The following is a 72,089-nucleotide window of genomic DNA, read 5'->3' on the forward strand; positions in this document are numbered from 1 at the left end:
TTTTATATAATTTATGATATAGAAATTTTACTGTACAGAAAAATCACTTTCTGATATTTTCTTGATATTTTACACAAATGCCTTTTAATTTGAAATGTCTACATGAAATCATTGCATGACACATACTAGACATTATCACAGTAAAGAATCTGCACTTCACTCTTTACAATACAAGAAGATAGACTTAATTTTTCTAAATTTTTTTTTTTGCCACTCTCCAACCAATTGAATACAAGCCAACCAAAAAAGAACAAATGAGAAATTATGACAGTGCATTCTGCTCAATTTCTAGAGCAATAAAACGTGACCATATTTGTTTATTAATAATTTTAAGATCCTTTTATGTGCAAGTCAGTATAATAGAATATAATCAAGGAAACAGACATGGTCTTTACATTCTCAAAAATTCAATTATTCTTTCACAAAAGGTATATATGTAAATAATCTGTATGTATAATACTAATTCTTTGTGGTCTTCGGCCAAATGTAAATGACCTTAAAATGTTTTGGCTTCTAGTTTGTATGATCTTATTGAGCATGTCCTCAAAAATGGAAGACAAGCAAATATCTAAGAACAACAAAGCAAAATACGGAGCTCAGGTTCCATTTTTGAATTACATTATAGTAGCAATAACGTTTTATTGCTGTTTAAAATGATTTCAGTGTTGTAAGTAATGTTTAGTTTGTGACATGCAATTAACAAATCTATCATTTATATTTTAACAATTTGTTGAGTATAGATAACAAACCCCTGTGACATGAATCTAGTAAATGTGCCATCTTTATAAATTATTCTCTCTCTTCTATTTTCTAACTCTGTTTAGTCTCTCTATCTACTAAAATATTTTTAGCTTTATTTTCTGCAGTTTATAGTTTCTAAAGGAAGATTTGATTGTAGAAGTATGGAATAAAAGATTCTTGGAGGCACCCTACACATATTTTTTGAACACTATTTTTTTTTTAAGCTTGCAAGACATAAAGGGAATATAAAGTGACAAAAATAATTGAGTTGAAACTGAAATGAGAAGTAAGCATATATGAAATCAAGGAGTTAGGCTGAAAACAAATGCTTATTATTCACATTATAATCTGTAAACTATGTCTTTATAAATTATAGTAGTTATAGCTGGAAATCCCAAATTAATCCAGAGACACTGGGAAAGAATAAAATACTTCAGTTCAGTTATGACAATGTTATCCACATATTAGAGAAAGATATCTTATTTTTAAATTTATACTGAATAACCTATTTAAACAGGCCAAGGTATTTTTAAGGAAATAAAACAAACTGAAAATAAATGACCAATAATTTTGGTAAGCAAAGGGCACTAGAGTTTGGAACAGTCAGAAACCAATGAAAATGATAACTAAAAATAGTTAAATAAAATACAAAAACACGAGAATGCAAGAAACTTAAATATCAAAATGGATTTTTAAAAACAACCATATACAAATTTAGAAATGAAAAAAATATTTTTTTTAAATTTTAGTATCTGAATGGTATAACAGAAAAGTAATGGGGGGAAAATGGAAACAAAATCTGCTTCTTTGAAAATATCAGTGAAACTGATAAATCTCTAGGCTAACCACCCCAACCATCCAAAAAGATTACTGATACCAGAAGTGGAAGACTGGGCATTTTTGTTGATTCCTTTGGCGGTAAATGAATCATCAATGTAACAAAAGAGAATGAAGGAATACTATGAAAAAACATGCTTGACACTGTTAAAATTTATATCAAGATAAATTTTGTTTGAAAAAATATAAATCTATGGATCAATAATTAGACACCTTCTTAAGGAAAGCTTGAGAATCAGAAGGTCTCATAGGTGAACTGCTATGGTCTGAATGTTTGCATCCCTGAAAACTTAAACATTGACACCTAAAGCCCAAGGTGATAGAATAATTTTAATAGGGAATGTGATCTTTGAAATAACCATATAATTGTCCCAAAGACCATTGCTTAAAAAAGATAGGTTTTCCCTATGTTTAAATAGAAAACTTCAGAATAGTTAACGTCCATTATAAAAAGATTTAGTAGCTAACAACTACATAGCTCTTACTATGGGCCCAATATGATTCTAAATATTGCTTATACTATAACTCATTCATCCCAACTATTGCCCCAGAAGGTTGGTAAATGTAATTATCCTTTTGAAAATGAGACTGGGGCACAGGAAAATTTCTCAATTTATACAATTAGGAAATTGCAGAGCCTGGTCAAAATTGGACAGATGGCTCCCAAGTCCAGTTCTTAATTGACTTGGAAAGGATGGGGCCACATAGGAAGATGGAGAAAACAAAGAAAGCTATGTTTTTACACACATGAACTGATATGGCCCCAGTAGACTGTCTTCTAGTAAGTTCACTGAAGAGAGTTCATTTTCCTTGATCCTATACCATTTTGGCTTTGTTCCATAACTTTGAGATATACATTATCAATATTGTTTAGTTTTAAATATTTCTTATTTTCCTTTTTAGCACATTGTTTAGAAATTTGTATTTAATTTCTTCTAAAACTATGAATATTTTGTTTATTGTTCTTTTTTAATGATCTGTGAACTTTGGCTTCCTAAGTAGAGTTGTATGGGTCTGTGTTATCTTTTATAGTTTTGCTGGGTGTGCATACTGCGCCTTGACCACAAAAATTATCTTTCATATATTTGAAACCTGGTAACTGTTCATTAACTAACAGGTAAAATAACTTTTATTTAAAAATTTTTTTTTTTTTTTTAGCTTTTGGTTAGAAATGAGCAGATCCAGCATGTGTTCTATGGTGTTAAAAGCAGACATTAGGAAAATTGTTTAAGCCCGTAGAATGCAGTGAATGTCTTTTGTTGCCTTCATACAAGCGACTGACAACTTGGCAGGGTGTAAAATTCTTAGAACACAGTTTTTCTTTTAAACCTCTGTATATGTTGCTAAAATCCTGACATCTGATCTCCTGACTATTTTTCATCTTTTATACATAGTCTCCCGATGCTTACAGTTTCTTTTTCTCTTCATGTCAAGACATTCCTGGTGGTGGCCTGTTTTTACAGATAAGGGTCTCTCCATTAAAACAAAACAAAACAAAACAAACAAACAAAAAAAAACTATGCATTTTCTGCTTGAAATGTCAGTAACTAAGAGGGATGTTTTAATATTTCCAAAGTCAGCTGGGGTTTTGGACACTTCTTATCTTTGACTAGATTATTGCAAAAAAAGAATTCCTGAATATTTTTCAGGTATCAATCATGTATTAGATAAATTGTCAATATAATGTAGATTGACACAGTTCATGCTGTTTCATATTCTTTTACTTATGTTTCTATGACATAAATATTACCGCCTGAACTGTATTTGATTTTACCTAGTGTATTATTGTTTTACTATTTTTACATAATTGTATAAATATCGTGTACCTACTGAAATCAGCATAGAATTTCAGTTTTAAATTTCCTTTTTGACTAGCTTTGTCAAATGTTCCCAGGCTCTCCAGTCAATGCCATAAGAACTGTGGAGCAGAAAGCCAATATTGTAGGAAACAGCCAATAACTAATTAGATTTGGGCATATCAGATTAGTGACTGCCTTTTACTTGAACAAAGAATGTGATTTTGCTGATGTTGAGATTGGCTTTTTGTACATATTTCCTTAAATAGAGAAAATAAGTGCATAGTTAGCTTGTATGAATCTTTTCTGAATGATGATATAAGCTAAAGCATAACAGGACTGTGGCACAGCAAAAAATTAAGCATGTCAGAATCAGCAAGATCACCCTTGCTCAGAATAGACTAATACCAGCTGTAGAGTTCTATTACGGAGTCTGGAGAACTTTGTGAAACTAAACCGGAATAAGCCAAAATCATTTCTGTTCTCTGTGGTGGTACAGTTTAAGATGCATTTCTAGAATCATGGTTAAATAAACTGGGATAGAAGTCTGACTTTGCAATAGTCAGCCTGTGTTTGCCCTCATTCACGTTCCAGTCTAATTATTCTCTTTCTACCAGGCATCCAGCCAAGAGAATTGGCCTATTTATCTGGGCATGGATTAAAAAGTAAAAGAATTAACACTGTTACCATGCCTCTCCACCTACCTCCTACTCAGAATTATACATCACTTAGATCCCCGTTGTCATCCAGAAATTCTTTGTCTCAAGAGTGTTGAAACCAAAGAGATGTTGGATGGTCAATTTTTGGAGACTTCCTGAAGTGCTCAGGAGGTGTGTGTTTGGGAGGCACACTTGAGTTGAGTTTCTGAGTTGGTTTCAAGTATAAGAATTGTGGCAAAGGATAGAGGCATGTGAAATTCATCATCGCAACTGTTAAAAAAAAAATTATGTTGATGGTAAGACAGACCTTACTTGAATGGTCACATGAAAGCAAAGAAATGGAGCTCAACTATGAATACGAGAAGAGCAAGGAGGGCCTAAGAGCCAACTAGCAGGGTGAGGGAACCAGTGGATGGAAAACTTACTAAGAGCAGCCATCAAGGGATTCTTGCAGAATTCAGGCCAGGGTGATCCCGTAGAACCTGGGTGATGGTGGGAGATGAGGAATGTGATCAGATGTGGAAGGTTATCACGTATTGAGGCTGTCTTTTGAACTAACACTGTAAACTGTATCTTTGAAATTTATGAAATATGGTAGCTCTGTAGTTGAGAATGATTGGCCATTTTTCTATTATGAAGTGATTATATTTAATTTTCCCAATTTCCTATTGTTTTTTTGAAAGTCTTATTTGTTTGAATTTATATATTCTGGAAGCTTGAACTTTGTCGATGATGTATGTTGCACGTAACTTCACTTTGTCTTTCACATTTTTGGTAACTTTTGATGAACTGAAATGGTCAATTACAGATCTTTTCTTTTATGGTTGATAATTCCTGTAATTTAAGGTTATGGAGATAATCATTCAGTTACATTAATTTACAAAAGCTTTATAGTTTTACTATCTCTGTAATCCATTTAAAATAGTTTTTTAATGCCACAAAGTACGATTCTATTACTTTTTTTTCTCCCTCAATTGCCCTACCATCATCACCCACTTCTTGCTTATCCACACTCCCATTTCTGTATGTCATGTATGTTTGGAGAATCTTGGAAGCCTCTACATTATATTCAATTTGTAAGTTTGTGCATACAAATACCACACTATCTTAATTATTCAGAGCTTTACAGGAAGACTTCATAAATTCTGAACTCCTCCCTCTCCAGTCTTTTCCTAGAACATTGTGCTAGATTTTTGTTGTTGTTGTTTCACTGTCACTTCATATTAATTATAAAACTATAGTGAATCTATAAGTCTGTATTAAATCACATTGAATCTGTAAGTCTATATGGGGAGGATTGCGTTTAATATATATTGACTCCTCCAAACAGAACATATTTTACCTCTCATTCATTTAATAATAAATTTTCATAATACGTTTTCTTCATGTATCTTGTGAATTTTTAGTTTCCTCTGTGCTTCATAAATTTTGATATTTTTTAGAAGTATATTTAATCTTTGTCTTCTAACTTATTTCTAATGCATCAAAAGGCAATGATTTTTTATGCATTGATTTTACTAAAAACATCTTACTGTTCTTAGCTGTAAAAAAAAATATATATATATATATATACCATAAGATCTTATAAATTTTCTATACAGTAACCATATCACCTACAAATCAGTTTTGTTTTTACCTTTCCCATCTTTTTTTCTTGAGAGAGAGAGAGAATATGTATGCAGCAGAGGGAGAGAAAGCAGGATGGAGCCCCATATGTAGTTCAGTCTCAGGACCCTGAGATCATGACCTGAGAGCTGAAATCAAGTCAGGCACTTAATCGACTGAGCTGCCCAGGTGCCCCCTTTCCCATCCTTTTTAATTGTGACCTTTTATGCCAACTAGGTATTCTAAACCAATATGAAACTCATGACACCAGATATCTTTGTCTTCTTTTTCTCATAAGAAAGGTTAACATTTAATCATTGAATCATTAAATATAATCATTTAATGATTAATGATTAATTAATCATTAATTTAATCATGAAATATACTTGCTATACATTTCTATAAATAACTTTTATTAGATTGATACTTTTCTTAAATCATAAATCATAAATAGATCTTTAGTATTAATTATTGACTTCTCTGTGTTTAAGAAAATCTTACTTTTATAATATGGAGAAAAATTAATATATAGTAATATATTATATATTATATATATAAAATTATATATAATATATATATTATTAATATAGTAATATATTATATATTATATATATTTATTTATGTAAGTAATGTTAAACACAATATTTTCAGGGTACAGGCAGATCAAGAAGTATTTTGTTAGTTTTATGCTGCTGAATCCAGTTTGCTAATAGTTTATTCTGATTATTTATACCTATTTTCATGAATAATAATCTGCCATTTTCCTTTCTGTTACTGGCTTAAAGAGTTTTCTGGTTTCAAGTTATGCAAACGCTAGGGACGCCTGGGTGGCTCAGTCAGTGAAGCATCTGCCTTAGGCTCAGATCTTGATCCCAGGGTCCTGGGATTGAGTCTGGCATCAGATCAGGCTCCTTGCTCAGTGGGAAGCCTGCTTCTCCCTCTGCTTGCTGCTCCCCCTGCTTCTCTCTCTCTTTCTCTCTCTCTGACAAATAAATAAATAAAATCTTAAAAAAAAAAAAAAAAAACTTATGCAAAGCTCATAAAACAGTTTGGGTTTTTGTTGTTGTTGTATTCTTTTCCAAGCCTTGTTTTTCTCAAATAACAGATACTCAGAGGACCAAATATCTGTCCAAAAAATAAAAAAGGACTTTGATTAAAAGTATATCTTCAAAATGAACCAAAAACCAAAAGAACTTCAAGGAGAGGTAGACAACATTTAGTATCATATTAAGCCTTTCTTCAATAACGGAACAAGTAGAAAAACAGTGGGAATAGAAGAGACTCCACAAAAGGGCTGTTTTTAGGTGCTCACAAGTTTAAGCTTATTACTCTTGATGAAATGAAACACTTCATCATTAGCAAATGATCTTATTTACTCCTGGTAATTAATCCTTTGATTTGAAATCTTTTGTGTAATATTAATAAAGGAAACTCCAGCTTTCTCTTGATTTGTGTTAATATGTGCATGAGTTTTCTATGGCTACCTTAACAAATTACCACAAATTTAGCTTTAATGCAACACCCGTCTGTTTCACAGTTTTGTAGGTCAGAAGTTCAGACATCCCATGGTTCAGCTGGTTTTTTGCTTTGGGTTTCACCAAGCCCAAGTCAAGGCATCAGCCCAACTGTGTTCTGTGTAAGGGCCCAGACTAGAGATGAATCTGCTTGTAAGCTCATTTAAACTCTGGCGAAATTTGGTTCTATGTGGTTAGAGGTCCTCTTTTCCATTTCAGTTGTTGGTGAATTGTTCTCACCCTTAGAGGTGCCTCCATTTTTTGGCTTGTGGCTTCTTCCATCTTAAGACAGCAACTGAAAGTTGATTTCTCAGCTTGGAGTCTCTCTGACCACCCCCTCCACATCTTTCTTTTCTACTAACAAGGGACTCAGGGAACAACATTGGGCCCGCACTGATACCCAGTGTATTTTTCTGTGTTAAAGTCAGCTGACTGACAAATCTCTACAGTACCACCTAGATCAGTATTTGAATAATTAGAGGGAATCATGGGTGTGTGGGGGATCTGCTTCTCTCAGTATGGTACATTTTATCCTTCCTTTCAAATGACTTGTGACTTCGTATTTAAAGTCACTTATACCACGTAAACTTATACCTCTGCGTTAGAGGTATAGACTGGGTCTCTTTTGTTTTGACTGTTTTATAGTCCAGTGGAAAGGTCTTTTAGTTGAGATGTTTAGATAATTAAAATTTACTGTGATTATTGATATGTCTTTGTTTAAATCTATCTTTCTATTTTTGTTGGGCCCATCTGTTCTTACTTCACTCTTTCTTCTCGGTTTTCTTTTGAATTAATGATGTGGTTATTTTTACTATTTCATTTTATCTTTGGGGGGAGCTTATTGGCTATAATCCATTATTTTTGTGTTTTATTGATTTTTTTAGGTAGTTGTTAGGAGTTTCATTTGTATTTTACTTATGCCAGCCTATGTTCAATTGATGTATATGTTCACTTATAGTGTAAGAAATTTAAAATAATTTACTTCCCTTCATGCCACACTTTGTGCTACTGTTGACATACACTTGACTCATATATATTACGTAGCCCTCCCTAAAGAATTATTATTTTTAAGACTTAATTAACTTTTAAAGAGTTTAAAGTACATGGTAAAATTTGTATATACAATTTTATATACTGTATCACAGTATCACTTGAGCATGGATTACATTTGTTCTTTGTGGAATCTTCTTATATTTGGAGACCATTGATTATCTTGAGTCAATGTGTTCATTTTTTTTAAACTGAATTTAATACACATTTAGACTTTTAAGAAATATTCTCCTTCCTTCACCTTCCTCTTCTAGAATGCTTGAAGATTTTCCATAGTCCATGAGTTTTTTTGTTATTTTTTTTCTGAGTTTTTCTCTAAATATATTTTGATTGCTACACCTTCAAGCCTTTAATTTATTTTTGTTTTGGTTTGTTTTTCTGATAATGTCTAGGTGACTTTTAATCCTGCCCACTTATTCTTTAATCTCAAATATTTTAATTTTCATGTCTAGAAATTTAATTTTTGTCCTTTCAATCTATAACATTTATGTATCTACTTAACTTTCTTAAACATATGGAATACATTCATTTCTTTGTCCCCTCTTTCTAACATGTGCTAGATAATTGGACCATTTCAACCAATTGATTTTTCTCTTTATTGCAATTCACATTTTCCTATGTCTTTTGCATGCTTGGTAATTTTTAACTGGATCCATACATATATTTTAAATTATGCATTGCAAATAGAGTTTTGGGTATTTTTTGTCTGCCTATGAAAATTCTTGAGGTTGTCAAAATCTAGCCACTGTACTTCTCTCTTGGACTTTATTTCTTCAACTCTGGGTGTCAGCTGGATTCTGCCTGGGTTCCCCTTCTCTATGGTATAACCACTCTTTTTAAGCCTTAAGCTAAGGCTTTTATACAACTGACTTGGTTCCCATCTTCCAGAAATCGGCGCTCTGCATCGCTCACTTGCCAGCATCTTGAAAACCACTGTGTCCTATATTTTGTCTTTGTGCATTTTTCTAAGTGGTTAAATTAGATCCCTGTTCTCTTTATCTTGCCTCCTCTTAGTATAATACAATTTTGAAGTGTTCTTTTCCCTTTTGCCTTAAGTTTTAACATGACTAAAATTTATTTTTATTAATGATGTGAGGCAGGAACCTCAGATGATTTTTTCCCATAAGAATAAGCAATCATCAGAGCACGTTATTGATTATTCTAGTCTTATGACACTGGTATCTGACATTTTATAGCCAATTTAAATCCACATTGCTCCTATATTATTTCATTATATTCTTTAAGTAAATTTAAGTGAGGTGTTATCCTAGCAAGCTTATCATCTTTTTTAAAAAATATTTTATTTATTTATTTGACAGAGAGAGATCATCAGAGATAGGCAGAGAGAGAGGAGGAAGCAGGCTCCCCTCTGAGCAGAGAGCCTGATGTAGGGCTCGATCCCAGGACCCTGAGATCATGACCTGAGCTGAAGGCAGAGGCTTTAACCTACTGAGCCACCCAGGTGCCCAAAGTTTATCATCTTCTTAAAATAGCTGTGGAAATTAAGGATCATCACAGTTAAGTTACTTGTCCAAGATTATGCTGAATTAAGTGACTGAATTGGGAATATAATTCATACGAATGAGCTCTGACTGAAACATATGTCGTATCATTAATCTCAGCATTCCATTCCCCTCATCTGATTGATGAAGTGGTTTCAGTCTTAATGTAGAACTATTCAAAACTGTGACCAACTCTTAAAAGCAGGAAACACTCATTTGATCAAGGAAATTTACTTCTAATCCTTCTGTTTATTACATTGTGCTGTATTTTTCTCATTTCTTCATTTATCATTCTCAGTATATTGTATCCCTTCATTGAACGCCATCAAATTATAACTGAATAATTGTGTCAGTTATAGAACTTATTTCCCTCATATGTTTATGGCTACTGCTTTTAAGTTAATTATTTAAATTGTAATGAGTGGTAAATTAATGTATTTCAAATTTATTTCTAAAGTAAAGGGTTATTAACTGATTTTTAGACTTTTATTACATCTATGTATGCTGTATGCTAGCATGGCATATAACTGTTTGTTTCTGTATATTCTCATATAGATTAATGGTCAAAGGTATAACAACATATGCAAATAAAAATAAACACCATTGTAATAATATCAAAAATAGTAGTACACCCCTATGTGCCATCTTCTGTGTGACATGTAAATATTAACTCTATATAATTTAATCTTATTGGGTAAATGCTATTTTTCTATTTCACATAGGTGAATCTCAGAAACATTAATTAGCTTGTCTGATGTCATGCAGCCAAAAAATGCTCTTTTAGAGACTCAAACTCAATCTTTTCTGGCTCTGCAACTCATGCTGTTCTCATTTTTCTGCGCTCAAAGGTCATAGACTGTTATTACAGCTCAACAAAATACAGAGTACCAGTAGGTATAAAACCAAAATAGTAAGGGCAGTTTGTGTGTGACACAATTCACTGAAGTCCACAGTAGTTTTCTCTCATAGTGTATGCTAGAGCTAGAGCAAATTATCTTTAAGATAGCATCACCTTTTCAACAACTGTTAGAATTTTATTTTTCTACTTCCCTATGCTGTGTATAATAAATGAGTTGAACTAGAAAGATGAGCTCATCTGGAGAAAGGCATACCGATGCATTTCTGACATTATCTCCCAAGAACAAATGTTTCCATGTTTCCTTATGCTATCAAAACACACACACACACACACACACACAAGGATGTGCATGATATCGAGTATCCGTCTTGGTGATTAGATCTTATACATGAAAAAGCAGTGACACAAGATCAGTCCTAAGACCAGGGACACTGAAGAACTACCACGGAATGCCTAGGATGGGGAAGTGATTGAGAATCCTGCTTATAGGAAGAATCATAGAAGGAACTGGAATATCTGTGTAGATTGTTGACTCATGGGAGACATTAAATACACATTCAAATCTCTGGCTGTCCTGTGGATAAGAAAATACTCTGTGTTTTTGTCATCCCATAAATCTCACATGAAGAGATTAGAGGGGGTCACTATTGATGTAGTAAGATGAAGTGATGAGCTACATCTGCTCCTTGAGATGGACAAATAGAATCTGGATAACCACAAGCCCTTCACAATCCTCGATCCAGGATTCTTTACTTTTTAAAGGACCGAATATTTAAGTGTTTCAGGTTCCTTTCGAACTCCGGTCTTCTGTGATTTTGTGAAGTTAAGAGATTTGGCAATTTCTTTCCATACTCATCCACAAATGGCAAGATAGGAATGTATCCATAGTCTGGGAGTTGATTGGGTCACCTTTAAATTACATCTTGAGGGTCTCCTAAACTTTCAACACATGAGAAACACACTGGTTCTAAACCATCTGGAAATTAACTCTGGTATTCTTGGAGTGGGTAGACAGACTTCTATATTAGTTGACTTGGCATATGTAAGACCAAAGATGTGTGGAGAAAATAGAAGCAGAATTTTGACCTGTAGTCTGAACTTTGAACTGGTCAGAATAGAAACTAATGGCGAGCCGAAGAAGCCCTGAGGCATTCTGGCTTTTGTGAAGGTAATTTTCTTGGAGCCCTTTATTTTGTGGACCTGTCACATGGATATTTCAGTCTATTACAGTGTTTCCTTTCTTTAGAATGTTTTCATTGCCTCTCATCATTTACAATTTGGATTTTAGAAGTTCTTACCTTCCAAAGTTTGACCTTCTGTTATCTCTGGGGACTCGGATTCTCTTTTTATTTTCTTGATTTTTGTTTTGTTTTGTTTTGTTTTTTTTTCCTGGCTACTTTGAGTCAAGACCTCACCCTATAAAATTCCATCACGTGGACACCAATCTGGGCTGAGCTTTCTATTGTAGGGGGCATTTGTCACATTCATCCTGAACCTTGTGTGATAAAGACAAGATAATATACATCAATTTAAGGGTAGATGAAATAAAGTTTACTAAAATTTGAAGTATACCTGGCATTAGAATAAAGTCATACTTTGACTATTTATTGTCTACTCTAATAGTTCTTAACTTCCCTGGAAAACAGGGCAAGCCTTATATTTTGCATTCTCATTTCTTTCTTTCTTTCTTTTTGATTGTTTGCATTCTTAATACTTGGACTTGAATTTCTCCAGGAGAATTTCAACTTTCTGACAGTCACTACATCCTCAGAGGAATCTTTTTTGTGCTCTAAAGGCAAAGTGAAGTGATAAAGAATATCCACTCTGGTATAAAAGGGTGACTTATTGAAATAGTTACAAAGGGCAGACAATCTTCCTTTATGCTTTCTGAACTAATTTTCTAAGTATAGAAAAAATAACTTTGTCTATCTAGGTCTGGCTGTCTGTCTACCTATCTATCATCATCTCTCTCTTATCCTTTCATCAATGAGCAGTAGAAATTGGAGAACTAGATGGATCTTGGAGGACAGTACAGGAGAGAAGGGCAAAGCAGCTTCTTGCGCTTCACTACGAAATTTGACCTGTTATGAAAATTATTCAAGAGGCATTTTGAAACTTCTATGTAGCTTAGTTCAAATTACCAAAATTAGAGGCCAGGAGAGGAGTTGGAATGAATAAAAAGAGAATTTGAATGTGAGCTTTAACATGCATTTGGGATTAGTACCAAAAGGAGATTCAGAAACTTAAAACCTTTGTTTTACAAAAATGTTGGCGTAACCATGATCTGACCTGATATGGAAAAATAAATACTTGGGTGCCTGGTGACTCAGTGGGTTAAGTGTCTGCTTTTGACACTATCAGGATCCCAGGGTCCTGAGATGGAGTCCTGCATCAGGCTCCCTATTCAGTGGGGAGTCTGCTACTCCCTCTCCCCTCCCCCTGCTCATGTTCTCTCTTTCTCTGGATCTCTTGCTCTCCCTCAAGTAAAATCTTTTTCTTTTTTAAAGAAAAATAAACGCTATATTCCACAGGTTATATGAGGGTGAGATTGCAGAAATGTAGAGAATGGCAGATATTATTCACAGTTCACACATATTAATTGGATGGTGGCTCTAGGTGAAAGATCATTTGCAGCATAAGTGCCGATGATAACTGGGATCTTAAAAGATAGATATTTGCCTTTCTAGGTTATAGGGACAAACCTAAGCAAGGAATTAGTTCTCAGCCCTAATATGAGAAGATACATTCTAAGAAAGCAATGACTGACTATGCATGTAATTAAGAGAAAAGACCCGTCCATCCTGTGAAAGGGCAATGCACAGTAGAGGGATAAAGGCAAGGTGGACACATTTTCAGTCTGAAGACAACAATAATTTGGGATCCAGCCACTGTGGAATGTACTACCCTTCACATACTGAATGCCTTAGTTATGAATGATTCAAGAGCTGAATGGAGCTTAATCCAAAACACAGATTTCAGTGGAAATAGCTGGAAAAAGCAGGATCTGCTAGTAAAGATCCTGAATTAAGCTTGAACTTTAACTTGTAGATGTGTACTAATAATCCTAGAGCCTGTAATACTTAATTTAAGAAATGAGAGTTTTTAGCAAGAAGTAAAAGACCATCTCTAGTCTAAATGTTATATAAAAATCCAGACTGTGTATGCAGACCCAGAATAGGACAACGAAAGATTGTTCTTGAATGAAAAATCAAGAAAAACATAACTGACTGCTCACCGATTCCCTAGTACCTAATATGAAGAGTAATTAATAGATATCATCATACCAAATATATATAATTGTTGTTAGTAATTATTCTTTATTCTAAAGTTAGTCTTTACTACATATCCAGAGTTGAAAAGCAAATAAAACTTAAATTTTAAGGACAAAAGGAATCTAGATAAAGTTGGTTTCAGAGTTTTTAAGAACTGCTTTAAATAAGTATAAGCAATAATCAAATACATGAAAGTCTGGATGGGCCCATTCTCCCTGTCGTCATTTTCAGAGAAAAATCGTTTGCATTTTTGGAATAAAGGCTTATCCAGAAAAATGACCTTGGGGAAGACACTGGGGGGAGGGTGTGCAGGGGATGGGGGAAACAGAAAGGGGCCTTGTTCTCTTAACCCCTTATTTTTGTGACCAAAAATAAATAAGGTCTTTTAATTCTTTGTCTTGGTGGTGTTGTTTGAGAATCTATTACAACTCGTCTCACTGAGTTGTGGGATAGATAACAGGGAGATAGAAACTGTGTCTATGAAATGTTAATGCATAACTCTTGCAGGATCTGGGTTTAGTAGGTACATTAAAAGCCTGTAACAGGCTTACATAGTACATATGTACAGTTCCATATGTAAGTTCCAGAATTGCCAAACCACCTGTGGCTGACTTCTACTGAGCCTGACTTCTAGGTGATATTTTAGACGTTTCTTGCTGGGGTGCCTGTGTGGCTCAGTTGGCTAAGCATCCAACTCTTGATTTTAGCTCAGGTCATGGTCTCAGGGCTCTGAGATGGAGCTGCACACTGGGTTTTGTGTTGGGCATGGAGCCTGTTTAAGGTTCTTTCTCTCCCTCTCTGCCCCCCTCTTTAAAGAAAAAATGTTTATTGTTCTTCACTTTCTTATCTCTGCCTTTCTTTATAAAATGTAGGTATGTTTGATTTATTAGTTCTTCCTCTCTAGTCAATGACTTTATTGTGAAAACAGAAAAAAAAAAAAAGACTAAGAAAGTGCTACTTCCTTCTGACCATTTTAAAACCTTTTGTTAGTTTATCAGAAAACCATGTCAAGTGTCTGTGTTGAAAATGAAGACCTACAAATATCCATGTTTCATCATTTTTGATATTTTGCCAGTGGACAGTTTAGTATCTTATTATGAGCCATAAAATTGCCAGTAATTTGGAGATTAAAAACATGGACATTATAAATTGGATTGCATAAAAACTCACAAAGCCAATGAGTGATAACCTCCCTTTGTGGAAAATTTCCGAGATTAAGTGAGAATGTAGGGCATGAGAGATTCACCAATTAAAACATCTTTAAGTGTTGAAATTGAAAGAGCTTTTAGAGAATAACTAATGCAATTGATTGCCATTATTCTCACCATTTTTTTAGAGTGGTAATAGAATATCAGGAAGGAGTTGCAAACTGAATTCAAAACAATATGAATTTGACACTTGCTTCCATTATGTGCCAGAGGTTTGACTTTGGACAAATCATTTACCCCTGATTTTCAAATCTCAAATTCGTAGGAGAAAATGAAGCCCAATTTTAAGGCTGTTATGAAGATTATTACTAATTATATTGGTTCTTGGCACAGGGACGGACTGGTTTTCATTATTAGTCATGGAGCTATAACTTGGGTAGTGGTAGTTTAATAACCCCTTCATTATATATAATGTTTATTTTTTTGAAGCTCTTTTCATGTAAAATCCCTAATTTATAAAAAGGTTCATTAAAAGGCATATTAACAGCAACTTTCTTGACTGCTTGCTATAGGATAGGCACTGTGATCATAATCTTATTTCCATTACTTGATTTTATTCTAAAACATCTTTGGTACAGGCATTATTATTATAATCTCTGATAAAAGGCTTAGAAGAAATTAGTAAATTAGTCACTGGAGGCTACGGGCACGTGACAAGGAAAATTCAACATGTCATTTCTGACATTCCCGAGTTCATACGAACTGAGCAGTACTACTTGCTTAAAAAGAAAAAAACAAAACAAAACAGATTGATTGAACCAGAATATAAACCTCATACAGATGACGCTGAATTTAAGTGACTTGAGTGATATTTGCATTTCTTTCTGCGTAATGGGAAGATTTTAAAATATTCAAATATTTTCATAGTGTATAATGACCTCCTGGAATTTAATTTTTAATTTAATTTTTTATTTATTTTCAGCATAAACACTATTCATTATTTTTGTACCACACCCAGTGCTCCATGCAATCCGTGTCCTCTCCAATACACACCACCTGGTACCCCAAACTCCCACTCCCTGCCCCTTCAAAACCCTCAGATTGTTTTTCAGAGGCCATAGTCTCTCATGGTTCACCTCCCCTTCCAATTTCCCCCAACTCCCTTCTCCTCCTGGAATTTAGAAGCTGTAGAAGAATTGATCACCTTATCTGATCAATTTTTAATATCTTATTCATCATCAGTTTTACCATAATTATATATAGTCTGAGAGATATAGCTGAATGTAAATTTAAGAAATACACATTTGCTAATATTAGGTTAAACTATTTTCTACATGCTTCTTAAATTGTTCTTTTCTAATAAAAATAGATGATTTTCCCCATAATACATGGCTGTGAATAAAGAGGTCCCTTAATTTGAATTTCAGTTTTTAAGCTTGTGATTCACTGAATTGCAACCCACTGACTTTGCATTTTCAGGTATAAAGTGCTGGTTCATAAAAAAGACTATTGCATAAATGATGACATTGCAGAATACATATTAAATAGTGATTATAATGATATATTTATGGCATTTGAATTACCTTCATACACATTTGTGGATATATTTCTTATGACTACTATTTTTTTTGTGGTGTTTCATACAATTTTCTGCTAGGAAGAGACCTAAGTGACATCAAAAAAACTTCCTTGCTTAAAATTCAATTTTTTAAAATATATTTATTGATTTCCAATATGAATGGGTAGGTTTCTTGGGGAGCAAACTCTCGAGATGGAGATGAGTGTGCAGCAAGTCTATTGGGGTATATTCTAGGAATTAGCATCTGCAGTAGGGAGGGAAAGACTATTTCTCTTTCTTTGCAGAAAAAGAAGGGCTCTGTGAAGCATTAATGGCAAGGATTCAGGAAAGCCTCCAGGAACATTAAAGCTAAGAGAGCCCTGCAGAACTGTGCTGAACTGGGACAAGGTGACAAGCCCTTTATATCTCCCTCAACAAGTCATTGAATGTGGCCTGTCTCTGGAAGGAATTATGCCTCTGTGAGGTGGTTCTCCTCAGTGGATGGAAATTGCCCGAGGGAACAGAAGACTGGTGCTCTGTAAAGTGCCAAAGGCAGGCAGCCCTCAATTATTTGCCAGTTTCCTTGGAAATCACCTCAACTGAAGAGAACGCCTTTGTCCAAGGCCATGATACATTCCATTTGGCCTATATCCAATTATCAACTGATGTGGGTGTATAAAATCCTGCCCCTTTGCTTATAGATTTGTGTGGAATTGCATATGATCTGATTTTTATGCTAATGTCTTAACTCCCCCATATGTCTATATTGGAGATGGGGCATCTAAGGAGGTGGTTAGTGAGGTAAAATGAGTTTACAAGGGCAAAGCCCTGATCTGGTATAACTGGTGTCCTCATAAAAAAAAAGACAAGATACCAGAGCTGACTCTTTCTCTGCCATATGAGAACAAAGAGAGGAGGGAGACTTCTGCAAGCCAGGAAGGTCACTGTCACTAGAACCTGAACCCTGTTGGAACTTGGATCTTTCACTTCTCAAGTCTCCAGAACTTTGAGACAATTCATTTCCACTGTTAAAGCCACCTAGGTTTAATATCATTGGCACAGCCTGAGCAGACTAAGGCACCGTTTCATTCTAATAAGCAGGAGTTCTATTTCCTAGGGAACCCAAATTTTGCTGGTTGGAACTAAGAAAGATATACAAGAGCAGCCACTGGGATGGAATCTGGGGCTGGATCATCTGCCTCCCAGCTTGTAAGGAGGACCATGCTGCAAGTGGTAAGTAAAGCAGCGCCACCCTTGGCACAATGCAACAATGTAACTGTTGGATTTTCCCACCAGGGAACAGACATGGCCTACCAATGGAAAGAAATCTGTTGGCTAGTACAATTGATCAAGGATTTGAACAATGTGGGTGGAATATTACTGCAGTTGCAGTGGAATTGATGACTACTGCTAAGGGAGAAGAAAGGATAATGGAAAGTTGATGGATTAACTGGCAATTTGAAGCTAAGTGTTAAACTCTTATGGCTTCCTTCAGAACATTTAAAAGGAGTCCTCATCTCCTGCAGTGAGAAGATAGACAAAGCTTGGGGACCAGAACTTAAGAGTAGATGAGCCCCAAAGAAGCTTTAACTACTAATACAGGCTGTTTTGCTATGTCAAGGTCAATGAGCTGGTTAAGATGGAAAGGGGTCCTGACATACAGGATGGAAACAGCAGGGGAGATTCCCCAGAAAATAATGTAATCCCAGGTTACTTGGGACCCTCTGAGTTTGCATAAGTGGTGCATGGAGGTTGCAAAAAATATATTATTTACCAAAGCAACATCTCGTGCTCTGATGGGAGGTCAATATCATCCCTTAGAAGCTCAGTGGTGGTTTTGCTCTGTATGCCAGGGCTGATGGTTGGAGATCCTGCCATAGAATGACTATTGGCAATGGATGTGATGGGAACAGCACAGCAATAGAGGACTGGGTGTATCACTCACCATCAGAAAGTTGCTGGTCACAATGATCACAATGAAGGGAAGAATTACAGGTGCAGCTGAGTGACCTGACCTTCAAAGTGTCAGAGATAGGTAATACGACATCCCTAGGAACAAAATAAATGCGCAATCAGGAAGATACAAGTCAATCTATGCAATCAAAAGAAATCAAAAACGGAGAGTCCAGAGGCTGAAGGCCATTTTCCCACTGAAAAGTTAATATTCCTTTCTTAGTGTGAAAATTTGATGGAGCCTTCAGACTCCCAATGGACAGATTAAAGACACTAGATCAGCAGTAGGAGAAAGCCTAAACATTGCAAGGATATGTCACATTGCTTCACAGTCTTTGCCTACAGGGAGTATAGCATTTTGCTTGCTTAATTGGACACTAGGTGAAGAGGAGTGCTCCAAACTCATCAGCACTGTTGGACACAGGAAGAAAGCTCAAAATATCATCAGGGTTATACAATTAGAAAGGGAATATTTTGGGATCAGGTCATAAATTACATCTTGCCCATGTTTGGCTTATACTGGGTCCATTTGAATTTTAGGCCCAACCTTTAGTCATTTATACGGTCTCCAAGTAGTCATACCTACCTGTTCATTAACATAAACACCAAAGGCATTCCTTAATCTGGGTTTAGAGCTGTGATTTTAGTTAAGGCCAAGGGGAAGCCTCTAATTTCCAGCAAGATAGAAAAATGAAAAACAACCTTACATCTCAGGTTAAATGACAGGGATTAAAGATCAGATGCAAGAGTTGTTTTCTTTCATATCTCCATGAATGTCAGTAATCCCTAGGGATGTGAGGGGAGACAGAACCTGGAGAATAACAGAAGATTCCTGCAGACCCCACCAAGTAGTTAGTAGCTCCAATTACTGCTGCCAAGTCAGAGGCAGCATACTGGCTGGAGAAGATTAATGTGACCTTTGATCCATGAACTACATCCATTGATGTAGCAAATGAGTTCCATCTCTATCAGAAGATTAAAACCTGCATTCATTCACATGGAACTGGCAGCTGCATACACTTTACGTTTTACTCCAGAGGTCTGCTTAAGCCTCCGGAGTCCTGTCTCAACATAGTCCCAAGAGATCTGGACTATCTGGTAGTTCCTTAAAACAAGAAAGAGGGGCACCTTATCAGTGACTTCACATATTTGGACCAAATGAGCAAGCAATGGCTAGCATGTTGGAGGTCTCAGGAAGACATTTGTCCTCTAAAGGGTGAGAGATAAAAGACTTAAGGGCCTCCCACGTAAATAGAATTTAAGGGAGTTTAGGGGTCCGGGGCACGCCAGAATATCCTCCAAAGGTAAAAGACAACTTGTGCATTAGAGACCCTGTTTCTGGTGAGTTGTTCTGTTTCTGAGGTAGAATATTACATTTTACCTCTGGGAATACTGTTCTGACCTGCCTACTGGGTGACACACAAATTTGCCAACTTTGCAAAGAGCTCAAAGGAGCAGCAGGTTTGGGGCAGATGCACGCTGTGCTGGAAGTAGCCCTGATGCTTGGCCTCCATGACCCAGCAGATGCCATGATGTTACAAGTACCATTCATGGGAAGGATGCTTTGAATTGTTTAATTCAAGCAGGGATGCCTGCTCCTGATATTTTGGAGCAAGACCGTGACAAGTGCATCAGGGATGATACACGTTTGAAGAATAGCTTTCGGCATGCAGTCAGGTCCATGCTTTCAGTAAGACAGTCTGAACACAAGTCCTCAAATAACCATGCAGATGTAGATGGCCGTCATAAGCAGGGGCTTTGTGAGACCAGCCGAGTCATAATATCAGGGGATCCCAACCAACAACTAGATAAAATGACACAGCTACTAGATGTCACTTGGCCTTCCTTGACCACCACAATGTTAGTACAATGCACTTATGTAGTAAGTGGCCATGGAGGCAGGGATAGAGGCTATGTATGAGTCCAAGACTATGCGCTCCCACAGGACCGATTAGCTCCTGTGTCAGCAAATACCCACACTGCTTGGAGCAGAGAGCAAGTCTGGGTCCCCACTGTGGTATTACCTTTCTAAAAGACCAACAGGTTTCCAGAAGGTTACTCATAAAGGGCATTTTCTATCCTAGAAGATCTAGCTTTGTCTATATATTGGGCATGGTTTTGTTTTTCCTCTCCTCAGGGACTCAGCACCACTACCTGAGGACTTAAGAGAACTTTTCTTCCAGTTGTATGTGGTATCACATTGATCCAAGGATGCATTTTCTAGCCACAGAGGTGTGGCAGGGGGCCCCTCACTTGGATTCTACTGGTTATATCATAGAGCCTCCTACCTGGAAGCTGCCAGCCTGATAGAAAGTTTGATAAGGCCATTGAAACCTTGGCTGAAGCACTGGTTTATAATCAAAACTTCATGAGAAAGGGTGATATTTCCCTGGGTGCAGTCCATTTTTGGGGTATTTTCCCCCATCTTTTTTGAGTACATAAATATAAAAATATTTTTATATATTTTATATAAATACATATTATTTATATGAAATATATTTTATGTATTTTTATATATTGTAGAATATGATAAAATCATTTTATAAAATATGATAAAAATTATATATATTTAAACAATGTGATGTTTGGTATAAGTATATGTTGATTCCCACAATCATTAGGTAGTATTCAACAATGGTTTTGTGTGTGGTGAGATCTTGAGAGTATCCTATTTCTGATATTAAGCAAAACATACCTCCATGTAATTGATTTCCTTGGTAATGACATAAGGTGAAGTGAGAGTATCACAGCAGTCTTATTAAGAGTTTCACTTTGGAAAGGGCTTAATTGTTGTGATATAGTTATAGTTTTGGAGCTGTAAGGCATCTTTGGGACTGTGTGGTATAATCGCAGCATTTTACATAATAGGAGACAGACCCAGAGAAATCAGGGGGATGGTTTGTTCACTTCCAGGGCAGTGTTATTTCCTCTCCTCTGTCTTACTCCATAAGAAGAAACACAGTGAGCAGCTGCTCACCCTGCTAAGATTATTTTTCTTAAAATTGAGTCTGGCCCCAATCAATCTGGATTTTTGAGTTGTTCTGTGATGGAGCTTTTTTATTGACTTGAAGGAGAAACCCATTGTACTTAGCTGCTACCTTTTATCAGCAACAGCTTATCTTTTTCACCTGCCTGGCTTTCTAAATACCTCATCAATAGTTAATGTCCTTTCCAGATTGCTCCATAAAATAAGTGAGGTTTTATAAAAGAAGTTGTTCAATACACGTCCAAACCAAATGATAGTTTATATCCTTTATTTTTATATGAGTAAGTTTGGGTTTTTTGCAAACACGTCGAAATGACTGCCTCAAATACTTTCCACCCTCCTTACACTTTCAAGATTACCCCCTCCCTTCCCTGCCTAGTTGTTTCTTCTCCTGGGGACCAGTAGGTCTGTGAAGGTGGGTGTCTTGGGACTATGCTACTCTTAGTCGTGAGTAAAGAAATTGCCCACACTGAACAGGATCAGTTATGCTTCTCATCTTTGTAAGACACTTTGCATGGCATGAATAATTTTACTGAAACTTCCTGGAAAATGCATAAGGATTTAAACAGTCCAGATATCTTTATAGGTGGACAAACCTACAGAGAGTTTAAGAACCTTACAGAGAAATAGGAAGTAAGTTTGGTTCGTTGTATCTGGAGGGAACACTCATTTATCGAACACTTGCAACACTTGCTGGTTACTGTCTAAGAGAGAAGTAAGTAAAATGCGTGTCACTGTCCTTAAAGAAAGGAATTGCATTCTTTTATTTGAGGCAGAATCTTCCTCTCTCTCTCTCTCTTTTTAAGATGTATTTATTTATTTGACAGTAGGGGAAAAGAAAAGAGAGAAACACAAGCAGATTCCGTGCTGAGTGTGGAGTCCAATGTGGGGCTTGATCTCACCACCCTGGGATCAGACCTGAGCTGAAACCAGGAGTTGGTCACTTAACAGATTTTGTGACTCAGGTGCTCTGAGGCAGACTCTTCCTCAGATTAAAGTCATGTGAAAGAGGAGAACATGGGTTGTATTTTCAGAAACTGATTAAGACAATAGGTAGGATACACATAAGGATTTTAAATGGAAAGTTTTGGAGGTGATGGTCTTATGGGAGCCAAAGTGAGATTTGTAGGAAAGGTTGGTAATCAGCCCATGAGATGCCACTGAGGGAAAATATAATGAGGATTTTTCTTTAAGATTCTATTTATTTATTTGACAAAGAGAAAGAAGGAGCACAGGTAGGGGAGCTGCAGGCAGAGGGAGTGGCAGAAGCAGGCTCTCTGCTGAGCAAGGAGCCTGATGTCAAGCTCTGCACTCAGTTTGGAGTCACTAAAGATTCTCTTTTCCTCTCCCTGCCTGTCCCACTTATGTGCTATCTCTCCCTAAAATGAATTATTAAATCTCAAAAAAAAAAAAATAGAGAAAGTAGAAGTGAGCAGAATGTCCATTCCTTGACCTGAAAGACCAGGACATTAAATGGGCTGTCCAGTTTTATTTTGTTGGTAGAAAGGACTCAACTCCTTAAAGCTACACAAAATCTAATCGATAAAATGTGGGTTTGGATGATCCTTATGATTAATTTCAGCTTTAAACATAGTGTGAGATTATGAGCATTACTCAAGTCTGTTTATGATCTATGTGCGTACAAAATGATTTGTTTTACTCAATCCCTGAAGTTCCTTAGACCAAAAAAGTTGATACATGTATATAATTCTGTTACTTAATTGTGTTTATTGGCTTATAGAGGAAAATTAGGAGATTTGTTGGGGGAGTGTGGGGAAAAGAACTTTAACATATTTATATTTGTGAGAAGCAGCAGAAAATGCTATCTAGTTATTTCCCTGTAACATATATATTCATATTTACTATTTCTTAAATTTACTGTATAAATCTTTAAGATAAAGTTTAGGGAGCTATTTGAAGAGCCCTCAAAAAACAATAACAACAAAGTGATTCATGAGCACTAAAAAATTAGAACAACTGAGGTTTTTTTGTTGTTTTTTTGTTGTTGTTGTTCTTTCAAAGAAACAATTACATCAAACTTGGGAGCCAAAAACTTCAGTTTTTCTGGTTTTATTAAATTGTAATTATCAAAAATGGAGCTCACAAACAAGAAGACATTGAAAATTCTCTCTACAAAAGCCAAGTAGCAAGTTGAATAAATTTAATTTTCTGAGTCCAAATGATATGGAGAATTTAATTTGGAATTCTATAATTGCAGTTTGAAATGTATTGACTTTTAGAAAGAATCTTCTGACAGAGCTCTAATTCCTAATACTTAAGCTTATATTCTGTATAGATGTAAAGTGAAATTGAAAAAGCCAATGATTTTTCAACATATAATTTGGTAAGACGTTTAAAATCTCATAGATCACAACTAATTTGACAGGCATTGTTTTATGAAAGTATATTTCAAAGAAAGATACACAGAATAGAAGTAAAAATATAGTTCTCATGAACATATTAGGAACTAAATATACATTTCTTATAAAGTAATAGATCTCATAATAGCTTCTTTTAATAAATGCTTTGAACTTACCAATGTCTCCCAGCACTTACATAAATAATATTTTCTCAATTAGGAGTATGATCTGGAAAAAGAATAAGCTGAAGGAGGAAAATACAATACTAAAACCATATAGAATAAAATGTACCTTGCTCAGTAAGATACCAATAACATGTGATTAATAATGACCAATATGACTGAGAAACTGATTGCAATATGTTGAACATGTTCCAAGATGATTACTCTTCTATTACTACTATGTTCTAAATAATGGAAAGTTGTTTAATTTATTTTATCGTGGGTACATTTTTATTTAAAATTAGTTTGAGGGGCACCTGGATGGCTCAGTCATTAAGTGTCTGCCTTTGGCTCAGGTCATGATCCCAGGGTCCTGGGAGGGAGCCCGCGTCAGGCTTCCTGCTCCGTGGGAAGCCTGCTTCTCCCTCTCCCACTCCCCTTGCTTGTGTTCCTTCTCTTGCTGTGTCTCTCTCTGTCAAATAAATAAAAACTTTAAATAAATAAATAAAATTATAATGAAAATGTAATTTGAATAGAGCTATTTTTATGTTCACCAATAAAATAACACCAACTTATCAATAATTACATATTTTAATTGAGATATAACTGCCATAATATGTATATTGGTATATAGCATAATGATTTAATAACTATATCATTTTAATTGTTATGACACTTTTTATTCTCACAAGGTCCTAGTTTTGAGAATAAATTGTCACCCTGTTCTGTTTTGGCATTGAGGAGCTTAACATAGGCAATAGAGAATCACTGGAGAAATGCCTGTGATATTGCTTCACTTTCGTACCTAGAGAGATAACTGCAGTTTGTACATGAAGGAGAATGGAGTCAGACTATTGAGGAATTAGCACAGACAGAGATGTATTGCCTTACACTTCTTAAAATAATTTTTTAATGATTTTATTTACATATTTGACAGAGAGAGACACATTGAGAGAGGGAACACAAGCAGGGGGAGTGAGATAAGTAGAAGCAGGTTCCCTGCAGAGCAGAGACCTGATGCGGAGCTCAATTTGGGGGTTGATGCAGGGCTCAATGCAGAGCTTGATCCCAGGACCTCGGGACCATGACCCCAGCTGAAGGTAGACACTTAACGACTGACCCACCCAGGCACCAGTCTTCTTAAAAATTTTGAGAGAAGGGCACATCAAGGAATTCAAACAAAACAAACAAAAAATTAAAAATATACTTCAGTTAGAGAAGCATCCTAATATATTTTGGGTTTTTTTGCTCTAAAAATTATTAGAGCTATTTTTGTGTCTTTGAACTGAAAAGCATCCAGATGTTTTTTAGTGGATGTTGCAAATAAATCATCATTGGGCAAAGCGAAGTGTTCTAGCTCTACTTCACTTTATTCTGAACTTGTAAAGTCAGAGCCTATTGAATTTTAATTGAACAATTTTAAATCAACCAGGGAATAGCATTTTAAAGGAACATTTTCATAATGGAAAGAATCCTTTGGTAGTGCAAATTACAACTCATAAGATGTGTTTTGTTAATTCAGATTTACAAAGCTTTTAACTTGCAGACTCAGTGTGTCCATATTCAAGAATGAATGTCTTTCCACAATCTGTTTTAAAAAATACTTCAATTTTGCAAGAAAAAGGGAATGAATGTCAATTCATTACTTTAGTGTCACTTACATGGTCTGAAAGGTAGTATAAAGGGAAGTTCCTCGTGCTAAGGAGGGATGATCATGAATATGGCATCAGATTTGTCCTTGAGTGCTTCACAAAGTATGCAAGGAGGTAGACAAACCTATGCGCCTATGAAAAGCACCATAATATGTTTTGGGTAAGTGCAAAAGAATAGCTAGGAGGAAAGAAAAAAGGAATTAATATTGCCAATTTCATTAATTTCAGATCCAAAAGAGTCTCCTGGAGAGCACAAAATATAAATAAGTTTGCCAGATAAAATATAGGAGGCACACTTCAATCTGAAATCCAAATCCAATGAATGATGCTTTAGTTTAGATATGCCCCATATGACAATGACTGACTTATACTACAAGTTTGTTGTTTGGTGTTTGAATTGAACTAGATACATTCTACTTTTATTTGCTAAATCCGTCCATCTTAAATGTTAACAGGTTTTGGAAAATAAAAACTTCCAAAATTAATAGCTTCATTTTTTAAGCATCTACTATGACATGTGGTAGGCAGTCATATGCATTAAGTCCCATAGCTCTTAGCATCAAGTATGAATTCTGTTTTAAACTCCATTTTCTGGGGCCCCATGTGGCTCAGCAGGGTTAAAGCCTCTGCCTCTGGCTCAGGACATGATCCCAGGTTCCTGGGATGCAGCCCCTCCCTGCTGAGCAGAGAGCCTGTTTCCTCCTCTCTCTCTGCCTCTCTCTCTGCCTACTTGTGATCTCTCTGTGTCAAATAAATAAATAAAATCTTTAAAAAAAATAAAATAAACTCCATTTTCTAAATGATGACAAATAGGCTTGGTGAGGTTAGGTAAACCAAACATCGCACAACTAGCAAAAGGCTGAACCTGACTCTGAACTGAAGGCTGAGGCAAGATTTGTTATAGATTAAATGAATTTTTAATAAAAAAAAAATTCCAGCTCTATTGAGGTATAATTGACAAATAAAAATTGTATGCGCTTAAGGTGTGCTACCTAATGCTTTGATATGCATATGCATTGTAAAATGATTATCCCATCAAGCTAATTAACATGTCCATCACCTCACTTACCTGTCCTGTGTGTGTGTGTGTGTGTGTGTGTGTGTGTGTGTGTGTAGTTACAACACTTCAAGATACAGTTTCTTAGCAAATTTCAAGTATACAACGTAGTGCTATTAACTATAGTCAGCAAATTGTATGTTAGCTCCTCAACATTTGTTGTCTTATAACCCAGTTTACATACTTTGACCAATATCTACCCATTTTACCTACTCCCCAGACCCTGGTAACTATCAGTTTATTTTCCGGTTCTATGAATTTGACTTTTATAGATTCCACGTATCAGTGAGATGATGTCATGTTTGTCTATGTCTGGCTTATTTCACTTAGCACCATTTCTTCTAGGTTCATCCATGTTTCCCAAATGGTAGTATATTCTTTTTAATGCCTGAATAATATTCCTGTGTATGTGTTTACACACACACCACATTTTCTGTATCCATCAGTCCACTGACAGACACATAGTACTTACGTTGCCTCTATAGGTTACTATTGTGAATAATGCTGCAGTGAACACAGGGGTGAACACAGGGGTGCTGATGTCTTCTCAAGGCATTGATTGCATTTCCTTTGGGTCTATATCCAGTAGTGGGGTTGCTGGGTTGTATGGTAGTTTTATTTTTAATTTTTTGAGGGATCTCCATACTTTTCTCCATAATGGCTCAACCAATTTACATTCTCACCAGTAGTTTACACGGTTCCTTTATTCCCCCATCCTCACCAACACCTTTTCTCTCTTTTCTTTTTGACAATAGCCAACCTAACCAGTATCATTGGGACGTCATTTGCATTTCTGTGATGATTAATGATGCTGAACACCTTTTCATGTACCTGTGAGAAATTTGTATGTTTTTTGGAAAAATGTCTACTCAGGTTTTTTGATCATTTAATTATTATTTTTACTATTGAGTTGTATGAGTTTTTTATATATTTTGGGCATTAAAATGTCAGTGTTATCAGATACATGTTTTACTAATATGTTCTCCCAATACGTAGGTTGCCTTTTCATTTTTGTTCCTCTGGTTAGGGCTGCCAGTACCATTGTATATGATGTTAACTGTGAGCTTATCATATGTGGCCTTCTTTATGTTGAGTTGCATCCCTTCTATACCTAATTCACTGAGGACTTTTATGATGGAAGGATGTCAAATTTCATCAATGCTTTTTCTGCATCTATTGAGATGATCATGTGATTTTTTATCCTTCATTTTTTAAATATGGTGCATTATTTTTATTGATTTGCAGATGTGAAATCATCCTTGCATCCCAAGGATAAAATCCCACTTGATCATGATGTATGATCCTTTCCGTGTGCCATTGTATTTGTTTGATAACATGCTGTTGAGAATTTTGGCATCTATTCCATCAGGGATGTTGGCATGTAATTTTTCTTTTAAAGTGTCTTTATCTGGCTTTGGAACAGGGGGAATACTGATCTTGTGAAAAACAAAAAACAAAAACAAAACAAAAAAAAAAACGGGGGGTGGGTTGCTCCCTCTTCAGTTTTTTGAAAGCCTTTGAGAAGGATTGACGTTAATTCTTCTTTAAATATTTGGTAGAATACACCAGTGAAACCATTTGGTTTTGGCATTTTCTTTGTTGAGTGGGTTTTTCTTACTGTTTCTATTGTCTTACTCACTACTGGTTTGTTCAGATTTTCTATTTCTTCGTTATTCAATGCTGTTGACAGGTTGCATGTCACATATTTGTGTATTTTTCACTTCTTCTTATGTTTTGATTTCTAGTTTATACTGTTGTGGTCAAAAGGGATGATAGATATGATTTAAATCTTCTCAAATTTGTTAAGACTTGTTTTGTGGCTCACCATATGATCTATCTTAGAGAATATTCCATGTGCACTTGAGAAGAATGTGTATTCTGTTTTTGGTAGCAGTATTCTGTATATGCCCATTAGGTTCATTTGGTCTAAAATTTTAAAATGTAATTCAGGTCCAGTGTTTTTTTTTTTTTTTTTTTTTTTTTTTAAGGCAGGACAATGTTGGAGGGACATCTGGATAGCCTACCCATTAATGGACTTGTGGTATTAAGGTCCCTACTCTTATTGTACTGTTGTCGATTTCCACTTTCAGTTTTATTTGCTTTGTATAGTTAGGTGCTCCAATGTTGGATGCCTATATGTTTATATATTTTTTTATTTTTCCATGATTATATCTCTTTACCTTTATATAGTAGCCTTCTTTGTCTCTTATGCCCATTTTGACTGAGTCTATTTGCCTGATATAAGTAATTTTTTGGCTGCCATTTACATGGAAGCCATTCTCCATCCCTTTATTTTCACCCTCTATGTGTCTTTAAAGCTAATGTGGAGAGTCTCTTAAGGTAGCATATTGTTGATTTTGTTTTGTTTTTTAATTGAATAGCTTAATTGATTTATGCTTGAAGTCATTAATAGCTAAAGTCCTACAATTGCCATTCTATTAATTATTTTTTCCACTGCATTTCTTCTTCTACTATTGTCTTCCTTTGTGATTCATTTTTGAAGTGGTATACTTAAGTATCCCATTATCTTTTGTGTATCTATAGAGTTCTTTATTTTGTCTTCTTTGTAGTTACAACAAAACTTACATAAAACATCTTATAATAAATAGTCTGTTTTAAGCTGATAAGAACCTGCCTTCAATTACACAAAACTCTGCATTTCTGCTTCTCCTCCACTCGTATTTTATGCTATTGACATCACACTTGACATCTTTTTATATTTTCGCATCCCTTAACAAGTTATTGTAGCTACTTTTAATGGTATTGTATTTTAACTTTTGTATGAGACACAAGTGATAGACTCCTTACCATTAGGGTATTAGAGTTCTCTGACTTTGACTTCTGTATTTATCTCTACCAGTGAGTTTATACTTTTGCATGTTTTTACGTTTTGGTGTCTGTTCATTTCAAGTTGGAGAAATTCCTTTAACATTTCTGGTAAGTTGATGAACTCTCCAGTGGTAAACTCCCTTGGATTTTGAATGGGAATGCATCCATCCTTCCGTTTCTGAAGGACGCTTTTGCCAGGCATGGCATTCTTGGTGGAAGCTCCCCCCACCCCCAATGCTTTGAATATATTTTCCTACTCCCTCTTGGCTTATAAAGATTTTGCTAAGAAATAACACTGAAAGCATCACAAATGGGAGTCTCTTTTACATGACAGGTCATTTTTGTTGCTGTTGTTGTTGCTTCTTTCAAAATTCTCTTTTGTCTTTAATTTTTAACATTTTTATTGTAAGGTATATTGTGGTAATCTTTTGGGGTGGTTGATGTTGCTTAAAGTCCTTTGAGCTTCAGGTACCTGGATGTCTACATCTTTCCCAAGATTTGGTAATTTTTCAGCTATTAGTTCTTTAAATGATGTTTCTTCCCCCTTTTCTTTCTCTTCTGGGAATCACTTTTCTTTCTCTTCTCCTTCTGGGAATTCCTGATATGAATGTTTGTTCCCTTAAAAAATTATTCCATAATTCACAAGTAATTCACAAAAACTTTCTTCGCTCCTTTTCATTCTTTTTTGTTCCTCTGACTAATTTTAAATGATCTTTCTTCAGGTTTTCTAGTTATTCTGCCTAATTGAATCTGCTGTTCAAGCACTTTATTGAATTTTTTCAGTTCTGTTATTGCATTCTTCAGTTCTAGGATTTCTGTTTGGTTCTTTTTATGGTTTGTATTTACTTATAAAAATTCTCCTTTTACAATTATCATATGATCTTACTGATATGAGGAATTTGAGAAACAAAACAGAGGGTCACAGGGGAAGGGAGGGAAAAATGAAACAAGATGAAGCCAGAGAGGGAGACAAACCATAAGAGATTTTTTTTGGTAAGGTTTTATTTATTTATTTGACATACAGAGATCATAAGCAGGCAGAGAGGCAGGCAGAGAGGGGGGGAAGCAGAGCAGGGAGCCTGATGTGGTGCTCGATGTGGGACTTGATGTGGGTCTCAATCCCAGGACCCTTAGACCATGGAGCTGGACCTGGAGGCAGAGGCTTAACCCACCGAGCCACCCAGGGGCCCCAACCATAAGAGATTCTTAATCTCAGGAAACAAACTGAGGGTTGCTGGAGTGGAGGGGGTTGTGAGGGATGGGGTGGCTGAGTGATGGACGCTTGGGAGGCCATGTGCTATGGTGAGTGCTATAAAATGTGTAAGACTGATGAATCACAGACCTGTACCCTTTGAAACAAATAATACACTATATGTTAATTTGAAAAAAATTCCCCTTTTGTTCATGCATTTTTTCCTGACTTTGTCTAGGTGTTTATATGTGTTCTCCTTCATTTCATGGAGCTCCTTTAAGTTTGTTATTTTGCAATCCTTCTCTATAATTCGTAGATCCCCACATCAGTTCCTGGAACTTTGTTTGATTCTTTTCTTGGTGTCATATTTGCCTTATTCTTTGCGATCTGTTTATACTTCTATGAAGGAGCAAACCTATTTCAGTTTTTTACAAACCAGTTTTGGCAAGTAGAAACTTTCTTTGGTCAGTTCCTAGACAAATGAGATGATCTCTGGGATCACAGTTGCTCTGGGTTGGAGCTGGGTCATGAGGCTGTTGCTGGGTTACATTTAGGCCTGCTTTTGGAGAGCCTGTTACCAGGGGTATAGGCAAGCATGATTCCTGTCTGGATGTTGGGCAGAAAGTACTGGCCTTGTTTAGTAGGGTGGTATACTGGTTCCACAGTTGAGTATTCGGCCTGGCCCCAGGTTCATGGATAGGTGTGACTCCCACTAAGCTCTTGAAAGACTACTCCAGGTCACTGGATATATCCCTGGGTGGGCAGAAGTAGCCCTAGTATATGGCTGGCAGAGGCTGGAACTGAATCCCAGGTCTGCTCTAGGTCGACGATCTAAACTGAAGAATACTTCCTGTCAGGTCCTGGGTCTGCTGGGAATAATCCCTCACTATGGCTGGGAAGAGCTGGAGCTGAATTATAGGGTTGTTTCAGGATCTGCTGTCAGTCCCATTTTGGTAAACTTACTATTAGGAGCATGGATGACTGTGTCTTCTGGTGGCTCTGTGTGTGGGCAGAACTGCTCATGGACTCCAGGTGAAAGGCATTGGAGCTGAGTCACAGAGCCATTTCAGCTTCTGCTAACAGACTAAGTTTGGTTGGCGTGACCCCGGGGGCACTGAATGCACATCTCCTGAAGAGGTCCTGGGCTTCCAGAACTGCTTAATGAACTGCAGTTGAGAGAGGCTAAGGTCAAGTATAGGGCTATTTAAGGATCTTTGAGGATACTTTCTGGGTGTATCTCCTACTGGGACACTGAGCCACCAGTACTACTTGTGGACTGTGACTCATAGGTGCTAGAGTCCAGTTATGGGGCCATTGTAGAATCTACAATCAAATTGAGTTTGCAGACCTGCCTCCAGGGGCTCCTGGATCACAGCCAGGAGGGGCCAGGGGGAGCTAAGGACCAGATCATAGTCCACTTTAGAGTCCACAGCTGGGATTGAAGTCTGTGTGCCTAGTACCAACTCACTCGCAGGTGTGACTCCTCCCAGGTCCCTTGATGCCTGCTGCTGCTGGTGGACAAAGGACAGTTGGGACTGTAGCCGGGTTCGTGGGTATAGAGCTGTTCCCGGGTCTGTGCTGGGACCACTTGCAGTGAGTCAGACATGTGGACATGAGACTGCCTTCTCAAAACAGTCCTGGTAAGTTTTGGACTCCGTCAGGGTTTCATGATCTTCTACTTGGATCCTAAAGCTCCTTCAAAGGTATTTTTGCCTGTGGATGGCTGCCAAATTATTGCTGATGGGGGATACAAGTAGGGAACTTCCTATTTGGACATCCTGATGAAGCAAGGTTGAAGGAAAATGATTTATAGTAAATAAAAAACTAGATATTTTAAACTCATAAAGAAAAAAAACCTCTTAGAATGAGTTCTATCTATGATTCATATATATATATAGAGAGAGAGAGTAAAATTTCAATTTATAAGCATGTTTTTATATATTTATAAACTTATAACATCAGAACCCAAATATTTTCATCTATTTAAGAGATCGTTTTAAAGATGTTTTTCTGCAGAATCATTTGGAGTGAATACTACCAGATATTTAGGACAGAGTGAATCTGCGTTCTTCTCAAATATATCTGGAAATATAAAGTAATCTTTTCAAATATATCTGGAAGTATAAAGTAATCCTTACACTTGGTGACATCAAAAGAGGAAGAATATCTTCCTAAATGAAAACTGAACAATGTCCTAATTGCATGCTTGTCACACATAGAGAGCTATTTGTTTATTCTAGCTAATGGAATCTATTTCCCAAATTCTAATAGTCTATGTTGAAACATATAAATAATGCAAATCAAATGAAAATATGAATAACATGAAGTTATTAACTAATAAAAATGAATCCATTCCCATCATAAAAAATGTCTATCAGTAGGATACAAGGGCAGGACACCTGGATCGTTATGCAAATGGAACCAGGGAACTTTGAAATAATTTAACTTTTAAAAAACTTGCTCCATCTAGAATTTCATCTTTGGTCCTCACTGAGGGACACTGCTAGCTTGTATGGTGTCTTTAGAAGAAAGATAAAAAAATATGCAATCTTGCAATCTTCTTTTTTCCCGTTCATCAGCAAGTGGTAACAATTTTAGTGGGGTATTTTCAGACACAGACACACTCCTGCCAAAAAAATCCCAGGGAAACACTTGACAAGAGACCCATGGATTGGATGAAGGGTCCCCTTCCAGAAGGCATCTTCCGGAAGCCACCACTTACACAATTGCATGGGCTGCCCAGGACTCGCTGGGTCTGAAGCTTCCATTGATAAGCCCTTCTCTACTGTCATGGAAGCAGATAAAGGGGATGGGTGGCAGTGTGTAAGTACAGGAGGATAGCATTAGCTTACCAAAAACTCCACACTCAGAAAGGCATACTTAGATGCACATAGGCACACACCACGCAAATTGTGATTTGGCTTCAATAAAAGTCGATTTTCACATAGCAATTTTCAAGTGACAGGAGAGACAGAATTGACAGGAAGACAGGCTAGCAAAGCAAAGGTTACAGTATTGGAAATGAGAGATGATTAGCACACGGAGGAGCATTTTAGCAGGAGAGAGATAGAGAAAGGTTGAACAGCACTGCATCTCTTTTACTATGATTGCTTTCTTGAAATCCTCTTAACCCAGAGCTAAGTGGATTGTGAAATGATCCCCTGCTAGTCACCAGAATCATATTCCACTGGCACTACCTATACCACTGAAAACAGGGGTACTTAGGATTCAGACTTGCAGATGAATGGGAAAAAAGAGAAGATTGCATATAGAAAGAACTTATGAATATTTCAGCAAATAGTCACCAAAAATTTACCCTGTTTCTTAAAAGCTTTTATTTATCAACTAAAAATATTTTCAGTCTAATTTACAAAATGGAATTAGCATACACAAGTAAGTAAGGTTCTATAAATTTCAAATGATTTTTTGACATGGTTATTATATGAAATTAAGAGTAGTAAAGCAAGACCTTCATGGAAAGCAAGAGAACTATTGAGCATTACCAGAAATGACAAGCTTCTTAATATAAAACAAACAAACAAAAAAACTAAAAAAACATAATTTATTTTCCTCATTCCTGTGTTAAGTCTCTTTTTCTCTAATCACTGTCTTCTGTCGAAATAAAATGTTCCTAGGAACAATTGACAGTGCAGTCAATAAAATTCGTGGGAGGAGGAAGTCAGAGTGGGGATCAAGGTTCTCAGACAGGACTGAGAGGGTAAGTAGCCCTGAAAAAGGTGTTCTGACAGTCAGGCGTGTTTATCATTTGTCCTGCTGGGATGAAACCAATCAGCAGAAGTTAATTCCTTCTTGATCCCTAGGTAAAGGTTTCATTGTGCCTCTTACAACCACACTACCATGGAAAAGAGAAGGGTGCTCACCTTCTCTGGTGACCTTTGGAAGAGAAACTTGATGAATGTGCACCTGAAGCTGACAGGGATAAATCAACCAGTCCCTGACTTCATTAATAGTACATTCTTTTGTCTTTTCATGGCTCATAATTGCCCGTTGAGAAGAATGAATAGAATAATTTTGGCAATATACAAATTTAGAATGCAACTTCCTGAAGTTAACTGCTTTATAAAAAATGATGACAAATTGATTTTAGAAAAAGAAAGGCCTAATGAGAGTGTAGGCAAGTCTCTTGCATTCAGTTCAATACAGCTCCACAAATATTGAATGGCAACTGTTTTCAGGGCACAGCAGCTTCAACTTCCTTGCCCCCGTGGACAATTCTCCATGGACGTGGGGTTACAAATCACTGATGTGAGAAACCGTCATATCTGAAACCCAACTTCAATGCTGAGGTTTACTCCCTAGGATAAAGGTCAGTCAGGTACCTCTGGTCAGTGTCCCGAAATGGAAGAACCCCAGTATGTACTCTCCAATATCCAAGAGTACATTCTCCAAACTTGAGGGCAAATAAATCATTAATTTTTTGCTCTGGTAACTGTTTAAATACCAAATATTGGGAATCAAGAGGTTAGTAGTATAGATTGCGTTAGAAATGTAATTGGAAGGCAGCAATATGGTGTAGCATCTCTCTCAAATGTAACAAACACCAGGGTGTCTTACAGGTCAGTGAGATAATTTGTATTGAGAAATATGGTCTTCTCCTCCTTAAACATAATTTGAAAGGTCTTCAGCATTCATTATTGTTTTCGTGGAAGACTTGTGTCCCTAAGAATCTGAAGATGACTCTTCTAAATTGGGTGTTGTCCATGACGGCCCCAATATCTGGCAAAATGTGTCCAGTGTGATGGGCAGTACTTTCCCCAGGAAGGGAAATCAATTCATTTATCCATGTATTAATATAAACAACACACACGACATGAGCCAGGCATCAAAAGGACATTGGGGAGAATCAGGATATGACCTGAGTCTTGCCTTCAAAGGACATTAATTCATTTCATTGAGGGGAAAGGGAACAAGTTGATTATTACAGTCGTAACCCAGAAACATAACAGGCTACTTCAGGAATACAGAAGAGACCTCTCTACATTAGACGTGCTGGGCCTATTTTGAGCCACAAAAGATGAACAAGAGTTACCTACTTGAATGTAAAGTGAAGAACAATTCAGGGACTGGAGGGCATGGTGTGTGGATTTATCAATCCCATCGGTCCTGCTGGCATGCTTGAAAGGGCTCCTCTTAGGCATATCCAACCTCATTGCTCCAACACAGAATTTACCAAATAGTGTTTTTGCCCCATCAGTTTCTCCCTCAGCAGTGCTTCCAAACTGTGGTTGGGGTGTCAGTCTATAAACTATAAATGGATAGTGATGAAAAGACAAATCAATAATGTTTAAGGTTTCAATAAACATTTGCATTGCTTAGATATTCAAGAAGCTGCTGAATGGCCTTAAATTAGGCCACTTGAATATCCTAATTCTCCTTGAATTAGCATATTGACAAAAATTATCCATATGCTGTTGTCATGGGTCAAACTGTGTTCCCATCCCCACGACCCCCCCCCAAAAAGATACGTCACTTCCTTACCTCAGTATCCATACCTACATCTTTGCGGGTGTAATTCAATTAAGATAAAGTTATTAGGCTGGGCCCTACTCCAATGTGACTATGCCCTTATAATAAGACGTAACATTGAGCACAGCTGGACACAGAATGCCATCTGAGGGCAGACCCACAGAGGGAGAATGGGGCTACAAAAGACAAGGGAGAATTCCCCTCCACAGCTCTAAGAGATAATGGCCCTGCCAACACCTTAATTTTGGACTTTTAAGCCTCTGTAATTGTAAGACAGTGAAGGAGACTAATAGAGCTAGGAATTGAAAAGTAAAAATATAATCACCTGTCCTTTCTCACAAATATTTGAGAAGTTTGGTCATAGAGCAGAGGAAAAATTAAATCAGTGGTGGTAGAGACAGAGGCCATAAATAACTCAAAGATAAGCGGAGTCTAAAGAAAATGAACAAAAGCAGCAGAATCAGACAGTCATTAGAACTGAACTTCTCCAGCAAGGCGGGGCAAAGCAGAGAAGGTGACAATCTATCTGGGACTGTATTTGTTGTTGTTGTTGTTGTTTTAATTGTTTTTTACTTATTTAAAATTTCTTTTCAGTGTTCCAGAATTCATTGTTTATGCACCACACCCAGTGCTCCATGTAATACGTGCCCTCCATAATACCCACCACCTGGCTCCCCCAACCTCCCACCCCCTGCTCCTCCAAAACCCTCAGATTGTTTATCATAGTCTATAGTCTCTCATGGTTCATCTCCCCCTCTGATTTCCCCCAACTCCCTTCTCTTCTCCATCTCCCAATGTCTTCTGTGTTATTCATTATGCTCCACAAATAAGCGAAACCATATGATAATTGACTGACTATGCTTGACTTATTTCATTCAGCATAATCTTTTCCAGTCCTGTCCATGGGACTTGATTATCAATGAGAAAGGTGTTACCATACTTCTACTGGCTCCTGGCCCCATACGTTTCTAAATGTAACTTAATTTTATCCAGGACATCTTGGTATTTTCAGAAACGTTTGGGATGCCTGGGTGGTTCAGTCACTTAAGCATCTGCCTTCAGCTAAGGTCATGGTCCCAGGGTCCTGGGATCAAGTCCCATATTGGACTCCTTGCTTAGCGAAGAGCCTGGTTCTCCCTGTGCTTGCCGTTCCCCCATCTTGAGTTCTGTCTCTCTTAAAAATAAAACCTTTAAAAAAATGTTTGTGAGAGGAATACATGAAACATACAAATTGTTATAAAAGTAGTTATATTGTAGGGGATAAAAAAGGTCACAGATCTTCCTACTAGGCATCATACACTATTACAACCCCTTATAGATATTCTCACTGATGTCCACAGTGATAAATTATGTTAATTGTCTCATTTCGGAAGGGGAGGGGTGCTTGGATAGCTCTGTTAGTTAAGATCTGACTCTTGATTTTGGCTCAGGTCATGACCTCAGGGTCCTGGGATCAAGCCCTACATGGGCCTCCACAGGGAGTCTGCTTGAAGAGTCTCCCTTTCCCTGTTCCCCTTCCCCTGGTCACTTACAAGCAGCTTCTGCTAAAAAATTTTAAATAATAATAATAAAAACAAAATAATAAAATAAAATAAATAAAAATAAATTACAAATAATTAAAAACAATAACAAAAGGAGAGTAGATGAGTAACTTCCTCGAGATAAACAATCAGGTCATGGAAGAGCAAAGTTCCAAACCCAGATTTCTCTGGTCACCTCCCCAGAAAAGTTGAGTGAAGCATTTTTTATCTACTGGAGAGACTTCAGAATATGTGTTTGTATCTTTGCATACATATAGATCATTATTAGGGACTCAATAAATGCATGGCACACTAAGAGAGAACTTTGTTCTATCAATTCTGACTAGCACTGTATTTCTTTTCTTTTTTTTTTTTTTAATTAATATATACCACATCTTCTTGATCCATTAAATGCATTATTTGCCTCAGGGGTACAGCCTTACACAATTCACAGGACTCACCATAGCACATACCCTCCCCAATGTCCATCACCCAGCCGCCCTATCCCTCCCCTCGCTACCCCCAGCAACCCTCAGTTTGTTTCCTGAGGTTAAGAGTCTCTTAGGGGTCTAACACTCCATTTTTAACCTCACTTTATATATGGAGAAGTAAATTCTGGTTATTTCAACGTTTTTAGAACTTAAAGAGAAAGAATTTAAACATGAGAATCCGCCAGGCAATCCCTTTCCACAGCCCCAGTTTTCTTCTCAGTACCAGGGTCGGTCCGATAGTGAAGGTGCAAATGTCGACTCTTCTCAGGAGGGCCTGCCTTGTGGAATGCCGTAGTTTCCCCATCAGTTATTCTGTGGTAACTTCAGGCATATGCTTTCAAGTAGTTTGAAGGACATGGGTGCAGTATGAACATTTTCTCTCAAATTGATAAATTCTAATTTAATTACATTCCACATTATTTCCTCTGTGAGAAGGCACTGTTTTCTTGCAACAACTGGGGCACACACAGAGGCTCTCAGCTGTTTGGAAGGAGAGACCACAATGTAGAGACTCATCATCCTCAGATAATATAAGTCCAAAATCTAGCGACTGAGACTTAGTTTGGAGATTCTGTATAGTAAAGGACCTTCTTAGAAAATCAAAATAGTAGAGTACTTGTAGGCCCCGATGATAGAATTCCTAGGTTCAAATCCTGGGTATATTTGCCACCCGATATAATCTTGGAATAGTCAGTTAACCAATCTGTATCTTAATTTTATTATCTGTAAAATGGGGATGATGTCTTCCTCACTGGATAAGGCAGTGTTGGCATATAGTTCATGTTTTATAAATATTTGCTAATATTAGGAGCAGCTCTCAGGTATCAGTAGGAACTGGTGTTTGTAAAACAATTTTATAATTCATAGTAAAAAGGAAAGAAAACCCTCTACCTGTCTGGCAGTGTGTTTTTCTTAGTCGTGTCTTCTCTAAATATTTGTATTTTTTACCTACTCAACACTGCCGACCTCAGACAACTGACGCAGCTCAGTGTGTGGGAGTTTGCTTAAAAGTAGAGCTGCATCTTCCATGTGTTCAGTGTATCTCTTATCTTTACAAACACATTTTCTACTGTACCTTTGCGATGTTTTTCTTGACTTGTGCCTGCTGTGCCAGCAGAGTGGTACATATTTTAAGACCTGGGAGTTAGAAGATCCAAGTTCTGCTTGTATCGTCCACATTTCCGTCGCCAGTGTAATTCCATTCTCATGTTTCCTTGGTGGAAATCGGACTGACAAATCCCTCCCCGCTTATTTCAGAGAGTTTTTATTAAGACAGAAGTGAAATTACTTTGAAAAATGTGCAATAATAAACAGAGTAGATAAGCCTAGAGAATCTATTTATTTCGTCATAAAGGCCAAAAGAATGCAGCTTTGCTGTGAATAAAATGGTGTGTATAAAAATTGTGTGGTTTGTGCTCACTTGTGTGCTTTGAGTAAAACAGAATGAATTTTAAAATGTATCTTAAAGGACTCCTAATGCAGTGTGTACCATTTGGAGCATCTCTCTACGCTAGCTAGCATATTACCATTGTGTTTTGATTAAGATAGGATACAGAAAGAATTTTTTATGGAGTCATTTTTTTTATGAACAAATGTACCATGAGTGGTCAGATCTCTAGTAGTATGTTTATCAAACAGTTATCAAATGCAAAGAGCCTGCTTTGTGCAAGGCAACATAAGGAAACAAAGTAGAGGAAAGGAGCTGTACCATGAGAAAAAGATGAGATCACAAGCACAGAGCAAGTTTCTTAGCATTCATCTTATAGATCCTAAAAATAATACTAAGGCATAGGTATTATTCCAGTTCTACAGACAAAGAAGAGAAATAAGAGAAGTCTGACAACTTGCTGAGAGCCACAGAGCTAATTCTAAGAAGAGGCTGGATTCAAATCCAGGTTTCTGGAGGCAAATCCAACAGCTAGTTCATCCCTTGGCATGGGGTCGTGTGTCATGGACGCTTCCTTCCAGTTGAAGAGTGATCATAAAAAAATTAACCTCAATAGCGCTATTGATGTCAAAGCAATGAAGTACTTGAAAGACTGTAAGGGCTTTGGAAATAGTAAAACTATGTAAGAAATATGAGATATTTTTAAGGACAAGGGCAATGATAGGCAAGAGAGCTTGGAGGAATGGACAAACATTCCAGCAGTGATGGGGTTTAAAAATACAGCATGAAATTCGGGTAAGATAACCAAAAACTGGTGGAGATTTCAGACATTCCCCACAGGATTTAGAGGCATAGAAATGGGAAAGATCAGAGTGCTTAACTTGATGGCTTACTTGAAGACATATTATGTGAGGTTTAATTGAAAATTGCAGGCAGAACTATGACAGTAAGTTTGCTTTTATGCCTTTTTTCTGTATAGAGATTTTGAATCAGCAAAAGCAAGACATCATACACTTGTATCAACATATCAGAGTTTTCCCATCTAAAACCCTGTTTTTCTGCCTCAGTGAGTAAGCAGCTGGAGCCTGAAATGGGAAAGATACACTTATTTCTCATGCAACATACTATAATGACAGGACGCTCTTAATAGTCCAATCAGAAAGGTCACTGGAGTTATTCAAGTCACCCTTTCAGAGACCACTTTATATAAATTTGGAAAATTGAATGCAGGCTTCAACCCTAATAAATATACTATGTGTTTGACCCTGAATAAGGCACTTAGTAGCCCATAGTCTAAATCTGGCCCTTTTATTTTATTTATTTATGTATTTATTTATTTATTTTGCAAGTGAATTTTTTTTTCCTCACTTGCAGAAACACATTCAGTTTCATATTATTTATTGCTATTTTTATGCTGCAGCAACAGAATTGAGTAGTTCTTATAGATATGGCATCACCTGCAAAGCCTATAGTGTTTGCTTTCTGGATTTTTATAGAAAAGGTTTGCCAACCTCTGATCTATAGCACATAACCTCTTTATTCCTTACAATAACACCATAGCATAGATACTGTTAGTATTCATGTTTTACACATGAGGAACCTGAAGCACAGAGATGTTTTGTAACATGGGCACAGTTGCAAAGCTATGAGGTGCAAGAGTTCATATTCAAGTGACTACTGCACTGAAATTAAGATATTCTGCTGTCATATGCAGGAAAACACATTGCAAAGCAGGAAAGATTCATGAATCAGCTCTTGAAAGTTAATTGTTGAAGCCATACACAAGAGTTCTCAAACTCTAGCTTTTCCACTTTGGTCCTTGTGACTCTGTGCCAAATGCTTAAACTGAATCTCTGTTACCTTATCTGTACATCTGGGTAATTCCTTGCAAAATTTTGCTGTGAAAATTAGAGTCAATGCAAGACACCGCATAAAGAAAGCATGGTACCTTGTGAGTAGTAAGGTAAGGCTTCTACTGACTTATTAACCTTTGTTTTCACAATATTGGCCTCCATTACAATATTTAGTGATATTTAAACCAATATTTAATTTTATATCCTTGCCTACCTTCCTTCTTCCTTTGCTAAACCATGAGCCTCTCAGAGAGAAGAGATATGGCTTATTTGTTTCTGTGCCCCCAGATTTTTGCAGTTTGGTGCAAGAGTATTGGTAAATATTCATTGACTAAATGACCAATTTCTAGAGCTCTAAGGTGGTAGATCTTGTCATGCTCATTCCTTGCTGGGCCACATTAGAGAGGAAAAGATACTCTTTTTCCAGTTTAATATTTTTAGGATATAGAGAATGATGCTTCATTTGTTGGCTCTGAATTCTGACTAGGCCTGGGGTTCATTGTTGCATTGGGTAGTCTGCTGATTATGGCCATTTTTATCCTTCTTGGTAGAATCAATTAGGTAATCAAGATGAAACGTGTCAATTATTGGATTCAGACATTCCATACTATTTCTTCAAGATACTTCTAAATCACCCAGGGATGTACAACCAATCAGAATGCCTAATTTGCCAAACCCTGATTCTTCTCACTGGGGAAGAAAATGAACATATGCTAAAGGTCGTTGGGCAGGGCTGTAGTCCTTCCCCTGTGAAAATTTCCCAAGATGGTGTCACCTCTATCACCACAGGCTGCTTAATTCACTTCAGAGTGATTACTTTTTCTTATGTCCTGAGGCCATGGACCAATATGTATTTTCTGGTCCACAGAGCATCTGTCAGTGCTAGCAAGGGCTCCTTATGCAGGTCTCAGCCATGCTTCCATCTGTGAAATGGGAGTCGTGATTCACCCCTCACAGATTTATTAGGAAGGTGAATTCAAAGTACAAATGCAAGGCAACTGGGAAGGTGCCTGAAAATTATAGTTCATAGGAGATAATGATTTCTTTTCATAGCTTTTTTTTTTTTTTAATGAAGGATCTTTGAGAATGAATTCATTACTTATATAGCATATCCTTTCCAAGGAAGCCAGACTAATGACAAAACAGACCAGACTGAAAAAAAGCCACTTAGATTTCACATAATACATCTGATGTGTGTATGTGTATGTAGGTAAGTGTGTGTGTGTGTGGGTGTGTGTGTGTGTGCTCAATTATATGCATATTAATTTCTGTCATTCATATCTTTCTCAGATTAGGCTGCTTTTATGCAAATCCTCACTCTAATTAGCTCTATGATCTCAGTTGCTATTCAGGAAAATTTTGTAATCGCTCTGTAATTGTTATCCCTTAGACTATTGATATATTTAAAGTTTTGCTGACTTGGGGCACCTGGGGGGCTCAGTTGATTAAGTGTCCAAATCCTGATTTTGGCTCACGCCATGATCTTAGGGATGTGAGGCTGAGGCCCCTGTTGGGCTCTGCACTCAGCAGGGAGTCTGCTTGAGATTCTCTCCCTCTCCCTCTGTCCCCAACCCTGCTCGTGCTTTCTTTCTAAAAATAAATAAATATCTTTAAAAAATTAAAAAAATAAAGTATTACTGACTCTTAAGCTGAGATACTTTTTTCTTTTCGTTCCTTTTCTTTTCGTTTCTGATTGTTTCCTTTTAAATCTCCTTTCCAAACATTTCAAAATGTTTATTTGTACCTTATATCAGTCAAGAACTATGGAGATAGAAAAACTGTTGTATATTCTTAACCTCAAGAGAAATAAAAGTCACCTCAAGTACACCAAAGAATTGTCAAACCAAAGAATTTAAGGCTTGATCCTGCTAAGGGAGAGTTGTTTAATAACTTTAGTCAGTGTTATGACATGATTATATTTGAATGATCAAAAGATGATTTCAACAACAGGAAATTTGGCAACAGGTATTTGGAAGATTTGTGAATATAAATGTAGGGTGATTGTTATTGAGTTTTTTTGCAAAAGAGTCAATGGCATCCAGAGGGAGCTAATGGTAAAGGGACAAGGAGTGTATATATACCTCTAATGCCAGGGTTTTGTCTGTGAGTGTTTTTAATGAGCCAATATTAATAGAACCTGTTGTCTAGTTAGATGCTGGGAATAATGAAATATGAAAATAAAAAATAAGGCAAATAAAATTACTTCCTGACGTCCTTATAATATCTCAAATCTCTTATTACATTATGCTGCACTTGTGAGGGCATTCATCCTATTTTCTATCTTTAAGCGAAGCAGAGTGCCTAGAATGTTTTAGTTAATCAATGAATAGTTGTTGAATGAATTAGTGGTGAAATTTACAGATCTGAATAGTAGAGGACAGAAAGTAGATTCACGGAAGCTAGATAGAGGTCAGTTTTGGAAATATATGACATGTCTGTGGCTCCATGTTTTATACTTCCAGCATGGAATTTTATGCCCAAATGAAGAGCTCCTGAGAGAGCAGGACATGGAACCATGAGGTCATTAACATTAAGTGGTGATTTAAGACACCAGTATAAAGGAGATCATTTCAGGAGAGAAATGCTGCTCTTCCTCTTCTTTTTGTAGTCAGGTGCTGTTCCACTAACCTGTCCTTTGCCCTTCCAATTCTTCTTTCCTTCTGCACCTCTTTCTACTTTGCTTTTTACCCAAGGACTTCATCGATCTAGAGAAGACCACTATTTCAATGGAGTAGAGCACGCCAAATACCCTTTCGGTGATAATTCACCCTCTACTGAAATGCTTTATCAAGTGAAAAGTCAACATTCTGCATCCTGTTTATTATGAGTACAAAGATCCTATCCACTTCAGGAATAAATAAAATGACTTCCATTGATTTTTTTTAAATTTTTTATTTTTTTATAAACATGTATTTTTATCCCCAGGGGTACAGGTCTGTGAATCGCCAGGTTTACACACTTCACAGCACTCTCCAAAGCACATACCCTCCCCAATGTTCCATTGATTTTTTAAATTTCTTTTTTTTTTTTAGGATTTTATTTAAAAAAAGGAGCACAAGCAGTGGGAAAGGGAGAAGCAGATTCCCCACTGAGCAAGGAGCCCAAATTGGGGCTCAATCCCAGGACTGCGGGATTATGACCTGAGCCGAAAGCAGATGATGAACTGACTGAATTACCCAGGCGCCCCTATTTTCTTATTATTATTTTCATTTGAGTATAGCTTACACACAATGTTACATTAGTTTCAGGTCTACAACATAGTGATTTGACAAGTTTGTACATTACACCTTGTTCACCACTGGTGTAGCTACCGTCTGTCCCCGTATAATGCTACTACATTCCTTCTACTGTGTCTTTCATTCCCATAACTGATGACCTGTATCTCCCACTCCCCTTAACTTCCTTAATCTTAACTCTTCTGTTGTGTAGGACCATGCATGCCTGGTAACTTTTTTAGAAATTAGGTTGTGATGATTTACAGTGAAATTTCTGCAGCATCAACACATCTAATTAAAGCCAAAATTAAAGCTTCATGCAATTATTTCTGATATACTTCTTTCCGGTCAAAGGTAGTGAAAAATTAAACTAATCACTTCCTTTTTTTTTTTTTTAAACCAATCACTTCTTGTAGTACTTTAAGAACACATTCATTGTTCATCGTTTCATTCAATGCGTGTTTAATATTGTTAGTTTTATGAGCCATGATAATCCTATTCTAACTGAGTCAGTTAGACTGCTCCACCCAGTTTAAAACCCCATTTATTCATAGGACTCATAATTGTGAAATCAATGAAAATTACACTGAAATAATTAAAATGGAAATAGAATATTTAGCATCTTCATAGTACTGCACAAACATTTATTCCTTTTGATCCTGAGCTTTAAAATAATACCCTGAGTATTATGAAGAGCATTGCTTCCTATTGTAGGTAACTTTGGTAATATAGTAAAGCATTTGTCCAATTCATACAGTTAGTAAATACTGGACCTTAAATCTGAATAAACTCAAGTTCCGTTTTCTGTTCTTTTTATTCATCATGCAACCCCTTAGCAGAGACAACTTGTCTATTGGAAATTCTCACGGATGATTATTAACTGGAAATGCCATTTGACTCCTCTGATAATATTTAATCACAAATTTAAATTCATGACTTATTTTACTGTGTTAATATTCCTAAAACTTTTGATGAATGTGTCTAACTTCATTGCATTGATGTAATTTGACATGAAGTACTTACTGGAGTTCTAAAATCAGCAAAGTGCAGCAGAATTTCAGTGAGAAATTGCGGAAAGAGTGAGAGGAATTGCCATGAATGTGCGACACTAAGCATGTCCGGTGCAAACAAGAAAAGACCCTTAGGATTGGCCTAAGGAGAGAATAATTCATCTGAAAATCTTTCCTGCTTTCAAAGAAAAATACAGAAGCGCTCAGGAGAGAGACTTTGGGAGCCCACTGCCTAGTTCTTTCACCTTTCATTCAAATTCTATTAATGTCAAGTCTAACTTCTGAAAGTTGATTTAATGATAATATTTTCCTGCAAGACAAGTGGCTGGTAAACTTGGTTTTCAATAACTCATGTACTTCCAAAGAGTAGATACGGAACTTTTATGTCCTGCACTTGGAGTAAGACAATCGTGCCCCATTTTTATTGCAGGTATAGGAGGACCACAGCATCTGGCAATTGGTAGATATTAAAAATGCTCAATGAATGACGTCATACTGTTACGTTTTTGGAGTAACCACTTTCCCATTCTACTCCTTACACGCACATTTGTTTTCAAACACAGTATGACCCAATCGAATGAATGAAAGCCAGAACACAGCTCAGCCTTATCCAAAAGCTCATATCCAAATTAGCTAAATAAACAATCCTTATATGGCATTGAAAATGCCCAATGTAGGTGTACAGAGAAATCAGGGAGCGTCCGTAAACAAGTACACCTCATGTCAACCGGCAAAAATGGATGTGATGAGGACTAAGGAGAATTTATGAACATTCTTGGGCTCTTTTAATGTTATGATCACATGAGTTTTTCAAAAAGAATATTACTTTCGAGAAAGATAAGCACTATTGATAACAGAAAAACCCTACTCTTAATGGCTTACTCGAGAAAGAAATAAGAATGGCTAAAAATTGACAGTGCAGAAGAGGGAAATGAAACCCAGAGAGAGGGAATGAATGAGATACTGTAGAAATCAAACCGTTGGTGATGATGGGCTTCATTCCTTCGGAGTGTACTTTCCTTATCTGCAGTATGTTGTTCAGAGCTATTTCTGATCTGTTTTTCTGTAAGCAATAATTTTGTTGAGATTAGCCATTCTTTGTTTTTAGAATGGGGATACTTCAGGACATAGAAAGATCCACTCTGGTAGAATAACATTCATGGTAAGTACTGGAAGTAAGATCCTGTGAGTAAAGACTTTAACCTGGCCCCCAAAGCGATTTGGCTTTTGCCCTTGCCTCCCGAGAAGTAATCTTTGTTTGCCTGGGAGCTTTGTTGTACACAGTAAAAGTGTGATTTAGAGTTGGGGCTGGATATGCCAGAAAGACCAACAATAAAATTTAGGTTGAAGGCTTTGAGTAATGAAGTATTAGTCTATCTAGAAACTGAGATTAACCACTCCGACGTCCAATCAAGCATGCCTACATAATGAAGCCTCAGTAAAAATTTTGAAATCGAGGCTCAGCTGATCTTCCCTGGTTGTCATAGCTCTGCCTTGAACACATCAGTGCCAGGAGACTATCAGGAGATGATGATGGAGGTTCTGTTCTTGGTACTTCTGGACTCTGCTTCATACCTCTCTCTTTTTTGGCTGAACTTAGTCTGTATTGTTCTCTTATAATAAACTGGTAACTGTGAGTATTATAGCTTTTAATCAGTTCTATGAGTCCTTGGAGTGAATTATCAGACCCAAGAGTAGTTTGAGGAAACTTTTGAACTTGCAGTTGGTTTCAGAAGGGAGGGTGTTCTTCCGTGAACTTCTGTGGTCTCTATGAACTTTGTAGCTGGCCAATGCTCACTGTCAGCCTAAACTTTTGACAGGACCATGATAGAAAGAGCCATCTTTGAACTTATTCCTATGCAAATCAGTAATTTCTTTACACCTATTATCTGGAAGATCCAGTAAGTACTATAGGTTATGGGTGATATGCAGGAGAATAAAAATTAATAATAAAAATTAATACTGGTGTCTTAGGATCTCAAAATTCAGTAAAAGAGTTAAGCATACACTGCAAGTGTAATGAAAGACTTGCTGCATCACGATGTGTTGCGGAGAGACAAATAGAGAAGAGAAAAGCAGCCCCTGATGGCAGAGAGCCAGTTTGGACAGACCTTGGTGTTTCTAGAATCCTGCCTTAATATTTCCTTCTGTTGTATATGGATAGTTTCATAGAACAGTAATGTCAGACAAGACCACGCTGTGCTCTGATGAGAAGACCAAAGTGAGATGATTCTATAATCATTTCCGAATAAGGAAAAAATCAGGAACACTGTTCAAAACCTCCAAATGGTCAAACATCCTTTTTCATGGCTAATGTGAGCAATTAATGCTCTTTGTTGGTTAATGATTATAGCTTTATGTTTGTTTTATTCCTCCTGCCTCTAAGATTAATAAAGGCGCATAAGCAAAAAATAACCTGCTTCCAGAATATACCCATTAAAGAGCAAAAGTCTTCTTTCTGAAACCCTCTCTCGAATCTAACACTTCCCTAAACCTTTAGTAAGTCCCTTTAACTTTTTTTAAAATATTTTATTTACTTATTTGACAGACAGAGATCACAAGTAGGCAGAGAGGCAGGCAGCGAGGCAGGAGGAAGCAGGCTTCCTGCTGAGTAGAGAGCCCAATGTGGGGCTCGATCCCAGGACCCTGAGACCATGACCTGAGCCAAAGGCAGAGGCTTAACCCACTGAGCCACCTAGGTGCCCCCTTTAACTTTATTTTACTGAGAAGCCCACTCTTCCAGTGGAGCACTCTCCCCTCCATTATCAGAAGTCAATAAACCCAACTTTATTGGACTATAGCTGTGTTCCTGGCAGTCTTCAATGGGCCACAACAAAGCTGTGGTGTGAGTATGGTTTTTATAGGAAAGAGGTAACAGTCGGAACAGTGACTCTCCGTTTTAACAATACTGCTGTTGCTATAGTACTTGCTCTTCCTGAATAAGGGGACTTGGCAAAGCCTGCACAGCTGCTCAGTGACTGAACCAAGATTACAGTTATGAGAACTTCTGTCTTCCAGAGCAGTGCTCTGCGGATTACACCATTCTGTTTATTTATTTGCCTAACTCTTTAGACAACACAGTTGAGAACTAGAATAAAATTTAAGACAAGTTAAGATGCTATAATGTTCAGTAAATGAACTGACTAAATGACTAAAATGAAATTAAAAAAAAAAAAACCTAAGACTTGCTGATTATGAAGTAGAAATTTAAGACTATTGATATTCTTAAATCAGAATGTTGAACCTGGAAAGACAGTTTCTATGTCTCTATGTTAGCCCTGTTTCAAACTACATAGTTACTTTTTCATACCGACCCAGACCACGCAATTTTATGCTTCCCATAATTGAATATTTATATTCATGCTTGTCACATGTAGTTCTATTAATATATTAAATGGAAAAGGGGGGGTCAGTAATCAAAGAAATCCTAGGTCCTTTAAGAGAATATTTCTCAAGGACGCCTGGGTGGCTCAGTTGGTTAGGCAGCTGCCTTCGGCTCAGGTCATGATCCCAGCGTCCTGGGATCGAGTCCCACAACAGGCTCCTTGCTCAGCAGGGAGCCTGCTTCTCCCTCTGCCTCTGCCTGCCTTTCTGTCTGCCTGTGCTCACTCTCTCTCCCTCTTTCTCTCTGACAAATAAATCAATAAAATATTAAAAAAAAAAAGAGAGAATATTTCTCAGAGCCTTTAGTGTATTAATGTCTATCATGAATATCGAGGACAAGAATAGAACGGATTCTTTCAGAAAGTATCTGACAATTGCTCCTGTACCTCCTTTCCCTGACAGGAGGCATGCTGTGAGATTGGTAGTGTTCAGAACAAAATTTGAAACATAGTGACCAATTTATTTATTTAATTATTTTCCCTCTCACAAATATTTACTGAACTGTTTGTGATACTTGGCTTTTGGCGGGAACTGGGGGAAGGCAATAGGGAGATGTGCAGGAATTCCCAATCTAATTGGGCTAAAGACATGAAAAAATGTGATATATTTTCTTAGTATACACACTTACTATATGGGTGAAGGGGGAAACACTGACATTTTCCCTATGGTATTTGTTATCATTTTTCTGCATAGCAGAACATCTTTTGATATTTTTCTTCAAGGAAGTTTCAGTTTTATTTACGTCAGAACACTCATAATAGTAATAATTATTATAATAGTAACAGTTTGAGGGATCACTGTGTGCATGACACTGCAATGCAATTTGCATATAGTGTCTGGTTACTTCACAAAACCCTTTAGGATATAGATTCTACAGAAAAGAAATCTGAGCATTTGAAATTAAATTTTGCTATAAACTATGGTTTATAAACAAAAGAACTAAAAACTCTCAGCCTTAAAACCTGTGTTCTTAATCTACAATCATGATTCTGGAAATATATGATTCATTCAACTCTACATTCCCATAAAAACTCACCCTTAATCATTCAGATCTCATCATTCAATTCAAGATTTAGAAGACAATGGGCATCAGAGATCAGGTAGCACCAAGATAGAAGATATCGTAAGTTGTAATTTTTCTTTGCTGTCAAAGTTATGAGGGAAAAAATCATTTCCCCATATTTGCATTCTTTTAGATCCTAACTAAATCTAATTATTTAATAGCAAAAATATCTCTTTTGAAGTCTAGAAACATTTTATAAAATTTGAATGCTGCTCCATTAATTTGCATGCCACATTAATTTGGAATATTTTAATCAATAATTTTAAAGCAAAATGGATTGCTTGCAATTGGGCAACATTGTAAATCACTGAAAGCTGTAATAAATGGCAAAGACCTAATAGGTCACTGAAATGAACTGAACAGTGCAGTCAGATGAGAAAGAAAAGTTAGAAAGGGAGATAATAGCTCTTCACTATCTTGAATTCCATTAAATTGAAAAATAAGCATTAGGCAATAGCCTCATTTAGTATTACTCTATCTGGGTTTCACTACTAATGTGGCCAGGGTACTTAAAAAATGGGAATATGATGAAGTTCAAGGTTCACAAAAGTAGAGACAAAAAATGAAACTTTCTTTTCAATCTTGTCCCTGTTAGTAACTTTAATATGAGCAAACTGGTAAACCTCTGATCATTAGCAGTAGGTCTTGGAAGGGCAAAGGGAAGAGTTTTTGTAGGTTTTTTTTTTTTTTTTTTGTCACTATTTGACCCCAGATTTCCTCCAGGATTCTCTAGGATTCACAGGAAAACTTTAAAGAAGAATATTGTGATAAATCAGTGAGGTAAGAGACATAGGTAGTAGTAGTAATAGTGAGAAGTAGTAGGATTCTGAATATGTTTTGAAGTTAGAGCTGACAAGACCTTTTGATGCTTTTAATAAGAGGGAAAAATACATTATGATGACCACAGTAGATTTAACTTGAGCAACGGGTAGGATGGACTTGGTCTTTTCCTGAGATGGGGAAAAATTTGATAAACTCAGGTTTGAAGTGTGAGGGAAGGAATTAAGAATTTGGTTTGGAATAGAGTCCCTTTGAAAGGTCTTTTAGATAGCCAAATAGAAATGTTCAGTAAGCAGTGCACATGCATGTTTTGAAGGATACACTTCGAGATTATGTATAAATCAAAATAGTCCTTGTGTGTAGTTAGTCCCATGATAAGACACTTAGAACTTAATTGAATGAAACACATAGAACTTAATTGAACCAAACACATTAAACAAGTATACTAATTATAATAAGATTATGAGAATGCAAAAATTATAAAAAGGGGGGTTGATACAAAAAGTGTAGGATGAAATAAAACAGTAAGAGCTTTTAGAGTCAAGGTGTGTTTTTGTTTGTCTGTTTTCTGTAATGTAACAATTTACAGATTTAACACCAACAAGGATACCTTCCTTGGATCCCTACAGTTTTTCCCTAACTAACCCCCACTCCCAATTGTTTTTGCCCAATTCTAATCTAACCCATACGGAATGAAAACAATACTTTAAAATGGGCGGGGGGTGGGGGGGGTGGGAAGCTGATCATGTCTCTTCCAGCCCAACACTTCAACACACTACTCTGGGTCATATTTTCGACGGCTCTTGTATCAGCCAAAATCTTTTCCGCAGTGAAAAGTTCCTTCATCTGTTCCCTGCCTTCTGACCCCTTTCACTCAGTACATCTCCCTACCTCCCTGCTCCTTTTAACTCTGCTTTCATTGGCCTTCTGAAATTCCTTCAGTGCTTCAGGGACCAACATCCTTCTCAAGGACCTTGAACCCAAGGTCTTCTATGTGCTTCTCCTTCATGCTTCATCCTACTGTTAACTTTCACATCCTTCAAATCTTCTCTCAGATTAATGTCCACCCTTCAGGTACAAAACCTGTTGTCACTCTGTACTTTTATAGATCTTATGGAGATTGACTAAACAATGACTTATGACGTAATCTGCATAAATACCACTTACCCTGTGGGATGGTCAGGTCCTGTAAGGGTGGGGTATTTATCTAATGCACTCTTTTAGGTCTAACAATTAGTGAATGGTAGCATTCGATATACATGCAAGAAAAGGAGGAACTCTTGTTTCAATACAACACCAAGAATTGATGAAAGAGAGATTTTAGAAGTAAGATACAGGTGGAGAGCTCCCAAATGTCTTAGTCTGAGAGAGGCAATGGAAATATGTATGGATGGGTCACTTCATTACGTTGCTTCAACTCACACGGAGAACAATAGTGGTTCTTACAGAGAATGAACAGTGATAAAAATCACCTTGTGTTTCGATGCTTCTGTTGGTTCTAATTTAATCATGGTTTGAAGGTTTTGGAAAACATGTATATTTAATTACTTTTATTAAAGCTGCTTGATTAGGCACACTTTAGGGGGTGGGGAGAGAAAATTCATGGAAATGGTCTGGTGCAAAGATCACAGATTTCAGAGTCAGGTTTTGTTCCCATCAGGATCAATAGTTTGTTGATATTGGAATACCCATATTTAGATTATCATAATTTTGGCTTTTCTTACCTGCAAAATGAGGAAGATAGACTTTAACCAGATCTCTCAAATTCTTTTAAAATTAAAATCCCATTATTTTGTTTTTAGCTCTAGTTCAGTCAACCCTTAACATCCAGCATTTCACATGTTACTGCCATTCTTTCCAGTAGTTAATCCATACTTGTAGCTAGCTTTAGTCTTTTTTTTGTCATGATCTGAATAGAAGTGTCTAAATTAAGGAATATAAAACAATCTGTTAATAATCTTCTGTAAGTATAAAAAAAAAGTTCACAGGTACAGCTTGATGGATAGGATGATTAGTGAATTAAATTAAAAAGGAATTGAAGGAATTTTCATTAAAATTACATTAATATCTATGAATGTGAATCTATTGCATAAATACTTATTAATATTGCTACCCATTTAAAAAGGAAATGAATATGACTAAATTAGATTAAATTAATAATCCAAAGATAGTTTAATAATTTTGAGTTTTGTTAAGAGTGAAACAAATAGAGATATAAGAAATGTAGATAAGACATAAGAAATTATGGGAAGACTTAGGAAATTTTATAGATTGTCAAAGCAAAACTTGTGCTAGACAAAATTAAAGAGACAAATTGACTTTATTCAGGGCTATGGCAACAGAGGAGAAAGCCCAGAATGCAGTCTTATCTCAACTTAGCTGGAGCAAAGGGTCAGGGGGAAATTTTAAGATGTGGGGTGAGGGGGATCAAAGGTCACCTTTCTTTGCTTATTGGTGTCACTCAAAGGAAAAGTAAACTTTTTCATATTTTCATGATAGGAGGTTGTAAGGTTGTTAGGCTCCAACTCTACCACAGAACCTGGGAGATAAGAGACAGAGGTGCTATTTCCTTTGAGGACTTTTTTTTTTTTTTTTAAGAGAGAGAGGATGGGGAAGAAGGAAAGAAAGAGAAGATCTTAAGTGAGCCCCATGCCCAGTGCAGAGCTCAACATGGGACTTGATCTCACAACCCTGAGATCATGACCTGAGCCGAAATCAAGAATCGGATGCTTAACCAGTTGAACTCCCCAAGTACCCCTGGATGACTACATTTTAAAGAGATGGCTCTCAGGCCTTTGAGAAGGACAGACCTAAGGTCACAAACCTGGCAAGAACATTTTTAAAGATTTATATCTCCCAGGGACAGAGGATTTCCAATCCCAAGTTTTCTGAAATAAATGACCTAAGAAAAGGGAGAGGGCGGAATCTCTGTGCTTAGAGCAAATAGATTCTGTAGGAGCAGGCGTGAGAAAAGGGAGGTCAGTGGCTAAGAGGTGTAGAGGAGCTGCAGGTTTAAAATTAATCGAACTGAGGAAAACTCAAGGGCATCCTGGTTAGGATTTGTGATTGAGAAGACTGTGGACAAGGGATTGTTTTATTTCACATAAGACGATGTGATAAAATGTGTCAGTGCCAATAGTGTGGTGGATTCAGGAAATAGAGAAACCACTGCATTCTGCTGGGTATTGAAAATGTTAATCATTTTAAGGTGCCCCTCAGTGCATAGAGAAGGCAACATTTTTGAAGACTTCTATCAAAATGGGATTTTAAAGGGATAGGTAGACACCACTGAAAGCTAAGTGTTGACAAAAGGAATAATTTTGCAGATCATATCCTGATGATAGAAAACTCACGGAATCCTGCAATCTGGAAAACATTCTCTAAACTTAATGCTATTAACTGGATGAAATATAGGAATAACTAGATATTGACCCATCATCCATCTATCTTCCTTCAGAAATTTATCTTTCTCCTAATTTCAGAATTGATAATCTCTCAAAAATCTTCAGAAAGGAAACATTCCTTCTTTCTTAGTCACTGACTACTGACTACATCTTACCAGGTTTGCATAGCTATCAGCTTCCCCTTCCTTTACTAAAAGGTTTATCAAAGTGGGCTATGTTGTTTTATAATGTAGATGCTGGGATGAACCAATCAAAGTTCCATTTCAAGACTGAGACACATATTCTTTCAGTTTCTGGGGAGGTTAACTGGCTGACCCCTGTCAGCTGTCAGCTGGAACCTGCTTTGGGGAGCTGTTGCTCCCTAATATACCACCTCACCCAAGACTGAGTTGCTTCCTGGGGACATACTAACCCTACCAACTGGTCCCTTATGGAGAAGGATGGGGTTATAAGGAATATCCTCTTGCTCAGCTGTGGCCTTTTTTGCAAATGCATTTCAGTTCAGGTTCTCTTGCTGATCCCACTTTTTTTTTTTCCCAATGAACAGACGCCCAAAACACAAATCTCAGCCTGAGTTTGCTACCCAGGGAACCCAACCCTTGGTAGTTAGTTCCAGAATGCGTAAGGAAGCAAACTCTAGAAGGGCATTTTAGAGTTGGATCACTCCCTGGCAGGTTTGCAGTGGGGACTCCTTAACCACTGGTAGGAAGAGTGTGGATAGTGCTGCCATTCTGCAGCTCTACATTTGTTAACATCTTTACCAGAAGTGATCTGGCCCGTGGACTATCTGGGGCTTTTGAGAGATTAAGAGAAAGGATTAATTATGACGGAAGTGGAATCTGATGGCTGTGACTGAGTTCCATTAATGCACCGCAGGAAGAAAAGGCTAAACTAAGAATGCTTATTCAACAGTTGATGGCAAAGTGGGGAAGTCAAAGGATCTCCCTAGCAGAACATAAACAGACAAGATCTCAAATCAGAGAGCAGGAAAAGCTGAAGATGAGGCCCAAACCTTAATTAAACCAATAGCAGAGTTCCACAGAAGGTGCATTCTTGGTCATAGCTAAGTCCATAAAGTCAGGTTTAGGGTCCTCAATGGGAAGGAGTGGATCTGAGACTTGAAACTGGGATACCTAAAGTGATAAACCTAAAGAGCTCAAAATCTGAAATGTCTCTAGATTCTTTAGCCCTGCAAGAGTGGCCCATTTCTTTCTGGTAGGAGCTAACACATCGCCATCTCATGAAGATGATGTAGAGACTGACGCAATACAAGGCAACGTATGACCCCACTGTTATTTTTTCTGGCGACCAGATCACAGACCATGATCAAGTCACAGCATCATCTGACAAGGTTCTTCTAAGTCTACTACAGAAATAAAGGAACTCTATTACAAGTATCTGTAGGACCTAGACAAATTGTAATTATAAACTTGGAACAGGGCTCATTCCTGAGGATGTTGGGTCTAGAATTTTCTTCACTTGGTAATAAAATGTAAAAAAATTGTCTGACTATAGAATTATCTGTAATACCCAAAAGAGAGAGTTGTCCAGCTCATGTATTTAGGCATTTAGTTCTATAAGAAATAAAAGAAACATCTATGAACCTCTCCTAATCTCTTTCAATGGTAAGCTCTCTATAGGATTGGGCAGTGAAATTCACATAAAGTTTTTTTTCATATATAAATTTATCTCAAATCTATTTAGATAGGTGTTATTACCAAGTATTTATAAGAAAAAAATCCTTATGGTAACTAAGACTTTGCACAGATGATGTCAGTGTTAACGCCCCTCACAAATCATTTTAATAAAGTTATTTTTTATATCTCTCAGTCATTGTTATGCAGAAAATTTTTTGACATGACAATGATTTTGAAATATATGTTGTTACAGCTATAGAAATGACAAAGACAGGTAAGGCCTTAGGGAGGGTGATCAGAAATATGACTTTTCCCCCTGCTATTCCAGACACGAGCTAGGCTCTGAGGGACTATCCATGCCACACATTGTCAGTGTTTACTCACTTAGAAACTAGAAAGCCAGTTGATTTACAGTTGGAGATGCACCTAGCGAAGGAAACAAAACCTCATCATGTCATTTCTGGCCAAAACCACCCATTGCTTTCTACTAGCCTTAGGGAAGAATCCACACTTCTTGGCTGGTCACGTGGGCTCCTGTATAGTCAGCTTCCTGTCACCACTGTAAAGCATTTTTCACAGTCTCTCCTCACCTCCCCCACACAGCCTCGACAAATGCCGTGGTAAGAACAAGTCACACTCTCTCATCTTCCTGATTTTTCAAATGTTGCTTTGCACCTCCTCAGGTCTGTGCCCTCGATTCATTCCTGTGTCCACTGGGGTACCCCCTCCAAGGTGCACATTTGGTTCAGTCATCTTGTGATTATTTTCCACTAGGATGGTCTCTCTTTGTGGAAACCTGCCCCATGGGAGTTCCCGTCCTGATGGGCAACAAACTGAAAGCGTTAAAATGGGTATGTTCAAGGTGGGCAGTTAAACATATCTCCTTTTCTGACTCTAATGATGTTCCATCAAGGTTTTTTGACCATGCTTAATAAATGGTAATAAACCCTTATTTGTCAGGTCCCCTTTCTGTTAGTCATCATCAAAGAACCTCATGCAAAGAGAGCCTAATCCAGCTGACTCACGAGAAGAAGGGAGGTTTCTCGGGACTCTGTGGAACGGAGCATGGGTATCTTCAAGAGGGCCTGACAATTCATCCTTTGGGATGGACTGTGTGTCCCTATAGGACCTTGTTTTTTTCCTTTTTCTTTTTTTTCCATTTTGTGGTGATTTGATCAGTTTTATTTTCAGAGGGTAACTTTGTTTCAATATTCTCAAAGTGTCTTTATCATTTCTACATTCCCTGACTCATTAGATGTGTATATATGATTTTTTTTTTTCATCCTTACACAGGCATCATGATCTGGCAAGAGAGCAGAGGCAGTGAGTGTCGTCTGTTCCATGTGCACATGATGAGGGCGTTCTCTATAGAGAATTTGAAAGAAATAATAAAAGCAACTTGTTTACAATAGTGTTACATGCAAACCGTGGCATACTGACTTTGCTAAGTGCAAATTTTAACTGCAAAATATTTTACTGAACTGGAATAATACCTTTTAAATAGAAAATGAGGGTTTTTTATTTTTAAAAAGTAACTGCATATTTTAAAACTTCCATAAAAAGTAAGTAGAAATTGTATTGTTATTATCATGACAGACCATTAAATATATACCGTTTTTTGAAAAATTAATATATGTTAAGTCTCAATTTATTAAACCCTTTGTTTCCTGTAATATGTATTTTACAGATTAACTTTATGTTTTCTGGAATGGTTACTGAAATTTATTTTCTAAATATATAATAAAGGATCAAAAAATGACCCACCCCAGCATGAAATTTGCTAGGTATATCACAGCACAGATGGGGTATTGAAAAACTACAGCATATGTTTATTCATTCATTCACTCATTTACTCACTGTGCACCAAATATATACCAAGCACTCTGCTAGGCCCTGCAGATATAAGGTAAGTAAGTAATCTTAGAAATTTTTAGTATGAGAGTAGAAGAGAGACAAAAAATTCAGTAATTAAAACACTGAGCAGAAATGTTTGTTCTGTTTATCAATTTATCCCAAATGTCTATTCCAGCAGGCATTAGATAAATATTTTGAATTAATCTCTGCTCTGAAAGAAACATGCACAACAAGGGAGCTCGGGGAGCATCTGAAGAGCATTGGCAGTTGGCATTTTGGGGGGTTCAGGAAGAACAGATTGCATGGAGGAGGTGACATGAATTACCCAAAGTTGACAGCTCAGTAATAAAAAATTGTAGCTTCAGCCACGACATTTTTGGGTGATTCTTTACACCGTCTTTTTGTGACAATAGCTGAACAGTGCAGATGTAGGACAAGGTCGGGAGATGGGGATGTGGGGAACTAGCAAGAACTGGAGTAGCCCACGCAAGAAATAATCAGGGCAGCAGCCCTAGTAAATGAAAAGCGGAGACCAAACTCGGGAAGGAAGCCCACTCTATGATCAAAATGAAATTAGGTGGCTCCCATTTGAGAATTCTATAAAAGTTAAAATCAAACAAACAAACAAACAACCCTCTCCAGATAAAAAGTACTAACTCCTTCTTAGAAGTAGTACTTTTTGGAGAAAAGCCAATATCTACACGAAACTTTAGAATGTCACTGTTGGATCTTCATAATTGATCTGGGGCCACTGTGTGGGTCCCCGCGTTCCTGGGTGTGAACGTTAACAGGATGTGATTTCACAGCTGTTACTAAACCAGCACAAAAATACCAGACCTCCCAACACTATAAATACTTTACATGTCAAGAACGAAATGAAGCTATTAAAAAAGAAATGCAGATATAGTCCAAGACAAACAGAGTTTTCTTCCCTAGGGGGAAAGTAAATTATAACCTTTCATAATGAAATTAATGTTTATAAGCACTAGCACTAAAATCAAATTCATACGCTAACTCCTTTAAAGATGGAATACTCCTTATAATTTTTCAAAGATTATTCTGTTCCAGTTTTTAAATGATTTCCTGATGACTTGTAATAGATTCTTATTTCTTTCCAGCATATATAATTTGCATTAGTTTCCCTAAGAATTTAAAAGGCAGTTTTGAGTTTGGTCAAAATAACAAGAATTAAGATCTATGAATTTCTCTTAGATTTGGCATTTTCTCTGACCTTTTATGGCTGTGTGGAATCATTCCTTTCGATGGTTATTTTATTTTGCACTTTTATTTGTTCTGCAGAATCTTGTTTCTGAAAGTGTAGGGTTATGTCATCTAGTAAGTAGCAGCAGAGGGTTCAAAGATCCTAAGTGTCTGCAAAGGCAGGAACCGGATTTAAGAGTGATGTTCCACAAACCAAAAACCTAAATAAAATTACATATTAATACTCATAATGTAAGACAGGTGTAACTGAACCTGCTTTTTTTTTTTTTTTTTTTTTTTTTTTTTTTAGTTGAACTGTATTTACATTAACTCTGAGTAGTCACACAAATGATCTTGTTGTTCTGGGCATTTTATATTTGCAGTTTGATATGTTTTTACAATGTGGTTAAAAACTACAGAAGCAAATTAGGTAAGATCTAAATGTAGACCTTATGAGCTGCTATACAAAGCTGATCTCCTTAATTTACTTGAAACTGTGGTCAAGTGAGGAACCAAATTATCTAAGTGTTTGATAGTTGATACTGAACGATCTTACTGATTGTTGGTACAGATGAAAACTTGCAACTTTGGTACTATGTATTAAGAATGTTCATACATGTCAACCTACATGGGTTTTCAATTCTTCAAACTTATCCTGAGAAAGTAATCGGTTTTTATACGGAAATATTTTCTTTAACTACAAATACATATTGTAGTAGGTAATAATAAACCAGAAAACCATTAAACAGAAAAAGAAAGAGTAATTTTAACGTAGTATACAGGGGTGCCTGGATGGCTCAGTCCCTTAAGTACCTGCCTCTTGGTTTCAGCTCAGGTCATGATCTCATGGGTGGTATTATTGCCCACATAGGACTATGTGCTCAGAGGGGAATCTGCTGGAGATTTTCTCCCTGTCTGACCCCTACTCTCTCTCTCTCTCAAATTCTCTCTAAAATAAATGTTTTAAAAAATATAGTATGCAAATATAAGCTGTATCTATCCGAACATGTACCCATTAAATAATGTTTAGTTAAAGCATATTATAATATACAAAAAGCCCACTCTAATTTTAAGGGAAAATTACAAAATTCAAAATATTCTTTGATTACATAATAAAAAATAATATCTGCAAGTTAGAACAGGAAGTAAAATATGTAAATACATTGTGCGTAGTTGGCCTATTTCCTTTTTATGATTTTCTATATTTAATAGATGAACTTTTCTCCAGTAGTATGTATAGCAAATATACGTGATATTTCAAGACAGTTTCCCAGTATACTTTCATATCCAAACACCTGGTTAATGAGAGGATGACATTTCACTCGGCCTACTTCACAGAGGTTTATCAAATGACTCCTGTAGCACGAGTTTCAGTCAGAACTTTTTTTTTTAATAATTTTTAATTTTTTATAAACATATATTTTTATCCCCAGGGGTACAGGTCTGTGAATCACCAGGTTTAAACACTTCACAGCACTCACCGAAGCACATACCCTCCCCAATGTCCATAATCCCACCCCCTTCTCCCAAACCCCCTCCCCCCAGCAACCCTCAGTTTGTTTTGTGAGATTAAGAGTCACTTATGGTTTGTCTCCCTCCCAATCCCATCTTGTTTCATTTATTCTTCTCCTACATTGTAGAGCTCATGTGTTTTTCAGAACATGCCTCAGTGTCCGTGTTGCAGTTTGGTATCTACCGCTAAATATATTTAAAGCATAGAATTTTGCCTTATTTGAATTTTATGACAACTTCATTGATCATATTCATCATTGAATTTTCTGGGCATATGAATCGCTGTTCATACCCCGTTGTTCATATGATGAATGCTGGGAATATTTCTGAAAGAGTTCTGCTTTAGATTTTACCTCTGTGCCCTATCCTCTCGGTAACCATAGGCAACCAGGTAAGTAGTCATGCACTCACCTGAGCTAGGTATTATTTATTCACATTTTGTAATTGAGTGTTGGGGTTCCCTCGGAGGGGTGGAGGCGACCGGACCAGCCCGAGGCCCCTTCCCGGGGCTGAGCGGGATGGCGAGTGTCGCGAACCCGGACGCACCAACGGATGACACCAGGCTCGGGGGGATCTGTCGAAGCAGGATCTCACTTTATTGTGCGGGGGCACACCTTATATAGAGCAGCAGAAGGGAAGTGAGGACAGAGGGGGAAGAGCCAATAAGATCGGGCGAGAGGAGGAAGTGCCATAGGTTTCAGGAACCGAAACTGTGAAATTGGCGCCTTGTTGGCCGGAAGAGACGGCAAGCCGGCGCCATCTTTATTCTGGGCCGCACCCTGTGGAGGCACCTCTAGTTATGTGCCTTATAATTGAGGAGATATAAGCCTACAAAGGTAAAGTGCTTGTACAAATTCACATTAATACGTGCTCTGGACAAGTCTAATCTAAGCTTTAGGGTTCACAGATGACAGGCTTTATGATGACTGTTTACTGACTTCTGAGGCTAAGTTCCTGCATATGCAGAGTAAACATAGTTACTTATACGGGGTCTTCATGAAACAGCCCCAGGAAATAGCAACTACTTAGTTACATGTCCACAAGTAGTAGTAACAGTAATAATAGAAATGGTATAAACCTTCTCATTTTAATACACAATCAGTTTGAGTTTTCTACCAGACCAGACCCATTGTTAGAAATACTTAGTAGTTTGAGGGAGCCACGTGGTGGGTATTAAGGAAGGCACATATTGCATGGAGCACTGGGTGTAAAAAAGCACAAAAAAGTGCAAAAAAGTGCAAAAACAATGAATTCTGTTACACTGAAAAGAAATAAAAAAATAAAAAAATAAAACCTATTATAAAAAAAGAAAAGATTTTCTCTAAAAAAATTTAAAAAAAGAAAGAAAAAGAAAAAAAATATAGTAGTTTTAGTAGTTTTGCCTTTTTTTTTTTTTTTAAACCAAGAGTCCAGGCCAAAACCAAAAAACGTTTCTTTCTGTACCATTGAATAGAGTGAACTGCTTTCCCTCATAGTTAATATTTTCACTCAGTTTAAAATGTTTGACTCTCTCAGATTAATGTAGGGTCTTATTTCCAATTCTGTGCCACAGATAGGCTCAGATTTTTGTCTTCTTTCTCCCTGTGATCCTAAAGCCAAAAGTCCCTTTGTTGGAATAATAATCTCTCCAAAGTAACCACTGACCATATGGTCTGGTTTAAACTTTATGGTCTGATTTTTTTCCGGCCTCTTTTCATTTACAAAAGGAAGATCGTTCTCCATCTGCACATTAATGCTTACATGTATTTTATTTTCTCACACTAATGCTTACATATATTTTATTTTCACACATATACGTAACAGAAGAGGGTCAGCTGGAGCACAAAACTTCTCTCACACTTTGACAACAAAATTCAGTGTCAAATTTTAGATTTTACAAGATGATTTTTGTTGCTAGACTGACATAAACTACTGTTTGAAACCTAGTGAACAGGAATATTTTATCCTGATCAAACTTTTTGAACTGATTTTAGGAATTTCTGCAAGTAGTTATCTCATTTTTTTTTCCTTTTTAAGATTTTATTTATTTTTTGACAGAGCGAGGGAGCACAAGCAGGGGGAGTACTAGAAGGAGAGGGAGAAGCTTGGCTAGGAGCCTAATGCAGAGCTGAATCCCAGAACCATGAACTGAGCAGAAGGCAGATGCTTAACCAACTGAGTCACCCAGGTGCTCCCTTCTTCTACTTTTTCACTGAACTCTGGTCTCTTTACTGAGACAAAGTTATTTATTTTTCATAGAAAACATACTTTTTATGGAATAGATTTTAAATTCCTTTGTGATAAACTCAGCAACAGAATGACATCAAGTGATAATCGGGATAGAAATTGGACCTCACTCTGAAGATAGGAAAATATACAGAGATACAATGAGGAAAACCTGTGAATTAGTGGTTTAACTAGAGTGTGCATCCAGTCATTGGGAACTTTTTTATTGAGTAATTTTACCTTTAAATATCGAATAGGATTTTCTCTGTTAGGACATTCAACAATGGAGCTAGACGGTAGGATCCTAGGCCAGCCCCTGACATATGCTTTTCACCCATGATGGTCTAAAGAGATAATAATTTCTCAATTCGCTTTGCTCCCCGGGTTGGTCTAATGCTATGGTGCGGAAGGAAGAGTCCTTTAATCAGTTCCATTTCTCTGTTGTAGAGAAAGTTATTGACACACAAAATCATGGTCAATAAATGATAGTCATCGTCATTTGTTGCTACAGATGAATAACACAGAAGTGTGTCTACATGTTTCATGTCTGTCCGATTTTAAGGTTCTATTGAAGAGCCAACTCTCAAGGCTTTCTTTGCCATTAGCATTCTTTTTCCAACCAGTTTCAGCTAACAGAGAAGGTATTTGAAGTTGGAATAATCTAAGAGATGAACTGACTATACTTAGTGTTTATTCCATTTTCTATTATTAAATGTACTTCTTTCCCTTGCATAAATTCACTTGTTAATATTACTGCTTCATTTATTTAACATAAGGACAGATACCAGATTTGAATGCCACTATACACAGGATACATTTTGTAAATCTGGTTTTCTATAAACATATATGCTTCTTTTGTTTGTTTGTTTACCTCAAGGAAGTGTGATTAGGCCAATAGAATAGCTTTTAATTTCTTTTGCCATAAACACTTTTAACCTGATCCATAATATGTAATACTTCAATACAGATTTTAATAATTGGTTTGGTGAATAATCTGCCCAAATATTCACCATGTAGGTTACTATCAGTGGTTTATGAAAGTGTGACATATGTTAGTTTTTTTTTTTTTTAAGATTTTATTTATTTATTTGACAGACAGAGATCACAAGTAAGCAGAGAGAGAGAGAGAAGGAAGCAGGCTTCCTGCGGAGCAGAGAGCCCGATGCGGGGCTCGATCCCAGGACCCTGAGATCATGACCCGAGCCGAAGGCAGCGTCCTAACCCACTGAGCCACCCAGGCACCCCATATGTTAGTTTTTTAATTGCATATTTGGGTGGGAGGGAAAGGCTAAATAACCGCAGAGGGAAGATTTATAAAAAGATGCTCCAGTAGTGTGTGGAGTATTTCAATCAACCAAACTTTTATTTGAGAGATGAAGAGATTCTTGTACATATCCTATAGAATCTAAAAAATTCTAGGCTGGTGCCTTGAAGGCAAGATACACATTGTTTTAAAGCCCATTTCTACCTCTGGCGACTCTGCGACTTCTCTGTGTTCCCACTCCTCCACTGTGGAATGATGGCATGAAACTATCACCTGACCAGTTGGTTTGGTCATTAAACATAACCTATAATAGCCTATCAAAGTATGTGGGCAAACACAGGTGCTCATCAGATACCTGTTACTAAATTTAATTAATTCCTACTCCCTTTAAGTACTCTTCAAAGCCACCCATGTAAAATAGAGGTAATAATAAATTCCTCTCCTGTCTGTGTACTCTGGATATCTGTGCTGCCTTTTCAAAGCTCTGATAGGCCAGACAGTATTTACGGGCTTCAGAACATCTCCTACTGAAGGGAAATATCCACCTGTGGGTGATCCTTTACAACATAAAGACCAATTAAAAACAGAAAATATTAACTGGCTAGATACAAAGTGAAACAATTTTGAAGTTATGAACTTAATCCATTAGAGCATTAAGTAAAATCTGAGGATTGCCACTGTTGAATGTATTGGGATCATTAAACGAAACTGGTAAGACAGTAAAGGCAGGAATTAATACCCCCAGCTTCCTTTCCAAACAGTTTTGAAGGTCACGTTTTCCCAACTAGATGCAAGAAAAGGCCACTTACTAAATAGGAACAGTAATTTTCATGTTCCTTATCGAACAGATTATAATAATTTTTTCTATTGCTGGGAATTTACTCTAACGTATTGCATGGGAAGTCAGATACGAATTACTCTTCTTATCTGCTGTTTCCTGACATTTTTCTCGTGGTGCTGTGTAATGAGAACCTCTGAGGAGAAAATTATCAGTTCTTTACATTCGACTATAATCAAAACCTATTTCTGTGAGCTAAAAGTTTCCCCCTCCCCAAATCACTGGCATAAACCAGTTTTCAGCCTGAAATTCAGTGCACTGAGCTGTGGTAACTGGCAGGTGTGGTGCCGCCTAATAAAAATGTGGATTCTCAGGCTGAGCTTTTCCATCATGAGGATGATGCATCCGCTGAAGCCTCTGCGGGTCTGCTTGGTGATCTCTCCCACTGACTGGAAAAAGTGGATGAGATGCACGTTATGTCCGCGCAGCTTTCCCAGCATTCATTGATATTCAGTGGACACGGATACAGATTTCCTCAATGTGAAGAAAAAGGAAAAAAAATTAATAACCATACTAAACTAGCAACTCTAAAAACTACCAAAAGTAGTTTTCCAGAGAACATTCCAGAGAAGGTTCTGAACATTGAAAATGTCCAATCAGGAACTTTCAAAGTTTTAAGTTTATATTATAATATTTGTTGTTGTATGGAAATTTGATTCACTTACTCTTTCTAAGCAACTTACTTTATAAAATATATAATTCTTATCAATCTGTTGGGGAATTAAGTATATCATTATTTCACAACATTGTGAAGTGAGCCCCATAATTTTCAGGTGCATAGCATTCCCACTAACTTTGAGAATAATTCTTAGTTAAAAAGAATTAACGTACAATCCCACAGCCTTCTTCTTTTTAGAGAAGTAACTTTTGTGTGCTTTTATATCCATCAAAACTAGTAATTTAGCTTATATCTAATGAATTTCTGTGTGTCTTTCAGACACATGTTAAATAAGGAAACATTTATTAAAAGTATATTTCAAGTATATCCACAACATGGACCCTCATAAAAAGTCAGTAGTTTCTTGAGCCTGTACCTGGGAGGGGTTTTTCTACCTAAAGATGTTTTGGTTCTGTATTCAATGCTTTTAATTGCTATGGAAATGAGATGTCTGTCCCAGATAGGTTTCTCTCAGTCCTGCTGAGATTTTGCTGCAAAGGCAGGGAGCTGTCAAGGGTCACTGAATTTCTTTCAAGTACTCAGCTTTTCTTGACATTTGACAAGCACAAATGAAAGGCTTGCTGATTCAAAGGTTTCAGGATCTCTGTCAATCCTCTGCCATCCAGAACAGGAAGAAATAAAGAGTTCTAGAAAAAGCCAGTTCAGGATTTTTTTTGGGAGGGGGTAAAATTTATAATTTTTGAAATTGTGCAAATAATACATCATATATTAGTTGGAAAATGAGGGAAATATTACAAAGCAAACAAAAAATAACATTGTCAAGCAAAGCCTGGTGTTCTGAAGCTTTCACTTCCAAAATATCTTTAGTATAAAATATATTATCATAAAATATATTATTTAGCATAAAATCTATATATTACATAATAATGTATTATCTAAATATATTATTTAGCATAAAATATATATTATATAATATATTATCTAAATATATTAAAATATATTTAGCATAAAATACATTATAATATGTTATATTATTAATATAATATATATTATTAGCATAAATATATATTTATATATGATATATTATAGCATAAATATATATTTATTAGCATAAATATATTTATATATGATATATTATATTATAATATATAAAATATATATTAGCATAAAATATAAAATAAAGTTATTATCTATATAATATAAAATATATAAAGTATCTAAATAGACACTTTTACCTTTGTTATAACTTTACATAAAACCATGACTATTTCATATGTGTTCAGATATTCATTTTAATTCTTAACGTTTGGGTGCTCGTGTCATAATATATTAAACCAATTTTTCAACATCTGAGTATTTGTGATCATCACTGTGTGGTGGGCAGTCTCTAAGGTGGTCCCCATTAATGCCATCTCCTGGTGGTCACAGCTTGGAGTCTCCTTCTCTACAGTGCAGGCACAGGACCAGACACTTGCTCCTAACCAACAGAAGATAGCATTAAGATTATCCTGTCTTGCTAGAAGATTCTCTGTTGCTGCTTTTGACACAGCACGCTGCCATGCTATGAGCGTCCTAGAAGAAGACCTCATGGCAAGGAACCGTGGGTGGTCTCTGGCTGATGATCAGCAAGAAATCAAAGTCCACAGTCTGGCAGCTGAGAGTGAACTAGATGCTTCTAACCATGTTGTTTACGGACAGATATTTCCCCAGGAGACCCTTAGCCCTGAACCAAAAACCTTGCTATCAGCACTAGAGGAGCTCCAGCTAAACCACACCCAGACTCTTGACTGACAGAGCTGTGACTTAATAAATGCATGTTCTTTTTGATAATATTGCTATGTTATAATAAGTAACAAAAACTTATAAATAATACTCAGAGGAACCATATTATGTAAAAATCACCATTAAGTTTACTTCCAAAGACATACTTCAAAATGGATTATTATTGGCATAAAGGTATTAACTATTGTAATAATTCTGATTTTGAAGAAGTATCTGTGTAATGCCCCCAAAGAAAAAAAATTGTAAGAATAATTTTACACTGAAAAATTCAGGAAATTTGATATCAGCAACTTAGTGAGAAAACCGTAAATAATCTTAGATAACAATTGTTACTGTATGCCAGGCTATGCTCGAAAGCACTGTACATGTTTCAACTTACATTACATTTGCTGATAAGCATGTGAGAACTATACTATTATACCCAATTTACAGATGAGAAATTTGAGGTGGAAGGGAGATTTGCTAACTTGTTCAAAATCCCAAAGTTCCTGAGGTGTGGACATGGGGTTCTGAACCAGGTAGATAGGCTCTAAAAGCTGTCCTCTTCAGCAGTTTGCTGAAGTGCTTGCTAGATAAATGGGCAACACAGTATTACAAATATTGTAAAACACAGAAAATATCACCAAATTAGCCTTTAGATGTTACTACTCTTTGTCCAACTTCTATTGATTTTGGGCATTTATTCACTGTGCATCACCTTTCGTTCACTTACTCATCTAGCAAATACGAATTGATAACTTGCTAAGGAAGGTATGACATGCTAAGGAAGCTTTAGACATGATAGTAAAAAAAAAAAAAAAAAAAGAACAGGTTCAGGGCATGCCTCTAATATGGGAGACATGTAGTGTAAACACAGTTCCACAGTTGGGAAAAGTGCTCTGATACAAAGCATGGGTTTAAGAGGACATAATAAAGGATATATGGGGATATCCTGCAACTTTGAGGAAGCAGTCTAATCTGACATCTGAAGGATAAATACTAATTAATGACATGGAGAAGCAGAGATGCACATCTCCGGCTTAGGGGCCAGCGTGTGTTTAGGCCTGGCCCTAGGAAACACAGTTATTCCAAGAACTTGAAGGATGATCTAGGCTGCTCAACCACACAGCGAGACACTGGCACAAAATGTAGCTGATTTGATTTGTAAGTATAGAACAGGAAAAGCTCTATACATGTAAACATATTTGTATAATGTTTTTTTGTAAAAGCAATGGATACTAATTGAATAGATTTAAGTAGAGAAGCCTCCTGCTTCTCTATTTAACATTTAACATTAACATACTTGCATTTAACATAAGCTATCTCTGGATAATGCATCTTAAGGAATGGGCCAGGTGCATAGTATGTCCCAGTCCTAATAAGCTGGCCAAATTAGAAAAGCAGGACAAAATTTAAAAACCACCTCCTTGTGGGCTGAAGAGGATCAGGAATTACAGAGATTGGGTGGTGCAAGTCCAAAGTCTCAGGGTGTGTGTCTTAACCCATTCAGGCTCCAGAGGCTGAGTGACTTATAACAATAGAAATTTCTTTCTCACAGTTCTGGAGGCCAGAACTATGAGATCAGGGTGCTGGCACAGTCCAGTTCTGGGAGGACCAGCTTCTTGGTTTAAAGACCATCAACTTCTGGTGGGGTCTTCACATTGGGGGATGGTGGTAGGGAGCTCCCCAGGGTCTGTTTTATAAGGCACTAACCTCTTTCAGGAGGGCTCCACTTTTATGACCTCATGACCTCCCACTGTTTCCGCCTGTCATACCATAGTAGAAGGGGTATGATTGTAATAAATTAATTTCAGGGAAGCACAAACATTCAGTCCATAGCATTGTGGAACCAAGTTTGAGGATCTGCTTTGGTCCCTAAGGCCAATTCTAGCATGGGAACCTGAGTCCAGAGTCAGAGACATGTTAAAGTCTCTCCAGGTTAAGGGCTAAGGGATTGGTGTTCAGGTCTCCCTAAGGTTTGAGGAATAGCCCTAAAGAGCCCTATTCACATGAGATTGAAACAGCTAAATTCTGCCCGAAGGAAGGATGAATCAGAAATGGAAACCTGCACAGACTGCTGTAAAACTTAAAATTGCCTATCTCTGAAATTGGATTAAGAAGATCCTTAAATATGAATTCTAGTTGCCTGGCAAAGCATTGGAAGTTCATCATTAGAATAACACACCGTAGCACTCAAGTTACCTCCACCATCCTCTGTGGTAATGCACTGTTTAATGTTACTGCATTTTAAATGAGGGATATGAAGAAAATTCTTGTGCCTTAAGCAGATGGCAAGGTACAATGAAGGAAGGAATGACCACCGTGAAGCCGATTTGGGCATGTTTATTGAAGCCTATTGCATTGATAGATTCATTAAATAAATTCCATGAGGAAGCCTACAATTTTTTTCCAAATCCCTAAATGTCGCCTTAGGTCAATCTGACTGAAAAACAAAATGAGGTCAGAAGGTTGCAGGATGTTTCATTTAGAGAGAATATTTAAGCTCTATGGATATTTAAGTTCATGGCACCATCTCGAAGGGGAATGCTACATATCCTGAAATTAACAGGTACCCACATGACTAACTCTTACTGGCTTTCCATTACCGATAGATAAAATTTCTTATGATTTCTTTTTGAGATCTGACTCCAGGCTCCCATTCAGTCCTCTTGCTGACGCTCTGGACCTCACATCTGATTACTGTTGCAACATAACAAGTTCTTACAAATGGCAGGCTTTGTATGACTCATTGAATCTGCTTGAAATGCCCTTTCTCTCCTTGATTCTTGATCCTTGCTTTCCTGCCAGAAAAGAAACAGCAAAACAGAAAACTATCCTTCAGTGTCCAGTTTGTGATACTTTCTCCAAAGTTCTTAGCTAATATCTCCATCATATTCTATGAAATTCCTACTCCCATAATCATCCTCATAACATTATTTTAATTTCCCCATTCTTGATATGAGTGAGAGTTTCAAGGACCTTTGCAACTTGCTAATATATACTTCCCTTAAAAATTGCATTTTGATCCATCTTAGAATACATTTGATATCTGATGTTTATTATATCTTGGCACCTCAGTCAAAACTTTCCATTTAACACTCTGTCACAGTAATGATGAGGATTATCATCAATTATATGATGATTATCATCATATAATTTATCATCACTTATGCCTGTCTTATGCACTGGACCAGAAGCTGGGACTATGTCCCATTCTCTTCTTCACTATATATGGGTTATCACTCATATGTCACTGTCCCAGAAAGGGCTTTCCTGACTACTATCCAGAGTAGCATTCCCACTTATTTGCCATTTGACACCTTTTCAATACCAGAGAGAGACAAAACTTGAAACTTCTTATGGTGGAATATGAAACTTAAAAAGCAGGGATATTCGCTTTTTGTTCTTTATGGCAGTTCTAGCCTTTCCCAGTTACTAGCATAAATTACTAAATAAATCAATGAGTACATCTTGAAAGAGGTAATGCATAGATAGATGAATGGATACTGGATATTTTAACAGATCTTTCTGGGTAATAAGTATTTAACAAGTATTTTTCAAAAGGATATTTTCAGAATGCCCCCCAATGTCAGCCCTTACTAGGTACAGTACAAAACCAAACAAGGAAAAACAAAATTGTAGGCAAGAAGAGGTCAAATTTTCAGCCTGTGATACTTTCTAACACTTCTTCTGACCCTTAATAGTGGCATAAAAATTGATTTATTTTACTGAAGTGTTAACTATGTACCCAATAATAGATGTTTCTCTCTTTTTCACAAAACAGGATTAAAAGGAAGACATTTATAACTTTGGATGGATAAAAGTGATAATATAGATAACTATCGATTATTTAACAGCATATCAGCCTGTCTTCTGATTGCTTTCATTACTCATTTCATCTTCATCACCATACAATGAACTAGATATTCTCCCATACTTTATATGTACATACACTAGAGCTCAAAGAAATTATGCAACTTGATTAAGTTCTAATGATAGCAAATCCCCATTTCTTATCCTTATTTTCTCTAGCTCCAAAGTATCTGTTCTTTCTACTATAATAGGTCTTATTTCAATATATATGTTGGCAATAGTTGAAGCTACATATTTGTGAAAAAAAAATTCCTCTAAATTCCTGGGGATACTTCATATTCTTTCTGTCTATTTGACAAATGATTTTGTTTCAAAAGGATGAGAGTCAGTGTGACTGGTTTAACTTGTTTATTTTACTTGAAGTTACCTCTTAATAAGCATGCCCACTAGAAATGTCAATAAACTTATCAAAATCATAAAAGGGTCAAGCAGGGAAGCTTCACACTTCACTCAGAACCTTGCCACACTCCTTGTGATTTGAGGAAAGAAGGGTTGAGTTCAGCCAATTAAACATGTTAAATTCAGAATAAGAAACACTGTCATACAAATAAAATGAATGACAAGCTCAGTCTTCAAGATGTGGGAAGAGAGAGAAAGTACACAAGTTAATCATAGTTGTATAGGTTAAAAAATAAGTTATAAAAACACTTTTCATTTGAACTGTTATAATTTGGGATTACTGTGTAATAGATGTGAATAAAATACTCTTTTAAAAACATTCCTGAAAGGTTTTTATTCTTTAGTCTCTATAATTATGCTGTAAGGCAGGAAATAATGAAAGAATAAAAATACAGTGTATTTAAATAACTTTCTTTACATTTTAAATATGACAATATCTTGAAAAATATTCTTTCTACGAGCCTGACTGGAACAAGGCCTTTTCATTTCCTGGCTTAGTTCTAATCAAAAGTCAAAATAACATTTTCAGAAAAATTATTTTGTATATTAACAGAAAATTCCCATCAAAACTCTTACCCCACAATAGGCAGATTTTTTTATAT

Source organism: Mustela putorius, unplaced genomic scaffold (assembly GCF_011764305.1).
Source record: "Mustela putorius furo isolate JIRA1106 unplaced genomic scaffold, ASM1176430v1.1 tig00000813_pilon_pilon_pilon, whole genome shotgun sequence".
NCBI lineage: Eukaryota > Metazoa > Chordata > Mammalia > Carnivora > Mustelidae > Mustela > Mustela putorius.